The sequence below is a fragment of the Oncorhynchus gorbuscha genome, linkage group LG13, assembly GCF_021184085.1.
Source record: "Oncorhynchus gorbuscha isolate QuinsamMale2020 ecotype Even-year linkage group LG13, OgorEven_v1.0, whole genome shotgun sequence".
Taxonomy (NCBI): Eukaryota; Metazoa; Chordata; class Actinopteri; order Salmoniformes; family Salmonidae; genus Oncorhynchus; species Oncorhynchus gorbuscha.
In genome coordinates, this window is record NC_060185.1 from 23,679,320 (window position 1) to 23,740,267 (window position 60,948).

At 44.4% G+C, this 60,948-nt stretch overlaps 1 protein-coding gene across 4 annotated transcripts; it reads right to left on the reverse strand.

The window, feature by feature from the left end:
- Positions 1-19,093: 19,093 nt before the first annotated feature.
- On the reverse strand, positions 19,094-57,499 carry LOC123992591 (paired box protein Pax-3-like). 4 transcript variants are annotated; one of them, XM_046293852.1, is made up of 9 exons: positions 56,997-57,499; positions 56,090-56,325; positions 55,782-55,839; positions 55,081-55,224; positions 34,579-34,778; positions 31,718-31,883; positions 31,285-31,502; positions 23,648-23,930; positions 19,094-22,151 (listed from the first exon to the last, which is right to left on the reverse strand). In XM_046293852.1, the coding sequence occupies exons 1-9, from the start codon at positions 57,079-57,081 to the stop codon at positions 22,117-22,119; spliced, it is 1,425 nt and encodes a 474-aa protein (XP_046149808.1). In that variant the 5' UTR covers positions 57,082-57,499; the 3' UTR covers positions 19,094-22,116. The 4 variants fall into 4 exon arrangements, with proteins under 4 accessions (XP_046149808.1, XP_046149809.1, XP_046149806.1 ...); XM_046293853.1 differs by having other exon boundaries at positions 23,643-23,930; XM_046293850.1 differs by having other exon boundaries at positions 55,710-55,839.
- Between the last annotated feature and the right edge of the window lie 3,449 nt (positions 57,500-60,948).

Below are 60,948 nucleotides of genomic sequence, written 5' to 3' on the forward strand. Positions count from 1 at the left end.
AACAGAGTAGACCAACATTAACTGTAACAGGAGAACAGAGTAGACCAACATTAACTGTAACAGGAGAACAGAGTAGTCAAACATTAACTGTAACAGGAGAACAGAGTAGACCAACATTAACTGTAACAGGAGAACAGAGTAGACCAACATTAACTGTAACAGGAGAACAGAGTAGACCAACATTAACTGTAGCAGGAGAACAGAGTAGACCAACATTAACTGTAACAGGAGAACAGAGTAGACCAACATTAACTGTAACAGGAGATCAGAGTAGACCAACATTAACTGTAGCAGGAGAACAGAGTAGACCAACATTAACTGTAACAGGAGAACAGAGTAGACCAACATTAACTGTAACAGGAGAACAGAGTAGACCAACATTAACTGTAACAGGAGATCAGAGTAGACCAACATTAACTGTAACAGGAGAACAGAGTAGACCAACATTAACTGTAACAGGAGAACAGAGTAGACCAACATTAACTGTAACAGGAGATCAGAGTAGACCAACATTAACTGTAGCAGGAGAACAGAGGGGCAGTAGAGAGAGGGGTGACAGTGAGACAGAGGACTATGAAAGAGAGGAGAGTGAGAAAAGGAGGGAGAAATGGGTAAAGGTGAGACAGAGGACTATGAAGGAGAGAGAGTAGGGGGAGTGAAGGAGAGAGAAAGGGGTGGAGGAGAGAGAGGACTATGAAGGAGACAGGTGAGAGGGAGAGAAGGAGGGACAGAGGGGTGAAGGAGAGACAGAGAACTATGGAGAGAGAGGAGAGGAGTGAAGGATACATGGATAGTTTTAGTAAAATATAGGGAGGTTGCATAAAGGAGAGAGAGAGAGAGACAGAAATAGGAGGAAGGCATATTAATATTTCATCCTGCAGGGGGAGGTGCTGTCCCAGGGGGAGGTGCTGTCCCAGGGGGAGGTGCTGTCCCAGGGGGAGGTGCTGTCCCAGGGGGAGGTGCTGTCCCAGGGGGAGGTGCTGTCCCAGGGGGAGGTGCTGTCCCAGGGGGAGGTGCTGTCCCAGGGGGAGGTGCTGTCCCAGGGGGAGGTGCTGTCCCAGGGGGAGGTGCTGTCCCAGCAGTCCTTGTGATCAGCAGGGCGATAACAATATTTACCTTAAACATAGCACTGTGGGACATGAGAGCAGATGAGAGAGGAGAGGAGCCCCAGCCTTAGCCCAGACACAATTTTAAACATGCAGAAAGATGCCTGCACACCACCTCAACTAAACTGGGTCACCACTGGCCACAACACACAGACAGAGGAAGATTTAACAGGAGATAAAGGGAGGGAGAAAAGAAAGGGTAGGAGAGTAAAGGAGGATCAAATGGGGGTAAGGGAGACAAAGGGGGATAAACTGGGGGTAAGGGAGACAAAGGGGGATAAACTGGGGGTAAGGGAGACAAAGGGGGATAAACTGGGGGTAAGGGAGACAAAGGGGGATCAAATGGGGGTAAGGGAGACAAAGGGGGATAAACTGGGGGTAAGGGAGATAAAGGGGGATAAACTGGGGGTAAGGGAGATAAAGGGGGATAAACTGGGGGTAAGGGAGATAAATGGAGTGGAAGAGAGATGGAGGCAAAAGAGGTGAACAAAGAGGAGGACTACAGGATAAAAATGAAGAGAGAGATAGAATGGGTAGGGGAGTAAAAAGGGGAGATTGAGGGAGGAGAAGAGTGAGAGTGAAGAGGGAGAAAGTAAATCATTTATTCAGTTCTATGTTTCTGTGGGGCACCAGCAGTGTGGCTTAAAGCTTTAGGCCTTAAGAGGCTATTCATGATGGAGTTTCAACCATTACAGTGTTTAAAGTGCTGCCCCCCACTCCCTGTATTACAGTATGCTTAGCTCTCACATGACCCATACCTCCATGGTTTACATCACATTCCACGGAGGGCCAAGTGTCTGCGGATTTTTGCTCCACCCTTGTAATGATGAATTAAGGTCACTAATTAGTAAGGAACTCCCCTCACCTGGTTGTCTAGGTCTTAATAGAAAGGAAAAACCTAAAAACCCGCAGACACTCGGCCCTCCATGGAATGAGTTTACACCCCTGGTTTGTGTTAATGTCTTTGTTCACCTCTCAACACAGGTGTGTATGTATCACATCTCACAAGGTAAGCAAGACGTCTGAATCACAGACACGTCTCCAACTTACCCGACAGCACAAAACGACGGGACAGGGTTGGGACTTGGTACACCATGTAAGCTTCACAGACTAACAGAACACATCTTTCCCCCCCAAAACTACAAAGCAAAAAGCCCTTTTATGTCTGTCGGGCGGTGGGTGAAGATCAACCAACCAGTGGCCAGCCGTCTGTCTGAGAGCTCATCAACATCAAACGGCTGGCAGGGAGAGCACCGGTTGGCACAGATGGCCCAAGTCAAACGGGACATTTTAATGAGGAACAACCAGGTATTAGTAGTCTAGGCAGGGAACGATGGAAGAGAAGAGGAGAAAGAGAGAAGAGAGAACAACACACAGGTTCAGGCTGAGATGATTGGGGGGGAGGTGGGGGAGGAGAGGAGAGAAAGAGAGAAGAGAGAACAACACACAGGTTCAGGCTGAGATGATTGGGGGGTGGGAGAGGAGAGGAGAGAAAGAGAGAAGAGAGAACAACACACAGGTTCAGGCTGAGATGATTGGGGGAGGTGGGGAGGAGAGGAGAGAAAGAGAGAAGAGAGAACAACACACAGGTTCAGGCTGAGATGATTGGGGGAGGTGGGGGAGGAGAGGAGAGAAAGAGAGAAGAGAGAACAACACACAGGTTCAGGCTGAGATGATTGGGGGAGGTGGGGGAGGAGAGGAGAGAAAGAGAGAAGAGAGAACAACACACAGGTTCAGGCTGAGATGATTGGGGGAGGTGGGGGAGGAGAGGAGAGAAAGAGAGAAGAGAGAACAACACACAGGTTCAGGCTGAGATGATTGGGGGGAGGTGGGAGAGGAGAGGAGAGAAAGAGAGAAGAGAGAACAACACACAGGTTCAGGCTGAGATGATTGGGGGAGGTGGGAGAGGAGAGGAGAGAAAGAGAGAAGAGAGAACAACACACAGGTTCAGGCTGAGATGATTGGGGGAGGTGGGGGAGGAGAGGAGAGAAAGAGAGAAGAGAGAACAACACACAGGTTCAGGCTGAGATGATTGGGGGGAGGTGGGGGAGGAGAGGAGAGAAAGAGAGAAGAGAGAACAACACACAGGTTCAGGCTGAGATGATTGGGGGGGAGGTGGGGGAGGAGAGGAGAGAAAGAGAGAAGAGAGAACAACACACAGGTTCAGGCTGAGATGATTGGGGGGGAGGTGGGAGAGGAGAAGAGAGAAAGAGAGAAGAGAGAACAACACACAGGTTCAGGCTGAGATGATTGGGGGGGAGGTGGGAGAGGAGAGGAGAGAAAGAGAGAATGGCAGCTGGGAGGGACTGGCTTTTTAAAATTTATTTGACAACTCCATATCATACAACACAGACCATAACACTATATACCATTCAATGCAGTATTCATACCTTATGGGAGATTTTAAAAAGCATCAACTAAACTCATAACTGCCATCTATCTGCCTTTGAGGAGAGTCAGGTTATTCTCACATTGGGAGGTTGAGTGTGAAGTAGAGGGCCTCTGGATGATATGCTGTCTCTTACTCCCACCTAGTGGTTATACATTAGATATGCAAAGAAATTGGCAGTGCCTGAATACGCGTCGGCTACTTGTTTGTTAATAGTATGCCAAAAAATAATGCTTTATAGTAGGCCTATGTGAAATTCCCTACATGTAATATGGTTTAAATGCCAGGATGTCATTCTCATTTCAGCTTTTCATCTAGTAGAATTCGCTGAACACTACTGAGGAAAATAATCGTATTTCGAAACCTACATGTCTGACAACAGCTGATAATCAACTGACCGGACAAAATGAACGAATGGCAGGAATCATCTAACGCAATTACGCGTTAGATGAAGCAGTCTCAGTAAGATGCTGTTATTTGTTGCTTTCTACATTTGTTTTTACCAAACAGTACATGCTAAATAGTATGTAGTACAAGTGTTGAGCCCTACATATTTTGCAAAATAAAAATACAATTTTGGGCTTGCCTGTTTTGCATGTTATTTTGGCATTTATACGTGTCACATATCAGTTTGCAAACAATGTAAAAAATATATATATATAATTGAGAAAGCCACATACAAACATGGTCTCTTTTTTGTTTTCTTGAGTAAGGCAGCTCCAAAATGCAGGTGTTTCAGCCCAGCTCAGTACTTTCTGTTGTGGTGGGGCAAGCCAACAGAAAATATGTTGTGCTGTGATTGACTCAGTGTTCTGTCACTCATTGGGGCACTAAGTCACTGCCAAGTCTAAGGGTCCAGTTCGAAAATTCAAGCGTGTTGGGTGCTGCCATAGAGTTACATTAGAAGTGTCCATCCAAGAAGGGCTCAAGGTCATTGGTCACAGATAAAATTACGTCAAATCACGTTTTATCTACAGTAGCTTTGATTGGACTGATCATGTCAACATCATACTTTCAAAAATCTTAGCCAGTTGTTAAAATACTTTGTGAATTTCCCCAGGTTCATGTGTTAATATAGCACGTGATGAGTAGGGGAGTGTGTACGTGTGTTTTAGCCTGTGTGCTTGTGCTCTTTGAGAGGTAGGCACGCGTTTCCTGTTGTCTTCAGAAAAGTTACATTCCTTTAAGCACAAAGTCATGACACACAGTGTTTTGTTCATGAATAATGTTGTATACTTAGAGGTTACTCATAAGTGGATGGTCTTGTCCAGATGCAATTGTAATTGTACTTTTTAGGATGATATTACCATTCTGAATTCAACATGCTTAGCTAGCTGCGGTATTGTATGTGAGATGTCTAGCTCCTCGACTGATCCCAGTCCTTTGTATTGTGTGTCTATGTTGTGGAAAGAGGTGACAATTGGCAGAACATATTTGTGCTTTACAAATGTTTTGTATTTTCTTTGGGATGCAGGTATGTGGTTTTATCATTGTAAGGTTTGTGTTATTTGTTGATACATTATAAGGAGAGGCTGTACTCATTTTTGTATTATAAAATAATTTTGATGCACTATGAGAGAAAGCGGCTACAATTAGCAGAACATATTTGTGCTCAACAAATGTTTTGTATATTCTTTTGGATGCAGATGCAGAGAGAGAATTCTGATTCATTAAATCAACCTGATCTCTGAAGTCCACGTCAATAGTCTCAATCAATCACACACAACACAGAGATAAGTCGACAATCTACTGGCTAATCATTTATAATCATTATAATATAAAGAGAAATTATAGATAAAACGTATTGGTGCTCATCTGCCATTGGACATAAACATTACACAACAAGATGGAAATCACGAATTCAACAATGAGTGGTTTGGAAGGAATCAGTGGCTAACTGCAAGCATTGCAAAGCCATCATTAGCCTGCTATTCAGTGGAGTGGATGTGGGGTCCCAAGTCTAAGATTAAGGGCCTCTTTTCCTAGTATAAAATTATAAACATTCAACATTGGCTATGCTGTCAATGAAGCATGATTTGTGCCATGCTCAAAACAACTGTTAACTCAGATCTGCTAAATCAGATTTTAGTGAGTTCAAAACAACTGTTAACTCAGATCTACTAAATCAGATTTTAGTGAGTTCAAAACAACTGTTAACTCAGATCTATTAAATCAGATTTTAGTGAGTTCAAAACAACTGTTAACTCAGATCTGCAAAATCAGATTTTAGTGAGCTCAAAACAACTGTTAACTCAGATCTGCAAAATCAGATTTTAGTGAGCTCAAAACAACTGTTAACTCAGATCTGCAAAATCAGATTTTAGTGAGTTCAAAACAACTGTTAACTCAGATCTGCAAAATCAACTCTAGCCTCTTTCCAGAGCTACGAACTGAAGATCTCAGCTCCCGAGTGGTGCAGCAGTCTAAGGCGCTGCATCTCAGTGTTTGAGGCATCACTACAGACACCTTGGTTCAATTCCAGGCTGTATAAAAACCGCCCGTGATTGGGAGTCTCATAGGGCGGCGCACAATTGGCCCAGAGTCATCCGGGTTTGACCGGTGTAGGCCGTATTTGTAAATAAGAATTTGTTCTTAACAGACTTGCTTAGTTAAATAAAGGTTACATTTAATGATTCAACCTTTTTTTCCAGAGTTCCCAGTTGTCTCGAAAGCAACATAAATCCATAGAATGCCAAACTTTGATGACAAAGTTTGATGAGAAAATGTACCCACGAAGGACCGCCGCGCCAACCTATCTGCTGCTGCATGAAGTATGTAATATGGCAGGGAGATATGTATACTGTAGTTAAGAAAGTAATACTAAGAGTATGTTGTGTAGTAAGCTGTTAGTAGCCCATGTGCCTCACCCTAATAAATTGGTCTATTTTCAAATCTTAATCTCACATACTGTTCTGATTTGGTGGTGCACATGTAGCCTATAACCTGTTTTTGAGAAATATAATCATTGAATATTGTAAGAGTTTTCATTGTCTGCCCAAGGTCCTAAATAATATCATAACCACCATCGATAAGAGACATTAATGTGCAGCCGTATTCATCGACCTGGCCAAGGCTTTCGACTCTGTCAATCATCACATTCTTATCTGCAGACTCAACAGCCTTGGTTTCTCAAATGATTGTCTCGCCTGGTTCACCAACTACTTCTCTGATAGAGTTCAGTGTGTCAAATCGGAGGGACTGTTGTCCGGACCTCTGGCTAATCTCTATGGGGGTGCCACAGGGTTTAATTCTCGGGCCGACTCTCTTCTCTGTAAACGTCAATGATGTCGCTCTTGCTGCTGGTGATTCTCTGATCCACCTCTACACAGACGACACCATTCTGTATACTTCTGGCCCCTCTTTCGACACTGTGTTAACTAACCTCCAGACGAGCTTCAATGCCATACAACTCGCCTTCCGTGGCCTCCAACTGCTTTTAAATGCAAGTTAAGCTAAATGCATGCTCTTCAACCGATCACTGCCCGCACCTGCCCGCATCACTCCTCTGGACGGTTCTGACTTGGAATATGTGGACGACTACAAATACCTAGGTGTCTGATTAGACTGTAAACTCTCCTTCCAGACTCACATTAAGCATCTCCAATCCAAAATTAAATCTAGAATCGGCTTCCTGTTTCTCAACAAAGCATCCTTCACTCATGCTGCCAAACATACCCTCATAAAACTGACCATCCTACAGATCCTCGACTTTGGCGATGTCATTTACAAAATAGCCTCCAACACTCTACTCAACAAATTGGATGCAGTCTATCACAGTGCCATCCATTTTGTCACCAAAGCTCCATATACTACTCACCACTGTGACCTGTACGCTCTTGTTGGCTGGCCCTCGCTTCATACTCGTCGCCAAACCCACTGGCTCCAGGTCATCTACAAGTCTCTGCTAGGTAAAGACCCACCTTATCTCAGTTCATTGGTCACCATAGCAGCACCCACTTGTAGCATGCGCTCCAGCAGGTATATGTCACTGGTCACCCCCAAAGCCAATTCTTCCTTTGGCCGCCTTTCCTTACAGTTCTCTGCTGACAATGACTGGAACAAACTGCAAAAAACACTGAGGCTGGAGACTCATATCTCCCTCACTGGCTTTAAGCACCAGCTGTCAGAGCAGCTCACAGATCACTGCACCTGTAAATAGCCCACCAACTACCTCATCCACATACTGTATTTATTTATTTATCTTGCTGCTTTGCACCCCAGTATCTCTACTCGCACATTCATCTTCTGCACATCTACCATTCCAGTGTTTAACTGCTATATTGTATTTACTTCGCCACCATGGCCTATTTATTGCCTTTACCTCCCTTCTCCTACCTCATTTGCACGTACTGTATATAGACCTTTTCTACTGTATTATTGACTGTATGTTTTGTTTATTCCATGTGTAACTCTGTGTTGTTGAATGTGTCGGAGCTGTGAGGGGAACGGCACCTCAGTACCTCCAGGCTCTGATCAGGCCCTACACCCAAACAAGGGCACTGCGTTCATCCACCTCTGGCCTGCTCGCCTCCCTACCACTGAGGAAGTACAGTTCCCGCTCAGCCCAGTCAAAACTGTTCGCTGCTCTGGCCCCCCCAATGGTGGAACAAACTCCCTCACGACGCCAGGACAGCAGAGTCAATCACCACCTTCCGGAGACACCTGAAACCCCACCTCTTTAAGGAATACCTAGGATAGGATAAAGTAATCCTTCTCACCCCCCCCCCCCACCTTCAAAGATTTAGATGCACTATTGTAAAGTGGCTGTTCCACTGGATGTCATAAGGTGAATGCACCAATTTGTAAGTCGCTCTGGATAAGAGCGTCTGCTAAATGACTTAAATGTAATGTAAATGTAATGTAATGTGTCGAACTGCTTTGCTTTATCTTGGCCAGGTCGCAGTTGCAAATGAGAACTTGTTCTCAATTTGTCTACCTGGATAAATAAAGGTGAAATAAAATTAATTTAAAACATTTATTATATTCCCCCTTTATTTATCCTATGGTTCTGACTTGGTGTACAGGGAGAACACTGTCAGAATGGCCCATGTTCTGAATTCTGTCGCTGTACATTTCAAAAGTGTGTCCTAGCTCGCTCATGAATGTCTTAATCAAAATTGTGGATTGCCTCTTATTGCTTGTCGTCCCTTATGCAATAGTTTGTACATCTCAATTGTCAGTAGAAACCTCATTTGTTTAAGCAAGTCAGCCATATCAGCTATGTTTTTTTAAGGCAGGAAATGAGGCTGAATGAACTGTTTCGCTGCCAGACAAGGCTCCAGTGATAGCCAGAGGGAACAGTGGTAAGTTGTTGGGACAGGTTTTGGGACTTTGCTGTTGGGACAGCTTTAAGCAGGCCCTAACATTTTGTGGGCACTGTTTGTCACCGTTATAGTGCAATTCATGTGTTGTGGCTTTGCTGGTATGCATGACACTTTTTATTGTTTTGCCCCACAAACATTTACATGATAAAATCGCCATTGACTACGATAAGTTTAAGGAGTAGTAAAGCCAAATTTCGGGCATAGCCACTGACTGGAAATGAAAGGTAGTTGGTGTAGTAACTCAAGCATGTCAGTAGAGGTCAGTATTTAGTTGTGAATTGTCTCATCGCCTTTGACTAAGATGATCTATTATATTGAAAAGATAGCCGAGATGACCACTCTAACAATGGAAATACATGTCCTCAATGATTTAAGAGATGCTTAAGTCTAAACGGTTCCTTGGGACATCCCAACCCGTACGTCACCCCATTGAAATGTAAAAGTAAAACGGTTAAGGTAAAGGTTAATAAGAGTTATAGTTAAGGTAAGAGTTAAGGTGAGGGGTTAGGGTAGGGACGTTCCATGGAAACCTGATATAATTAATCGTGAAGGGATGTACACCTATGTTGGCTACATTTGGTAAGAGTTTAGGGTCAGAGACCACAGAGTTTTTGTTTCAGTGAAGGAAGAGGGTTAGCCTCTCTGGACTGTGTTAGATGCCCAATGTGGCGTGGGGGAAATAATGGACATACATGGAAATATTAGGCCATATTTTGTCAAGTTTTTTTCAATAAGGTGAAGCTGTTTTGGAAATGTATTTCAAATAGCTGTATGCATATAAGCCTGTTTCTCATGATGTGATCAAACATTCTCATCTTTTTATTTATGGACGGGAAAAATCAAATGAAGCAGTGGAATTTCGTTTTGTATCATTAATTCAATAAGCTATTTGAAAATGATTCTGAACATAACTGAAGTGAGTAGCTGCGCAGACTGACGGAAATTATTACATTGCTATTTTTTCAATGCGAGTCTGGTCAAAATAATGCCCCCCCTATGATATGTCCTCGTGAAAGCTGGATATCTAAATATCAAAAACTACCAACAAATATTGAATAAAACTCAATGTGGTTATAATTGATTCAAGGTAGCTTTATGTAATAATGTATACCACATTAAACCTATTGGCTTCCGACATTTACTGGGATACCCGTTTGTTGCCTACACCAAATAACTGTTTTTCTAAGGTTGGCCCACAAAATACTATGGAATATATGACTCGTTTTCTTTTCTATTTTCATTTAACTACGAAATTACCCAGCAAACAACACAGATCGTATAGAGTTAACGTTGCTAATGTGCAGGCTTCCTGCCAGCAGTCTTTCTTACTTTTTGCTGAGACACTGAAACTGCAGATCGCTGTCCAGGGCAAAGAAAAAAACGTGTGGTGTTTTCAGTCAACGACTTTCTGGTCGACAAGCCATCAAGTTCAATTCGATAATTATCCAACTCCATAAAGTCAAATACGTTTTTTCGCTTAATTTTTTGTGGCTCGTAAACTAGGATCATATGGGTTCAGTCACGGGTTGAAATCAGTCACAGTCTAAAATAACGTATCTCTCTCAAGTCGACAGGGATGCTGTGCTTAGGCAAACGATTTATTGCGCCACACAGCTCTCACTTTAAGGTGCAATTAAACAGTAACGAGGCCAAATTGATGTGAAGATAAAATGCGGGCAATTACCATATTGCTTGATGCTTATTTAGAGAACATTTCGTCTTTGATTGGTCTATTTACTGCCAAATTATACGATTTTACATATATACTCTTATGATCTATTCCTCTCTTCAAAACTCATGAGTATAAATTAAATTGTAATATTAGACAGCATTGCTGCTTCCTATAAGCCTAAATAATAACTAATTCTAAATCATTATGATCCATATTGTAGACTAATTCTATACATTTTGAAGTGTGTGTGTGTTCCATTACTGGGGTCTCACAGCAGGCACATCTGGCTCCTGTGATGTCTGTTACTTCATGGTGCTTCAGCCTGATTCATGGGCCTGCTCTGCCTCAGCTGGTATTCCACTTCAACCATTTTGCATTACATACCTCCCAAAACCTCTCTCCTTTTACCCACATACCTTCCCAGACTCTCCCTCTGTCTCTCCCCACAGCTCTCAAAGTCCCTATTCATCTGGCTGTCTCCCCCTACCTTCCATTGAAACCCTCTGTCTATCTCTCTAACTCATACCACTATGTCGTCCCAGACCTACTGTGTATCCAGTCCCTCTGTCTGTCTCTCTCACTCATGTCTCTCTCACTATGTCATGTCCTAGACCTACTGTGTATCCAGTCCCTCTGTCTGTCTCTCTCACTCATACCACTATGTCGTCCTCGACCTACTGTGTATCCAGCCCCTCTGTCTGTCTCTCTCACTCATACCACTATGTCGTCCCAAACCTACTGTGTATCCAGTCCCTCATACCACTATGTCGTCCCAGACCTACTGTTTATCCAGTCCCTCTGTCGGTCTCTCTCACTCATACCACTATGTCCTGTCCTAGACCTACTGTGTATCCAGTCCCTCTGTCTGTCTCTCTCACTCATACCACTATGTCCTGTCCTAGACCTACTGTGTATCCAGCCCCTATGTCTGTCTCTCTCACTCATACCACTATGTCATGTCCTAGACCTACTGTGTATCCAGTCCCTCTGTCTGTCTCTCTCACTCATACCACTATGTCCTGTCCTAGACCTACTGTGTATCCAGTCCCTCTGTCTGTCTCTCTCACTCATACCACTATGGCGTCCCAGACCTACTGTGTATCCAGTCCCTCTGTCTGTCTCTCTCACTCATACCACTATGTCATGTCCTAGACCTACTGTGTATCCAGTCCCTCTGTCTGTCTCTCTCACTCATACCACTATGTCGTCCCAGACCTACTGTGTATCCAGTCCCTCTGTCTGTCTCTCTCTTCATACCACTATGTCATGTCCTAGACCTATTGTGTATCCAGTCCCTCTGTCTGTCTCTCTCACTCATACCACTATGTCATGTCCTAGACCTACTGTGTATCCAGCCCCTCTGTCTGTCTCTCTCACTCATACCACTATGTCATGTCCTAGACCTACTGTGTATCCAGTCCCTCTGTCTGTCTCTCTCACTCATACCACTATGTCATGTCCTAGACCTACTGTGTATCCAGTCCCTCTGTCTGTCTCTCTCACTCATACCACTATGTCGTCCCAGACCTACTGTGTATCCAGTCCCTCTGTCTGTCTCTCTCACTCATACCACTATGTCATGTCCTAGACCTACTGTGTATCCAGTCCCTCTGTCTGTCTCTCTCACTCATACCACTATGGCGTCCCAGACCTACTGTGTATCCAGTCCCTCTGTCTGTCTCTCTCACTCATACGACTATGTCGTCCCAGACCTACTGTGTATCCAGTCCCTCTGTCTGACTGACATTGATATTCATCTATTTCCAGAAATGTTTCATATCTAACCTCTCTTCCTTGTTCAGTATGTTTCTCTTTATCTCTGTTTGTCTCTTGAGTCTCAATCATTCACATCCTTCACTTCCTCTCGCTCCTCTCATCTCCAATTCTTTATCATGGAAAATAGTTTGATTTTTTCAGCATAACCTCAAGGCGATAGGAATACTGCCGGATGTTGCCCCATGCCTTGAATGTGTGATGGCTACACCATAAAACACTCACACAACTTCACCTCTCAGTCATCTAGACCAGTGATTCTCAATCTTTTTTGCTTGCTGTACCACCAACTGAAATTAGCTCTACCCAGAGTACCCCTGAAGTACCCACTCATGTGTATTCTACCAGTTCGCCTATGGTCTCATGAGTCTTCTCTAGTACCCCCTGTGGATAGGCCAAATACCCCCAGGGTCCTAGTACCCCCTGTGGATAGGCCAAATACCCCCAGGGTCCTAGTACCCTTGTGGATAGGCCAAATACCACCAGGGTCCTAGTACCCCCTGTGGATAGGCCAAATACCCCCAGGGTCCTAGTACCCCCTGTGGATAGGCCATGTACCCCCAGGGTCCTAGTACCCCCTGTGGATAGGCCATGTACCCCCAGGGTCCTAGTACCACTGTGGATAGGCCAAGTACCCCCTGGGTCCTAGTACCCCTGTGGATAGGCCATGTGCCCCCAGGGTCCTAGTACCCCTGTGGATAGGCCAAGTACCCCCAGGGTCCTAGTACCCCTGTGGATAGGCCAAGTACCCCCAGGGTCCTAGTACCCCTGTGGATAGGCCAATGTAAGTACCCCCAGGGTCCTAGTACCCCTGTGGATAGGCCAAGTACCCCCAGGGTCCTAGTACCCCTGTGGATAGGCCAAGTACCCCCGGGTCCTAGTACCCCTGTGGATAGGCCATGTGCCCCCAGGGTCCTAGTACCCCTGTGGATAGGCCAAGTACCCCCAGGGTCCTAGTACCCCTGTGGATAGGCCATGTACCCCCAGGGTCCTAGTACCCCTGTGGATAGGCCAAGTACCCCCAGGGTCCTAGTACCCCTGTGGATAGGCCAATTACCCCCAGGGTCCTAGTACCCCTGTGGATAGGCCAAGTACCCCAGGGTCCTAGTACCCCTGTGGATAGGCCAAATACCCCAGTATTTGTGGGTGGAAGGGTCCTAGTACCCCTGTGGATAGGCCAACTACCCCCAGGGTCCTAGTACCCCTGTGGATAGAATGCATTGGGGACATGTGATGATACCCCAGGGTCCTAGTACCCCTGTGGATAGGCCAAGTACCCCCAGGGTCCTAGTACCCCTGTGGATAGGCCAAGTACCCCCAGGGTCCTAGTACCCCTGTGGATAGGCCAACTACCCCCAGGGTCCTAGTACCCCTGTGGATAGGCCAAGTACCCCCAGGGTCCTAGTACCCCTGTGGATAGGCCAAGTACCCCCAGGGTCCTAGTACCCCTGTTGAGCAACACACAATCTCCTATACTATTCCAATAGAACCTCACACTTATTTAAATTGAGGCCAAGTACCCCCAGGGTCCTAGTACCCCTGTGGATAGGCCAAGTACCCCCAGGGTCCTAGTACCCCTGTGGATAGGCCAACTACCCCCAGGGTCCTAGTACCCCTGTGGATAGGCCAAGTACCCCCAGGGTCCTAGTACCCCTGTGGATAGGCCAAGTACCCCCAGGGTCCTAGTACCCCTGTGGATAGGCCAAGTACCCCCAGGGTCCTAGCCAAGTACCCCCAGGGTCCTAGTACCCCTGTGGATAGGCCAAGTACCCCCAGGGTCCTAGTACCTCTGTGGATAGGCCAAGTACCCCCAGGGTCCTAGTACCCCTGGTTGGTAACCACTGATCTTGAGGAGAGGAGGAAACTCATTAGAACTTACAGCAATGAATCATATCAATTATGAATTAATATTGACTATGTCAAATTGAGTATGAATAGGATTCATATCTTCTTTTTTAAATTCCATTTTTACTTAATAAAGCATTGTTGGTTAAGGGCTTGTAAGTAATCATTTCACTGTAAGGGGACATGTCACAAATACAACTTGATTTGATTTAAGGCCATGGAGTAAGAAAAATCATGTCTATTTCTACTTTTTTTTTACAGTATTTGTGGGTGGAAGTGTAAATGATTACTTGTTGTGTTCGGTCAGCTCTCCCTAGATAACACATGTTCTCCAGCTTTGTTTTGGTCATGTGGTCTCATCATTACACTGATTTCATTGCATTAAACAAAGACTGAAGCTTTCTAGACCCCAGTCGCCACCCACTCTACGGAAAAAAATATTGATGCCCACAGAATGAGAGCATTGGGGACATGTGATGATCCTGGAGTGAGTTTTCTGAGAAAACATGGCCACCGTGCATGACGTGAAGGGGATTCTTTGTTTTCTTGTAGTCATGTTACTCTTGTTTTGGTATCTATTTGCTTCGTACCCACACCCTACCCCCACCTCATCTTCACAAGGCCCTCCCTCCCCTTCATGTGTGTCACCACATTCCAGCCTGGGATAACTATCATTTGAACTCTGCTTGTGGAAAGTAACACATTTTCCAGGTGAACAAATAGTCAATTTTAAGGTGACTAAGAATATTTAAATACATACCCCCCCCCAAAAAACATTATGCCCTGCCATTAGTTAAATACAGACCCCAGGAAGTGACTACTTTTGAGAAACTATTGGATTGGCTGCCTTCAACTAATGTCAGGGCTGTATCTAGAACTGCATGTTGAAGATAGAAATTGAATGATTAGAGCACACACAATCTCCTATACTATTCCAATAGAACCTCATTAATTTATTTAAATTGACTAATTTCCTGATATGAACTGTAACTCAGTAACTCGTGTTGCATTTATGTTTTTCCCAGTGTAGTTTCCTTTCTACATTTAATAGCCATATTTTGTTACTGTTAGCATTCTCAGTAACGCTGAACATTAAACTGTTCTTGTGCCAGTGTCCCGCCCTGACCTTAGTTATCTTTGTTTTCTTTATTATTTCGGTTAGGTCGGCGTGTGACGAGGGTGGTATGTGTGTTTTTTGTCTTGTCTAGGGTTTTTTGTACATCTATGGGGTTTTGGTTTGTCTGGGTAAATGTAGGTCTATGGTGGCCTGAATTGCTGTTTATCGTTGTCTCTGATTGGGGATCCTATTTAGGTTGCGATTTTCATTTAGGTTTTGTGGGTTATTGTCTTTGTGTAGTTGCCTTTCAGCACTCGTGTTTATAGCTTCACGTTCCTTTTGTTATTTTGTTTGTTTGGTGTTCTTCGTTGTAATAAAATAATAATGTATTCGTCTCACGCTGCGCCTTGGTCTCCTCGTTATGACCAACGTGACAGCCGGTGTAATAAAAGTGTAATAACTTTTGGAGCATAATTTTATTAGCATGTTGTTACATTATACTTTGGCAATTGCATTTCAATTGCATAGCAATTATCTACTGTACACTAGAGGAATAGTGACTTCCTTATTCAACTTATGTAACAATTATGTTATTAGGTAATTATAAAGACATTTCCAAAGTCCTATGTACCAACATTGTTATTTTAATAATCACTAAGTTACTACACATGTAGAATAACTTGATTTCAAGTGTTACTGCATTACCTTATGTCACTTATTTATTCAAATATATTTATTAGTCATTTTGAAGCTTCAAAAGTGGTTTCCATGTCCCTCATGTATTTCATTCTAGGCTATAGGCTATAATTAAGATTAATATCTAAGAGCCCTCCAAACCATGTGCTAATGATCATATACTGTATCTAGATTAATTCAACAAACTATTGTAGTTTTTTGTTCTTCATCAGATATTTTGCAGCCATCAAATACATATTTGGTGATTTTCAAATAACTCACATATATTCAAATACCTTCAAATATTATTTGGTTTTCTGAGACCTGTATTTGAATATCAAAGAAAATAGTTGCCTTTTAGTTGAAACTCTATTTAAACTATATTCAACAACCTCAAGTATTTAAAAAGTATTTTTTTCAAAATAAATCCAAAGTATAACAAGTTTCTGTCCAGGTTTGCTCCAATCCACTGTCTTTTTTCCAAACATACGTCAAGCAAGCGCACGCACATGCATACACACTGTTATGGTCGTGAGAGGAGGGTTCTGGTACAATGTATGAAGCAAGGAATGAACCAAGGCAAACCCCATTCCAGCAGATTGATATTTTGCCTGGCTCCACAACTGTCAAAACATCTCTGCCTGCCTGCCTACCCTAAGCCAACGTACTGCCTCATCAAAGCAGCCTGCCGTCCATCCCATCAGACAGCCAGCCAGCGAGCCCAGCTGTAACAGCCTGGATCAAATAACTCACATGCAGTCTCTGATGTACTGCTGGGATACCTCATCCAGAATCTCTTTCTCTTTCAGAGCTCTGTCATGGTAGTAATAGTCTATCATAAAACAGAGGATAGGGTGTCTCTCCGCCTCTTGTTTTTTTACTGGCTGGTCCTCCCCCCTTCTCACTCTGTCTCTCGTTCCTTCTTTCTTCCCTTCTCTCTCTCTCTTCTGTCTTGGTCTCTCAAGTGTCACTTATACCTGGTTCTAACATCTGTTTACAGTCAGATCACAATGTGTCTTTTAATCGTCTACACCTGTCTAAAAATTAGAACGTGGACACGTTCTAATTTTTAGACAGGTGTCTAAAATGCCATTGACTTATGGCATTACTATGTATCTTACAATATCTGTCAAATTATTTGCATAACCTGAGGATATCTGGTCACACAGTGGATGGATAAGAGACACATTTTACTACCATGTGTAGATGCAACAGCTCCAATATGGGCAGAATCAGAATGTGGATACGATCAGAACAAAAGAAGCATGTCCAGCCGGGTCACCGTGGTACAAGTCAGTATTCATCGTCCATCCATGTCTGAGGACGTGGCCAAAGGCTGCATGTTCGCATCCAGCGATAGAAAATAGTTTTTTAGAGATATATTTTTAAGCCTAACCCAACCCTTAACCTTTACTTTAACCATTCGGAGTTAATAATGCCTAACCTTAAGATTTCCAAATTTGATGTTGGGAATAACTTCGAATTTTGACGCTTAAGAAACATGGATGAACGTCTAATTCTAACGTGAGACTGTGAGAGCTTGTTGCGCATGTTATCCCCAGGTATAAACAATGCTTCAGTTTCAGCTGTCTGTTCCTCTCTTCTCTGTATCCTTCCCTCTCTCTCTCACAACCCTGTTTTTCAATGCATTAATATCCTGGGGGTTGTGGGGTTAAGTTGTCCTTAGCGTGTGAGAGGAATGAGGAAAGCCCAGGTCTGCACCAGTGGAAGGGTCAGAGGTTAAGTGCCTGGACAGGGGGGTTGCTGCTGAGGATTAAAAACAACACCAAAACACATCCGCTGCTTTACCTCATAGACAAGAACATGACAACAGAGATGTTATACAGAACTTATTTATACACATAGTTATAGTATAATATAGTATAATGCAGGAATACACTCCCGGAAATACACTAATACTGTAGTTGTACATACACACAAACTCAGAAGCAAAAGCACTAACACACACACACATCGATTCGGAGTGGCAGAGGCAGCTGCCAGTGTGATCTCTGGGTCATGTTAGCTCACATGACCCAGGGGGGGGAATGTCTATGAAGTGAGTTACCAGATCACATGCTGATGGGGGTTAGTGTAGGTTCGAAGTGTAACCCTATGGAACAGACAGAGGGATACAGAGGGCCCCTGGTAACCACTAACATGGCCAATAGCACTGCTCACAACTCATAGTGCAACGAAATGGCTAAATAAGAATGTTATATACCTCTGTTTGTCTTTATCTCTTTCATTACATGTTGTAAAATTGATTCAACTAGTTTGGGTTTTAAGTAGACTCTGGGGTGTATTCAGTTCAAGAGGAGGGTACATTAGTAAAACTCATTTCTGTGGTCACAGCTTTGCTTGGGACTTGTACAGCGACAGCGATTTGTCTTCATCTTAAATGCTACTGCCTGATTAGGAAAGCAAACAGTCTTTCTGGCAATACTGTACAGGATTGTATATTGGATTGCGTGTTTATGGGAGTGTGTGTGTGTGGAAGTTTACATTTGGTTCCTCATATTGGCCCAATTATTTTGAATTCAACAATAAAAATGTCAGCTGTATGATTGATCCAAAGCGGGTAAACATTTCTGTTGACATCTCTATTTATAAAGTGTGTAGTCCCTCCAAGGGCTGAGACGAGACTCGATTAATCAGACCAGTGTTTTAATTAGGGCTAATATCCTCAGGGTGGCGCACACACACACACACACACACACACACACACACACACACACACACACACACACACACACACACACACACACAGACCCTGTGTGTATGACCAAGGCCTAAGAGCGGTAAGGGGCAGCGAGGGTGAAGAGTGAGGGGGAGGAGGGTGTTCTGTTTGTCCAAACGCTCTGAGGGTTGTTCTCATTTAGAATTTGTGAAACAGACGTGTGTTTGTTACAGTAGAGTGCCCGTGGGCATTAATAGATGGTGCAGATGTTTGAATGTCTTGAGTACTGTTTCTAAGAAAGGCTGTTGTGTTCAAGTCCAACTCCATGTCAGGAACCTCTCTTTACGGTTCTATTTTTACACAGGGCTTAGGGGTTTAAATACGTTTATTTGAAAAATACATGCTTGTCTGTCTATTCTTTTGTATTTTATATTGCGATGAATCACTGTCAATTATTTACTGCACATTGATGACAAACATTTCATACACAAAGATTGCATTGAGACCAAAATTACCTTGAAATTACAGTGTAACTTTCAATAAAATTAAAACTATTTTTAGTCATTGTATTTTCATGTTTTATTATAAATAGTGAGCTTGTACACAAGACATTGCACCATATCATTCTGTCAAATAATACAAAAAATATATAAAAATGAAAGAAACCATTGGAAAGAAAAAACATGTTTCTTTCTGTTACAGACAAATGTACAATTGAGCGATGAGTGCTTGTGGCAACCTTTGATCTGTTGAGACATCCAGCTACCATTTAGTGAACAGACGGACACAGTGTTCCTATAAGGTATGTGATGTAGTAATTTGACGAAAACGTTTCAGAAAGTTTAAGAATAATGTTGCAGAATTGTTAAGATATTTTAGAGAGAATAAATAAGGAAATGATGTAAAACAACACAAGAGAAACAAAAAGACACAAGCAAAAAAATGTATGAAATAATTTGGCTTTGTAATTCTTCATAAGTTTCTTTTGTTGACTTATTGTTTCCCCCTTGAATCAATCTGCTCCACATGGGCTTGGAATGACTTCAATGGTTCACAATGTGAATCAATCTGCTCCACATGGGCTTGGAATGACTTCAATGGTTCACAATGTGAATCAATCTGCTCCACATGGGCTTGGAATGACTTCAATGGTTCACAATGTGAATCAATCTGCTCCACATGGGCTTGGAATGACTTCAATGGTTCACAATGTGAATCAATCTGCTCCACATGGGCTTGGAATGACTTCAATGGTTCACAATGTGAATCAATCTGCTCCACATGGGCTTGGAATGACTTCAATGGTTCACAATGTGAATCAATCTGCTCCACATGGGCTTGGAATGACTTCAATGGTTCACAATGTGAATCAATCTGCTCCACATGGGCTTGGAATGACTTCAATGGTTCACAATGTGAATCAATCTGCTCCACATGGGCTTGGAATGACTTCAATGGTTCACAATGTGAATCAATCTGCTCCACATGGGCTTGGAATGACTTCAATGGTTCACAATGTGAATCAATCTGCTCCACATGGGCTTGGAATGACTTCAATGGTTCACAATGTGAATCAATCTGCTCCACATGGGCTTGGAATGACTTCAATGGTTCACAATGTGAATCAATCTGCTCCACATGGGCTTGGAATGACTTCAATGGTTCACAATGTGAATCAATCTGCTCCACATGGGCTTGGAATGACTTCAATGGTTCACAATGTGAATCAATCTGCTCCACATGGGCTTGGAATGACTTCAATGGTTCACAATGTGAATCAATCTGCTCCACATGGGCTTGGAATGACTTCAATGGTTCACAATGTGCATCCCACCTTTCCCTGTGGCTTTGCTGTCATAGCCATACTGACAATGTTGTTGTTTCTTTGTTTTGGACCTTGAAGCCTAAGTAGACACATGTAATAACCAATGACTCAAACACGATTCAAATGTTTTACAGAAAGTTCTTAAGACACAAGATCTTTTTGTTTCAGCTGTTTGATGGCATCATTGACTCTGAGGTACATGATATTGCACCTCTGGTCAGCTGGGTTAGTCTGTGGTGAGGTGGTCCTGGTTTCTCATGTGTCTCTTGGTCGTGAGTCTTGTGCCCTAATAGGCCTCTATGAGGGGGAACTGCACCCCTTGATGGATCAGCCTTGTCACCCATCAGAACCCCCTGAATCCCCCCTCCTTCATCCTCCTCCTTCACCTGGGACTTTCCCCGAAGTCACCCCTGACCCCTAGGAATCCTTCTAAAGCTACAGGAGATCAGAGTTATCAACAGAACACAGTGAGAGTTCAATGGAATGTTTTGGAACACTGAGCATTTAACATAATGAAGGGAACGGAACAGCTGTAGTATACATTGCAGGTCTGTTTATGATGATGTCTCAAAGCTTCCTCTTTCTTTGATTGACATGTTTATTTTCTACACATTTCCTTGTTTGTTTGTTTGTTTGTTTGTTTGTTTGTTTGTTTGTTCCTCAGTCTATGGCTGGAATGTTGTGTTCTTTTCACTCTTTGTGTGGGAAGGAATCTTCTGGAACAAAACATATCAAATAAATGCAACGTCAAATAAAAGCCTGTTATTTTTTCCCTCAAGTAGCTTTCATTCAGAGATAAATAGAATGAATCTGTATTCCTTTGGCCCTACGAAAAAACATGTAAACAGGTTCACAGCTCTAAAGCCACTAGTGAGTCTGTTACTATACAGTCTGGTTGTGCTCTTCCACAGGCCTGACTTAAGGTTTTACCCCAACCGGGCCTCCACTCCACTCCTGGGCTGTGCTGTGGGACTGTGTGGATTAGTCTTCCACGGGTTTCCTGGTCATAGTTGGCACCCAATGTGGGGTAGACCACATCACAGCCAAGGGAATGTACCCAGTGGCATCTCTGTCAGTCATCAACAGACATTAATCTAAGTTCATGTGTTTCATTGTTTGGGCCTTAAATTCCTCTCTATCAATGTCCTTTAACTTTAGTCTCTCTTCCATTACTTTCATCAAGCCTGAAGGAACAGATCATTGTTGAGTGGAAGTGCCTGGGTGAGGAAATAGGTAGCCAGGGATAGTGGATGAAGCTTTTGGTCCTGATTACATGAAGAGCCCCCTCAGTCTCAACATATACAGTACAGTACACACGTCCCTCAACCGAGACTAGGCTGGAGGTGGAGACTGGGCTGGGCCGGAGTTGGAGACTGGGCTTGGCCAGAGGAGGAGACTGGGCTGGCCTGGAGGTGGAGACTGGGCTTGGCCAGAGGAGGAGACTGGGCTGGGCTGGAGGTGGAGACTGGAATGGGTCAGAGGTGGAGACTGGGCTAGGCCGGAGGTGGAGGTGGAGACTGGGTTGGGCCGGAGGTGGAGGTGGAGACTGGGTTGGGCCGGAGGTAGAGGTGGAGACTGGTTTGGGCCAGAGGTGGAGGTGGAGACTGGGCTGGGCCAGAGGTGGAGGTGGAGACTGGGTTGGGCCAGAGGTGGAGGTGGAGACTGGGTTGGGCCGGAGGTGGAGGTGGAGACTGGGATGGGCCGGAGTTGGAGACTGGGCTGGGCCGGAGGTGTAGGGGGAGGGGGGGGGGTTCTTAGATGGACAGATCCTCAGGTGATCTCAGGTCTCAGATAATGAAGGGCACCTAAAAGGAAAAACAGAAATGAATGAGACTAAGTTACAAGTTAACCTCAATTAAAAATAAAGACTGATGATCACTGACAGAGATAAAGAGGGTTTGAACCATGGGAGCAGCACTATCATGGTGATCAGTCTCACAGTGCAGCTGTGTGTGTGTGTGCGTGTGTGTGTGTGTGTGTGTGTGTGTGTGTGTGTGTGTGTGTGTGTGTGTGTGTGTGTGTGTGTGTGTGTGTGTGTGTGTGTGTGTGTGTGTGTGTGTGTGTGTGTGTGTGTGTGTGTGTGTGTGTGTGTGTGTGTGTGTGTGTGTGTATAGAAAGGTGAAGTGGGCAGACTTGATATCAGTCCCATTAAGATTGGGTAAGGGCTGGGTTAGGCTTGACACTAGAGGCCCAGTACCAGTGAATCTGAGACAGGGATCAATACTGTTTCCCCAGCTGACCTCAGCAGGCCCACACCACACACCTGTTTCTAATTGCTCACTGCCAGAGGATATTAGGATCCTTCAACCCCCCAGAAAATCCCTTTTCCCATTCTACAGACCTAACTGCACACGGGTATCCAGTCTCTGTGATTAATGACATCAAGATGCAGTCCCTCTGCTGTGTGTGTGTGTGTGTGTGTGTGTGTGTGTGTGTGTGTGTGTGTGTGTGTGTGTGTGTGTGTGTGTGTGTGTGTGTGTGTGTGTGTGTGTGTGTGTGTGTGTGTGTGTGTGTGTGTGTGTGTGTGTGTGTGTGTGTGTGTGTGTGTGTGTGTGTGTGTGTACGTGTCTTTTCTGTCCACTTAGAAATCTCTTCAAGATATTTCATTAGGCATTTCTTTCTCTCGGATATTAGGTTAAATATTCACTCGATACCTGCAGTGCTTTATAAAGCTACATGGACTGGTGCCTTTGCTTTGAAGGGTGAGGTTGCTGTGAGGTCGAGGGACTGGCCTGATTGGGTGCCCCGTGCAGGTCACCCCCCACAGAGGGAAATTGAAAACTACAGGGTGCTCTAATCACGGTTGAATGCATGTGGATGAGAGTTACATGAACGTTTGTTTGATGTCAGAGTTAACCTTAGTGTAATGTTAATGTGAACTGAAGGGCCTCCTCACAGTTAAACAAGCCTCCCATAAGAAAACGTTCCAGGAGACACTATCTTACACTATTAGTGCTGTTTGACAGGAAGTAACAATTGCTGACAGGCGAGGCGAGGTGAGGCGTGGTGACATGACGTGAGCTACAGTATACCAAAGGACAGATATGATCCAATATAGTCAGCATTACTTCAGAGATAAGATCAAACAACTCTTCCTGTCTGAAACCCTGCTGTTTTTGTTGGATGGAAACACGTCATATGAACACTGATAGAGTCCTATCAACACATTTGTCCTTTGTAAATATTTTGGCGTGGTAGACTTCAGAGCAGTGAAAACTCAAGGCGGCTACAGTTGATATGATTGGAGAGAGATCTTCCTAAGTGTTTAAGTGGTAATAAAAGTGAGAGATATTGACCTTACTTTGTCCGTGGTACTGCCCATACTGGTAAGAGGCCACTGGGTCCACGCTGTAGGCAGGAGCGCTGTAGGAGGACGGGCAGTAGGACTGGGAGTTGGGCAGCGAGGGGAGACTGGGGATGTTGGGGACACTGGACAGGCCCTCCAGACCCTTGAGGTGCTCCAGACGCTGGGAGCAGCTGGCCCCCATGCCCCCGGGGGGCTCCAGGCCTCCTGTCAGGGGGGAGAGGGCGTAGTCACTCTGGGGCTGGTGGGGCACTCCGCCTGGGTTCAACAGACCCATCACCTGGAGACAGGGAGAAAGAGTGTTATTGCCGTTACAGTGCTGTTATTGACATTCCATTCAGATAGGTGGTTAAGTGATTTTGGAACTTGTGAGAACAGGTGGTGTAGTCCTATCAGAGGCTTTGGCACAGCATTGTGTTATGTAACATTCCAAACACTACGCCCAACCCCCATCCATAACATATAGTAGCACAGCCTGAATCAGACAGGAAGTTCCTCTCCACTGACATCAAAACCCTTCCACCAGTCCTTCCCAGACAGGCAGCGATTGCACCACAGAGGAATAATCAAACAATTTGTCTCAGAACTCCACTTATTTGGACATTCCCGCCTGCCGCCGTTCCAAAAAGTAAAGGATGAGATAAAGACTTATCACCAAAGATGTCCTGACACAGATAAGCTAGTAGACCTTTAGAAGCAGAGAGAAAAACCTTTGGACTACAGCAGACAAGCTGCAGACAGAGAAACAGGCGAGGCTTTGACCTGTTGTTGATTAGCCACCCGATAATTGAATTTGGGGGAATATTTCTTGGCGAGCGAAGGACGGAAAAGAGCCGTAGGGTGTCGTTGTAAAGGAGGTTCAGACAGAACGAGCCGATAACAAACCCTCACTAACTTTAACTGGATGGATGAGAACAAGTTCAACAAAAGTGTCTAATAAACAGATAATTGCTGTGACTCAAGATCATCTCACTGAAAAGATATATCCCAACGTGACCACTTTAAACCTCCCTACCTCTAAATGCATCAAATCCCTCTAAACAAAGACCTCTAGCCTCTGTCCATGTCCTAATGAAAAGCAGGTATGCTGCACTTTGGGCTCTTCTGGCCCTATAAGTGACATATTATTCTACATCCACACACACAGATGGTCCCGCTTAAGTCATTTCCCAGGCAGGGGACAGAGGAGCCCATGTTGATTTTGAGAGGGGAGTTGTGTTTCTCGACCCAAATAACATTTTCCCAAAAAATGACCTGCGTTTTGGAACACTCTGTTTAAACAGAAGAAGTATATAGACGATTGGTGCGGTCGACCTCTACAAGAAACTACAGCTTTCTAAAAACGCTATACCTCTCTCTCTCTCTCTCTCTCTCTCTCTCTCTCTCTCTCTCTCTCTCTCTCTCCCTCTTTCGTCTCTCCTTGTCTCTTTAGCGTGACGTGACTCCTGGCTGGGCTTCATCAACGTTTTTCTGTGTTGGAACATTGCTGTGTCCAGCGGCCCCAAATCAGCGTGTCCAGGAAGAGCCGGACAGCAGAGGAGAGCCAGGGAAGAATGTCGGAATGGGGGAAGTCTGAGACATACAGGACATTCCTGCTCTCTCATACAATATACTGTATATTCAAATAAATGAGGACTTGACTTTCATACTGAGGAATGTGGAGACAAACATTGTAAGAATGCAATCATGAGAAGCCTCCCTGGAGGCTTAACGTTTTAGGTGCAGTATATATATGTGTGTGTGTGTGTGTGTGTGTGTGTGTGTGTGTGTGTGTGTGTGTGTGTGTGTGTGTGTGTGTGTGTGTGTGTGTGTGTGTGTGTGTGTGTGTGTGTGTGTGTGTGTGTGTGTGTGTGTGTGTGTGTGTGTGTGTGTCCGTGTTTCCCTGATTGCCCAAGGTAGCTGCATATGGACTGCGTCAGAGACGAAAGTGTAGATAAACAAAGTCTCAACAGAGATTCAGGGAGGGGTAGTTTCCCATGCACCTTAAAATACAGACTCTCAAACATACATTATGGTTGTCATACAGAAGCCCTGTCAGTGTAATCTTGACAAACACCCTTGCAGAAGTCGAGGTGTGTTCCTTACAAATGGAAAACATCTGGGGGTCAGGCACCCCATTTATCAGAGAGAGAGGGGGGGGGAAGAGGTGTTTGATTTGTAGAATTGTGTGTTGCGCCAACATGCAGCAAAAGTTCTCTTGCATGCAAATAATAATGATCAATCCACCTTATTTGTAGTTTCTAAATAGAGTAGGCCTAGTTGATCTTCGATATACAGTCTTCATAACCATTTATATAAAAGAAATACCCATCCAATATAAGTCAATTCATAATTTACAACATTCCACACTCGTACCAAAGAAATGTAGATAGCCTGCACCAATGATATATGTAACAAAACATAGGAAGTAATCTACATAAATTACACACATAATTCAATTAATTAAATATTCGGTAGCAATCCATTTGGACACTGGAACCTTGATTGATTACTCTTCCAAAGTGCAAGGATATTATGGATGTGTTGATGGGCTAAACTGTGGGACGAGTTAGAGGTGATGACGGTGAGACTGGAAGCAAAAGTATATTTGCCCTACTGCTACAGAAAAACACAGAATAATATCTGAAAATATTAGACTACCATACATGTCCTTTGATAGACGATATCTCCCCTCCTTATGACTTAGCCTATTCATTGTCATTTAGATCAATTGAACACAGTTCAGTATAGTAAACTCTCACAAATCTTACAAATTACCAATAACTATTTTAAACATTCATCAATAATATGAAACATTTCAAAATGTTTTCTTTCCCAACATGTGACCTGTGTAAATATAATTTTTCCATGTCAGCCTCTCCAGTCAGTCATCCTTCATGTCCATATTGTCAGTCACACTCTCTAAAGTGATCCTGAAGCACTGTGTGCGTGTGAGTGCGTGTGTGTGAGTGCGTGCGTGCGTGCGTGCGTGTGAGTGTGCGCGTGTGTGTGTGTGTGTGTGTGTGTGTGTGTGTGTGTGTGTGTGTGTGTGTGTGTGTGTGTGTGTGTGTGTGTGTGTGTGTGTGTGTGTGTGTGTGTGTGTGCGTGTCTGTGTGTGTGTGTGTGTGTAGTGTGTGTGTGTGCGTGTGCATGTGTGTGCGCGTGCATGTGTGCGTATGCGCGCGTGTGTGTGAGTGTGTGCGCGTGCAAGTGTGTGTGTGTGCGAGTGCGCGTATGTAAACCCTGTGCTCTATTGTCTGAGCAGTCTGACTTTGAGCAGCTGAAATCTCATTTTCTGCCTGTTAGGACAGCCTTTAATGTTTAGGTAAAGGGATGATAAGCCTCATCCCTGTATAATTGGCCATAATTGTCTTTTCAGTTTTCATTTGTCTCATCTTCTCCTCATTTGTCCTCCTCCGTGTCCTTCCTCTGTCCTTTTCAAGTCCTTTCACCACCACACACCCACCACCACCTCACATCTGAGCTGGGCTAAATGGTAGAGTTTTTTTATTTTTATGAACCTTTATTTAACTAAGCAAGTCAGTTAAGAACAAATTCTTATTTACAATGACGGCCTACCGGGGAACAGTGGGTTAACTGCCTTGTTCAGGGGCAGAATGACAGATTTTTACCTTGTCAGCTTGGGGATTCGATCCAGCAACCTTTCGGTTACTGGCCCAACGCTCTAACCACTAGCCTACCTGCCATCCCGGATGCCACTTTCAAGGAGCGGGACTATAATCCGGAGGTTTATAAAAAATCCTGCTATGCCCTCAGATGAACCATCAAACAGGCAAAGTGTCAATACAGGACTAAGATTGAATCCTACTACACCAGCTCCGACACTCGTCGGATGTGGCAGGGCTTGCAAACTATTACTGACCATAAAGGGAAGCCCAGCCGCAAGCTGCCCAGTGACACAAGCCTGAAAATAAAGGAGAGCCGCACACTCAGAGACTACTCAGTGACACAAGCCTACCAGACGAGCTAAACAACTTCTATGTCTGATTTGAGGCAAGCAACACTGAAGCAGCTGTTCCGGACGACTGTGTGATCACGCTCACCATAGCCGATGTGAATAAGACCTTTAAACAGGTCGACATTCACAAGGCCGCAGGGCCAGATGGATTACCAGGATGTGTACTCCGAGCATGCGCTGACCAACTGGCAAGTGTCTTCACTGACATTTTCAGCCTGTCCCTGGCCGAGTCTGTAATACCTACATGTTTCATGTAGACCACCATAGTCCCTGTGGCCAAGAACATAGAGGCAACCTGCCTAAATGACTACCGACCCGTTGCACTCACGTCTGTAGCCATGAAGTGCTTTGAAAGGCTGGTCATGGCTCACATCAACACCATCATCCCAGAAACCCAAGACCCATTCCAAATTGCATACCGCCCCAACAGAAGGACACAATCTCTATTGCACTCAACACTGCCCTTTCCCACCTGGACAAAAGGAACACCTACGTGAGAATGCTGTTCATTGGCTACAGCTCAGCTTTCAACACCATATTGCCCTCAAAGCTCATCATTGAGCTAAGGACCCTCAGCAACTGGATCCTGGACTTCCTTATGGGCCGCCCCCAGGTGGTAAGGGTAGGCAATAACACATCTGCCACGCTGATCCTCTACACGGGGGCCCCTCAGGGGTGCATGCCTAGTCCAATCCTACACTCCCTGTTCACTCATGACTGCGTGGCCAAGCATGACTCCAACACCATCATCAAGTTTGCCGACGACACAACGGTGGTAGGCCTGATCACCGACAACAATGAGACAGCCTATAGGGAGGAGGTCAGAGATCTGGCAGTGTGGTGCCAGGACAACAACCTCTCCCTCAATGTGTTCAAGAACATGGAGATTATTGTGGACTACAGGAAAAGTAGAGCCAAGCAAGCCCCCATTCTCATCGACGGGGCTGTAGTGGAGCCTTGGTGTCACCAACAAACTATCATGGTTCAAACACACCAAGACAGTCGTGAAGAGGGTACAACAATGCCTATTCCTCCTCAGGAGACTGAAAAGATTTGGCATGGGTCCTCAGATCCTCAAAAAGTTCTACAGCTGCACCATTGAGAACTGGTTGCATCACCTCCTGGTATGACAACTGCTCGGCCTCTGACTGCAAGCTTCCTGACATCAAGGAGTTCTATATCAGGCAGTGTCAGAGGAAGGCCCTAAAAGCCCTCTTCTCTCTACTACGGCATTGCAAGCGGTACCAGAGCGCCAAGTCTAGGTCCAAAATGATTCTTAACAGCTTCTACCCCAAAGCTATAACACTGCTGAACTAATGGCTACCCAGACTACCTGCATTGACCCCACCTCCCTTTTTTTTACTATGCTGCTACTCGTTGTTTATTATTTATGCATAGTCACTTTACCACTATCTACATGTACATATTACCTCAATTACCTGGACTAACTTGTACGCCTGCACATTGACTCAGGAACCGGTACCCCTGTACATATTACCTCAATTACCTGGACTAACTTGTACGCCTTCACATTGACTCAGGAACCGGTACCCCCTGTACATATTACCTCAGTTACCTGGACTAACTTGTACGCCTGCACATTGACTCAGGAACCGGTACCCCCTGTACATATTACCTCAGTTACCTGGACTAACTTGTACGCCTGCACATTGACTCAGGAACCGGTACCCCTGTACATATTACCTCAATTACCTGGACTAACTTGTACGCCTGCACATTGACTCAGGAACCGGTACCCCTGTACATATTACCTCAATTACCTGGACTAACTTGTACGCCTGCACATTGACTCAGGAACAGGTACCCCCTGTACATATTACCTCAGTTACCTGGACTAACTTGTACGCAACCAACGCAACCAACATCAAGGCGGTGACCCGTTCCTGTAGGTTCATGCTCTACAACATCCGCAGAGTACGACCCTGCCTCACACAGGAAGCGGCGCAGGTCCTAATCCAGGCACTTGTCATCTCCCGTCTGGATTACTGCAACTCGCTGTTGGCTGGGCTCCCTGCCTGTGCCATTAAACCCCTTCAACTCATCCAGAACGCCGCAGCCCGTCTGGTGTTCAACCTTCCCAAGTTCTCTCACGTCACCCCGCTCCTCCGTTCTCTCCACTGGCTTCCAGTTGAAGCTCGCATCCGCTACAAGACCATGGTGCTTGCCTACGGAGCTGTGAGGGGAACGGCACCTCAGTACCTCCAGGCTCTGATCAGGCCCTACACCCAAACAAGGGCACTGCGTTCATCCACCTCTGGCCTGCTCGCCTCCCTACCACTGAGGAAGTACAGCTCCCGCTCAGCCCAGTCAAAACTGTTCGCTGCTCTGGCCCCCCAATGGTGGAACAAACTCCCTCACGACGCCAGGACAGCGGAGTCAATCACCACCTTCCGGAGACACCTGAAACTCCACCTCTTTAAGGAATACCTAGGATAGGATAAGTAATCCCTCTCACCCCCCCTTTAAGATTTAGATGCACTATTGTAAAGTGACTGTTCCACTGGATGTCATAAGGTGAATGCACCAATTTGTAAGTCGCTCTGGATAAGAGCGTCTGCTAAATGACTTAAATGTAAATGTAATGTAATGTAAATGACTCAGGAACCGGTACCCCCTGTACATATTACCTCAATTACCTGGACTAACTTGTACGCCTGCACATTGACTCAGGAACCGGTACCCCCTGTACATATTACCTCAGTTACCTAGACTAACTTGTACGCCTGCACATTGACTCAGGAACCGGTACCCCCTGTACATATTACCTCAGTTATCTGGACTAACTTGTACGCCTGCACATTGACTCAGGAACCGGTACCCCCTGTACATATTACCTCAGTTACCTGGACTAACTTGTACGCCTGCACATTGACTCAGGAACCGGTACCCCCTGTACATATTACCTCAGTTACCTGGACTAACTTGTACGCCTGCACATTGACTCAGGAACCGGTACCCCTGTACATATTACCTCAATTACCTGGACTAACTTGTACGCCTGCACATTGACTCAGGAACCGGTACTCCCTGTACATATTACCTCAGTTACCTGAACTAACTTGTACGCCTGCACATTGACTCAGGAACCGGTACCCCCTGTACATATTACCTCAGTTACCTGGACTAACTTGTACGCCTGCACATTGACTCAGGAACCGGTACCCCCTGTACATATTACCTCAGTTACCTGGACTAACTTGTACGCCTGCACATTGACTCAGGAACCGGTACCCCCTGTACATATTACCTCAGTTATCTGGACTAACTTGTACGCCTGCACATTGACTCAGGAACCGGTACCCCCTGTACATATTACCTCAGTTACCTGGACTAACTTGTACGCCTGCACATTGACTCAGGAACCGGTACCCCCTGTACATAGCCACATTACTGTATTGTTACTCTTATATTTTTTACTTTATTTTATTTTGTTCATATTTTTCTTCACTCTTATTTTTCTTAAAACTGCATTGTTGGTTAAGGGCTTGAAAGTAAGCATTTCATGGTAAGGTCTACCTGTTGTATTCGGCGCATATAACAAATTAAATTTGATTTGACCTCCACCTCACACCCACCTCCCAACATAGATAAGAGTGTGAACTCTGTTTCTGTGTGTGTCTGTGTGTGTGTAGATAGGTAACTCCGCTGGACTCACCTGGGAAGAGAGGCCATTGCCGTTGGAAGGGTTCTGGGAGTTGGGAGGGCCTCCTGACGTGACAAAGTTGTCCGAGTAGCCTGAGAAGCCGTGGCGTCCAGTGGCCAGGCAGTAGGCCGACCCCACATCCTGTCCTCCCCCACCTGAGCTCTGGTGGTGGCCTGAGGAGGGTGGCAGGGGCTGGGGCCGATGCAGGGTGCTGGGCTGCTCCGACACCGCTAAGGGAAGGACAAATAGAAAGGAAGAAAGTTCAATTTAGATATATTGTCAATCAATTGACAGATTATTACATTGTAGCCAACTTGAAGCAGGCAATATTTAATAATACATGACTTTGTTAATCAAACTCTAGGGTCTGAACCCTGAGAGCAATAGTTGTATATCTGAAACAAACAGGATGTTCAGCCTGTGGCCTTGTTTATAGTGTCCAAACCTTGTGATATGGATGTAGGGGGATACGGGCTGTCAGACAGCTGATAAGGTGAGAGACTGGACATGGCAGAGGGCGGGAAACCCCCAGGGATCAGGTGATTGAAGGCCATGAGCTGACTAGCTCCAGCCTGCTTCCTCCACCGAGCTCTTCTGTTACTGAACCACACCTGGGGAAAGAGGATATAAGACATGAGATCTTACATTGTCTTAAACATTCATTCCCACATACAGAACCAGTCAAAGGATTGGATACTCATTCAAGGGTTTTTCTTTATTTTTACTATTTTCTACATTGTAGAAAAATAGTGAAGACATCGAAACTATGAAATAACACATGTTATTTGTAGTAACAAAAAAAGTGTTAAACAAATCAAAATATATTTTATATTTGTGATTCTTCAAAGTAGCCACCATTTGCCTTGATGACAGCTTTGCACACTGTTGGCATTCTCTCAACCAGCTTCTTGAGGATAGTCACCTGGAATGCATTTCAATTAACAGGTGTGCCTCGTTAAAAGTTAATTTGTGGAATTTCTTTCCTTCTTAATGCATTTGAGCCAATCAGTTGTGTTGTGACAAGGTAGGGGTGGTATACAGAAGATAATCCTATTAGGTAAAAGACCAAGTCCATATTATGGCGAGAACAGCTCAAATAAGCAAAGAGAAACAACAGTCCATCGTTACTTTAGGACATGAAGGTCAGTCAATCTGGGAACATTTCAAGAACTTTTAATGTTTCTTCAAGTGCAGTTGCAAAAACCATCAAGCGCTATGATGAAACTGGCTCTCATGAGGACCGCCACAGAAATGGAAGACCCAGAGTTACCTCTGCTACAGAGGATAAGTTTGTTAGAGTTACCAGCCTCAGAAATAGGCAATTAACTGCACCTCAGATTGCAGCCCAAATAAATGCTTCACAGAGTTCAAGTAACAGACACATCTTAACATCAACTGTTCAGAGGAGACTGCGTGAATCTGGCCTTCATGGTGGAATTACTGCAGCAAAACCACTACTAAAGGACACCAATAAGAAGAACGGACTTGCTTGGGCCAAGAAACATGAGCATTGGACATTACAATGGTGGAAATCTGTCCTTTGGTCTGATGAGTCCAAATTTGAGATGTTTGGTTCCAACCCGTGTGTCTTTGTGAGACACAGAGTAGGGGAATGAATGATCTCCAAGTGTGTGGTTCCCACCGTGAAGCATGGAGGAGGAGGTGTGATGGTGTGGGGGTGCTTAGCTGGTGACAATGTCTGTGATTTATTTAGAATTCAAGGCACACTTAACCAGCATGGCTACCACAGCATTCTGCAGTGATATGCCATCCCATCTGGGATGAATGAGTAGGTTTGTCCACACGTTTGAATGGTACTGTATATGAATGGTTAATGACTGTTATTTGTGCATATGTGTATACCTCTCTCTATGAGTCAATCTCTGTTTTTGTCTGACTGCATTTTTTAAATAATCTGCTTTCTATGTATCGTGTGTGTGTGTGTGTGTGTGTGTGTGTGTGTGTGTGTGTGTGTGTGTGTGTGTGTGTGTGTGTGTGTGTGTGTGTGTGTGTGTGTGTGTGTGTGTGTGTGTGTGTGTGTGTGTGTGTGTGTGTGTGTGTGTGTGTGTGTGTGTGTGTGTGTGTGTGTGTGTGTGTGTGTGTGTGTGTGTGTGTGCTTGTGCATTTGCATTAGTGTGTGTGTGTGTGTACTGCCCTTAGCTATAGTTAGAAGTCACATAGTGATCTCCCATTTGTGTGGACCACACTGTGACATCATCTCTTTGTGTGTGTGTGTGTGGGGGGGGGTCATGTGTTCCTCTCCAGACCAGCCCATGTGACTCCTGGCTGCAGCCAACAAGGCCTTCGCTATCTCCACATCTCATGGCACACAACCAGAACATCATTAAACATGAACTTGGCCATAGCAACACAACACTATTTTACATGGTTTCCTCCAGTATATATTCCGCTAACTATAAACTATCTCTGATGGTCTTATTTTTATTTCTGTTCCAAAGCCAAAGAGTCACCCAAAATCCCAAATACTGTACCTAATGAGAACAAAGGAATCATGTTTGAGGGCGGTGCTTTCCTCAAAACTCAAATCCATTCCAACTAGCTCTCACACTCTCACGTCAGAATTAGACGTTCATCCATGTTTCTCAAACATCAATTTTCGAAGTTGTTAAAAACGTCAAATTTCGAAGTGTTTAAGGTTCAGTTTAAGCATTAACACCTATTTTTTAAGGTAAGGCATTAACTCAGAATGGTTAAGGTTAGGGTTAAGGTTTGGGATAGGCTTGAAACACACATCTCAAAAACAACTTTCTATCGCTGGATTCAAACTTCCAACGTTTGGAATCAGAGGCAGATGCTTACACTTATCCGTCTCCCCGTCCTCAACACCCTAGCATATCCGAAACTTACAGCGCTCACTGCTGCTCCTAGTGGCCGGTTTCCACGTCATCTCCTGACCTCCTCAGACATGGATGTATGTCGAATACTGACTTGTATCACGAGTGACCTGGCTGATTCATTCACAGGGACATAGCGGATAAATGAACCCATCCAAATTTCTAAATTAACATTTAACTGAACAGGCCTCCTTCTGCTGAGAGTCAGTGTGTGTGACTGGCAGGAATCATGCTGATTCCATATGTATGCTCATGCTGGGCCCGGTACAGCCTCCATATGGGAGCTGTTGTGGGGAATTTTCTGGGCCGTAGATCAGAGCTGGCCCTGCAGATTGGACCCCTGGGAACACAGGATGAAGGGGAAGGCCAGGAATGTGTGTGTGTGTGTATACTTGTGCATCCCTGTGTGTGATGTGAGACAAATAATGTGTGTGATGTGTGTGTAGTCTACCTGTACTCTGGCCTCCGTGAGTTTGGCCCTCTGAGCAAGCTCTTCCCTCGTGTAGATGTCAGGGTAGTGTGTTCGTTCGAAGGCTCTCTCCAGCTCATCCAACTGTTCAGCCGTGAAGGTGGTTCTACTGCGGCGCTGCTTCCTCTTCAGAGGCAGGTCCGGTTCTGACTCCACGTCCGACCCCTCATCTGAGTGGCTTGCTGCTCCAACAGACAAGAGGTGCTCAGTTAGGGCTTTCGTGGTGTTAGTTAGTACTATATCATTATCACAGGTAACAGTTACTGACGTTTTTTCTTCTTAATTGACTCGACTGGTTTAATAAATGTTTTTAAAATACTTAAAAGTCTTACAAAACATATCTTCAGTTTCTCATTCTCATGACTACAGTGATCAAATAGAATGCAGGGAGACCAAAAGGGAAAGTCCTCAAGAAAAAGAGGAGTAGTAACATAGAGAGTAGAGAGTGAAGAACAGAAGTATAAATCCATCCATCCACTTGAAGTGTGAACATGTTTACTTTCCCTTTCCCCTGCTATCTGTTTACATAAATCTCTTCAGAGGAGGGGCCACCAACACCCTCCCAATACCCCCCATTCCTCCCAATGTTCCCTCTTGTCTTGTGCACCAAAAGACTTCCATTCAGAGGGGAAATCTGTGTGATTTTATAAATAATCCCACAGGACACGGTTCCCGAGGCGCAGCGACAGTGGGATTGAGAGGACTAAGCACCACACAAAGGCCTAATTTGGATCCAGGGATCATTTGTTTTTTAAGGGGGGAAAGGGGGAGGTCAGTGATGGAGAGAGAGTGTAGGGGGGAACCAGCATTGTCTACAGTTGCAGTCTTTCTGGAGCCCCAGTAGCAGTTGGGGATTGAGCGAGGGACAGGGCAGCAGCCCTCCCCCCCATATACCCCCTCTGCAGGTGCATGATGGTCTTGTTTGCTCAGAGAGAAACGCCAGCCCTTTAAGAGCCAATTCAGCAGAAGAGGCAGTGAATTGGAGAGGCTCTCTAAAGCTGCGGCCCTGTAGTAACACAGTGGTAACCTAGGGCAGGGCAAAGCCAGACAGACAGACAGACAGACCCAAGGCCAAGGAGACCCAGAGATCAGAGACTCTCCTCAGGCCAGGGTGACCACAGGCCATTGTGTGTCCAACGCCCAGCTTTACTCTGCACCTCAGTGTCCCTGTCTATGTGCACATGAGCACACACATAAGCACACATTTGTACTAGAGCTGTGTGATATGGACAAAAACACTTATTGCAATGAATTGCCTGAATTTATGCAAATATTGATCAATAGAATGATATGTTCATAACGTGAATGTGCACCACAGTTTTTTAAATTATCCTTTACATTTCCAGTGCAGCCGTTTTTCCCTCAAAATCAAATAACTTCTTGGTAACAATTAAGTACCTTACCGTGATTATTTTCAATTAAAATTATCAAAAATAAACAAAAATAGCTTCTTAGGTCTATCTGAGGGGGGAGGGTCTGAGTGGGGAGGGGGAAACTCTCTGTTATTGGCAGAGAGGTTAGGAACTTTCTTTTTTATTGGTCAATTAACTACTTTACCTCCTGGTGATGTCACCTCCTGGTGATGTCAATATGGCACCGTCATATGATGCTACCTTTCCAACTAGTCAGTTCATTAAATTTCTGCCCTGCTAGGGCTGCTCTGGTCGACTGGAAGTGCAGTTATTGTGAAGTGGAAAAGTCTAAGAGCAACAACGGCTCATCTGTGAAGTGGTAGGCCACACAAGCTCACAGAATGGGACCTCTGAGTGCTGAAGTGCGTAAAAATCACCTGTCCTCGGTTGCAAAACTCACTACCGAGTTCCAAACTGCCTCTGGAAGCAACGTCAGCACAATAACTGTTCATCGAGCAGCCGCACACAAGCCTATGATCACCATGCACATTGCCAAGCGTCGGCTGGAGTGGTGTAAAGCTCACCACCATTGGACTCTGGAGCAGTGGAAAGGCGTTCTCTGGAGTGATGAATCACACTTCACCATCTGGTAGTCCGACGGACGATTCGTGGTTTGGTGGATACCTGCCCCAATGCATTGTGTCAACTGTAAAGTTTGGGAGAGGAGGAATGATGGCCTGGGGATGTTTTTCACACTTTCTTTCAGCATGACAACGCCCCCGTGCACAAAGCGAGGTCCATACAGAAATTATTTTTCAAGATCGGTGTGGAATAACTTGATTGGCCTGCACAGAGTTCTGATCTTTTGGTCATGTAGTGTATTTAAATCACAGACAAATCTAGTTTTTGACTGCACTCTGCCTTTAAACTACTAGTTTGATGGTTGTACCATCAATTGTCCCATTTACAATCACCCATATTTTCAAACTTGTTTCATTTCAAATTTCACGTCTCCAGTATAGGCTACTTATCATGATGAACGATATCAGCAAAATGCCTGTGATAAGTGATCGATATAGTCGGTGTCGATCATTTTCGGTTTATCATCCCAGCTCTACTTTGTAAAGACACGCACATGCACACACACACACACACACAGTCAGACATTGAGGTGGCCACTGAGTGGAAGTTTCAGCTTGATTGAGTTAGTGTGATAATATGAGACTTGACAGCTTTTGTATGTCTACTATTCAAGTTAAAGTAAGATCAGTTGTAATACTACTGTGTACTCTGTTCTGAAGTGTATGGGCTGGTTTCCTACCAGGCAGTTCTAGTAGGCCTTTAGCTACTTCAGAACAGAAGTTCATTGAGGCTGGCGCACCGACTTTGTGTTACGCTTAATGAATTCCCTGGAGCTTAGGGGGAGTTTTTGTGCAACACTCTATTAGTCCCCATCAGAAGCAACAAGAAAATACAAGAAAATACAAATAGCTTGAGGTTTCTCATGTGAAACTGATCCACTCCCCCCTCAACACTTTCCCTTCTCAACACCAATGACAGTGGAAGCCAACTTAGGATGCATTAAGAGCAAATTGGTAAAGAAACATTAAACAGTGTGAGGAAGGGAGAGAAAGAGAAACGGTAGGGAGAGACATTTCCTTTGGGTATTTGGGAAGATTATTCTATTTTTCATTTTATCAGAATGTTCTATTTCTGTTTACAGCAACTCACACTCACACAGGCCTCTCAGCTGCTCCCATCCACGCTATTTTATTTATTTATTTTACCTTTATTTTACTAGGCAAGTCAGTTAAGAACAAATTGTTATTTTCAATGACGGCCTAGGAACAGTGGGTTAACTGCCTGTTCAGGGGCAGAACGACAGATTTTGTACCTTGTCAGCTGGGGAATTTGAACTTGCAACCTGTCGGTTACTAGTCCAACGCTCTAACCACTAGGCTACCCTGCCGCCCCAACAGAACCAAGATGTAAAATGGCTGCCAGTCGTGGTTAAGACCATTACAATGAATCAAGAAGGAAAACTGCAACTTTACTACCTCCATGTGCCTGTGAGCTTCCAGTAGAACAATTATTTTACTTACTGACTTCTAAACATCTTCAAGCCACATCACTAACCAAACAACAAATGCAAATACTTACTATATAGAGAGACCAAGGGGTGGTTGGAGAATTTTTAGGTGGTGGTGGTAGTGGCTGGTGGGGTAGGAATTTGAGGTGTGGAGGAGTTGGAGTGGGGGGCATTATTCAAAACAGGATTGCTGGTGAAAAACAGAGAGGAGCCTTTGTAGCTCCAGCTCCTGGAGGCCCATAGGGAATGCTTAGTTTCCCCACAGTTACCAGAATGCAACAGCGTTCCAAAGAATTTCACAGGGATTTAGATTCTGGGAATGCCGAGTCGTTGGAAAAATCCTTAATTACTTTGGAATTACCTATCGGTTATGATCAGTCTGCTTTGGGGATCCTAGGGAACATTGTCTTTCAACCAGAGTGTCATTATGGCCTCTTGGAGGTCTGCAGTCACGTCTTGATATACTCTCATGTGACAAAACTATTCAGGGACATTAATCTAGTTGAAATATAAAAAGATGAATGAAGTCACCGACCAACTTAGAACACTCCTTTCAGAGAGACTCTCTTTAACTAAACACCACCTAGACCTCGCTCCCTCTCTCCCTTTCTCACCCATCTCTTTCTCTCACATACTCTTTGTCTCCCTCTCCTCGTCCCCATCTCTCTCTCTCTGCCTACTCTGTCTCTCTCTTTCTCTTTCCCATATTTCTCTCTTTCTCTCTCTTTGTTGCTCTAAGTCTGAGGTCTTTGCTGGCGATTTGCACGCTCCATCTGTGGAATCCGTCATGGCTGCCTCGGCCCGCACAGAGGGGCCTGTCACCTGCCCCACGGGGGAACGGGGGGCACAAAGAGAGCCAGAGAGTGGCGAGGGGGGCACAGCTGGGGGGGCTCCCCAAAACCTTCCACTTCAGCCTGGGGGGACCATGGGAGCACCTGAGGGGTAGAGGAAGGAGGAGGCCTTTGTTGTTCTCTTATTCAAATGTAGGCTACCACCACCAGCTTTCTATGACTGTGCATTTGTGTTGTTGATGTTGTTGTTGTGTGTGTCAGTGTGTTTGTGAGAAAGAGGTAGTGTGGGTCTTACAGAGAGAGATAGGGAGAGAGAGTAGAGAGAGTAGAGAGAGAGAGAGAGAGAGAGAGAGAGAGAGAGAGAAAGAGAGAGAGAGAGAGAGAGAGAGAGAGAGAGAGAGAGAGAGAGAGAGAGAGAGAGAGAGAGAGAGAGAGAGAGAGAGAGAGAGAGAGAGAGAGAGAGAGAGAGAGAGAGAGAGAGAGAGAGAGAGAGAGAGATCTGTCACCAAGTGGCGTGACACACACAGTAGGGGGTTGAAGTGACAAAAGTCTACCTGGTGATAGGGCAGAAAGCACACCTTCCCTGCCACCCGCTAACTCCCATTACTCTCGGTACCCTGGCGCAGAGCAACCCACACACACAAACACACACACACACAGGCGCCTAGGCTTCTGTAGACTGTAAAAATTGGGATTGACAAAGCATTACATAGACCATCCTTCTGCTTCTAGGTTAATGAGCCTTGTCAGCCCTATGGCAAATCTGGTGGAGTGGAGATACACACACACTCCCTCACTCATATACTCAAACACTCACTCATACACTCACTCATATCTCACTCACTCATACACTCCCTCCCTCCCTCCCTCCCTCCCTCCCTCCCTCCCTCCCTCACTCACTCACTCACTCACTCACTCACTCACTCACTCACTCACTCACTCACTCACCCACTCACTCACTCACTCACTCACACACACACACACACACACACACACACACAAACTCATGTACGTTTTCAGAACATTCTAATTTTGACATAGATATTCTCTATTTCACACATTAGACGCACAAACAAACGCGTACAATGAAAAGATCCATTCAAGATATTTACAGCCTGAGCACACAGCAATGAGTTGACCATTTCCCCCTGATACTACTTTGGTCATTATTACTCCTGAGTTAAGAATAGTTCCATGTAAAACAAAACAAAATTGTATAACAGGATGAATGTGCTTATTTTTCCGAGCTAGTAAACTCGGCACACAGCAGTGAAGTGAGGGAAGGAAGAGAAAATCCGATCCTTTACAGCTGTTCTGTAAACCTGTGGTCTCTGAGTGCCCCGTTGGTCCCAGGCGCCACCCACTGCCTCCTAGCCATGGATCTCATTGCTTTTATTTGGCACTGCTGAATAGCCTTTGCAATCCAATTATCCACCCAATCCCACATATCTCTCTTTATGTATACATAAACTGTATTTTAAAATGTTTTATTCATACTTTAGCTAAACATTCAAACTTACTTTTCCATGTATTTTCACTTCACCTCAGCTGTGGGTGGAGTGGGTTTACAGTATGTGTGGGATTGGACCCGTAAGCTTGCCAGTTTGTAAAACCCAAAAAGACACAGTGCAATCCTTAAAAGGGTAAAGCTACAGTATCTGAATGTCAGAGACCCAGTGAAGAAGCCTGAATTGGGCTGGGCCTGCCAGGGAGCCGGAGCATTGCTGCTTTAAGCCACAGAGAGAAGGGGAGTAGCAGTGAAAAGAAAACTGTTTAATTTAACCAAACTGTATTCCTGAGAGGCACACAGCAGCCTGAGCCAAAACAACCTGAGAGGCACACAGCAGCCTGAGCCAAAACAACCTGAAAGGCACACAGCAGCCTGAGCCAAAACAACCTGAGAGGCACACAGCAGCCTGAGCCAAAACAACCTGAGAGGCACAGAACACACAGCAGCCTGAGCCAAAACAACCTGAAAGGCACACAGCAGCCTGAGCCAAAACAACCTGAGAGGCACACAGCAGGCTGAGCCAAAACAACCTGAGAGGCACACAGCAGCCTGAGCCAAAACAACCTGAAAGGCACACAGCAGCCTGAGCCAAAACAACCTGAGAGGCACAGAACACACAGCAGCCTGAGCCAAAACAACCTGAGAGGCACAGAACACACAGCAGCCTGAGCCAAAACAACCTGAAAGGCACACAGCAGCCTGAGCCAAAACAACCTGAGAGGCACACAGCAGGCTGAGCCAAAACAACCTGAGAGGCACACAGCAGCCTGAGCCAAAACAACCTGAAAGGCACACAGCAGCCTGAGCCAAAACAACCTGAGAGGCACAGAACACACAGCAGCCTGAGCCAAAACAACCTGAGAGGCACAGAACACACAGCAGCCTGAGCCAAAACAACCTGAAAGGCACACAGCAGCCTGAGCCAAAACAACCTGAGAGGCACACAGCAGGCTGAGCCAAAACAACCTGAGAGGCACACAGCAGGCTGAGCCAAAACAACCTGAAAGGCACACAGCAGCCTGAGCCAAAACAACCTGAGAGGCACAGAACACACAGCAGGCTGAGCCAAAACAACCTGAGAGGCACACAGCAGCCTGAGCCAAAACAACCTGAGAGGCACAGAACACACAGCAGCCAGAGCCAAAACAACCTGAGAGGCACAGAACACAAAGCAGCCAGAGCCAAAACAACCTGAGAGGCACACAGCAGCCTGAGCCAAAACAACCTGAGAGGCACAGAACACAAAGCAGCCAGAGCCAAAACAACCTGAGAGGCACACAGCAGCCTGAGCCAAAACAACCTGAGAGGCACAGAACACATAGCAGCCTGAGCCAAAACAACCTGAGAGGCACACAGCACATAGCAGCCAGAGCCAAAACAACCTGAGAGGCACAGAACACATAGCAGCCAGAGCCAAAACAACCTGAGAGGCACACAGCACATAGCAGCCAGAGCCAAAACAACCTGAGAGGCACACAGCACATAGCAGCCAGAGCCAAAACAACCTGAGAGGCACACAGCACATAGCAGCCAGAGCCAAAACAACCTGAGAGGCACACAGCACATAGCAGCCAGAGCCAAAACAACCTGAGAGGCACACAGCACATAGCAGCCAGAGCCAAAACAACCTGAGAGGCACACAGCACATAGCAGCCAGAGCCAAAACAACCTGAGAGGCACACAGCACATAGCAGCCAGAGCCAAAACAACCTGAGAGGCACACAGCACATAGCAGCCAGAGCCAAAACAACCTGAGAGGCACACAGCACATAGCAGCCAGAGCCAAAACAACCTGAGAGGCACACAGCACATAGCAGCCAGAGCCAAAACAACCTGAGAGGCACACAGCACATAGCAGCCAGAGTCAAAACAACCTGAGAGGCACACAGCACATAGCAGCCAGAGCCAAAACAACCTGAGAGGCACACAGCACATAGCAGCCAGAGCCAAAACAACCTGAGAGGCACACAGCACATAGCAGCCAGAGTCAAAACAACCTGAGAGGCACACAGCACATAGCAGCCAGAGCCAAAACAACCTGAGAGGCACACAGCACATAGCAGCCAGAGCCAAAACAACCTGAGAGACTCCCTTCATTCCAGAGGAGGGTAAAGAAAAGAGGATTTAACTGAAATAGACTGTGCTCCTGGAAATCGTACGGCATGGTTTTGTGGGGACTGCGAGTGGGGACAAAAAGGCTTTAAAATGTCCGCAGAGAGATGGAGTGTATGGAGCTACATTTTGGGCATGGTGGGTGGGTGTGTGGTGTGGCTGACCATATGGGTTTCTGTTTACAGCCTTCTCATGGGGGTTACTGGACGGACGGCGGGTACTGCCATGGAAGTTCTCTTGGGGTGGTTGGTAAATGAAGAGGGTAACTGAGTCAGTGACATGTGCCCCCCTCTGAAACAAAACAAAAGGCAGAGGAGACAAATGAAGCATTTATTTGGGCGGGAGTGACGCTGGTCCTTTTCAGGGCCCGGGGGACTAAGTGACTGCCCAACTGCATTAAACAGTACATAGAAGACCGGGCAGATGCCTGAAGGACTGAAGGATAATAGTTAACTGACAGCTTATGGGCCCATCTGCGCATCTACCATGTTGTTAAAGGAGATGGGGGGTGCTCACTTGACTTGCTAAGGAGGAGCCCCGACCTCTACAGCTGCCCTGTAATTGAGAGTGTGTGAAGAGCGCTGTGTGTTTGTCTACACTGTCAACGAGGGTGTGTGTGTGTGTGTGTGTGTGTGTGTGTGTGTGTGTGTGTGTGTGTGTGTGTGTGTGTGTGTGTGTGTGTGTGTGTGTGTGTGTGTGTGTGTGTGTGTGTGTGTGTGTGTGTGTGTGTGTGTGTGTGTGTGTGTGTGTGTGTGTGTGTGTGTGTGTGTGTGTGTGTGTGTTTGCTTGCTTGAGAAAGAGATGATGTGGTGAGAGAAAGAATAACTAATAAATCATAACCTCATCAAGCTTCAGGAAAAGAAAGACTGAATAAGACAAAGCGACCGAGCTCTCCTCAAACGATAAAAACCTCTAAAGGAAACCTCTAGACAGAAAACCTCTAGAGAGAAAACCTCTAGAGAGAAAAACCTCTAGACAGAAAACCTCTAGAGAGAAAACCTCTAGACAGAAAACCTCTAGAGAGAAAACCTCTAGACAGAAAACCTCTAGAGAGAAAACCTCTAGAGAGAAAAACCTCTAGACAGAAAACCTCTAGAGAGAAAACCTCTAGACAGAAAACCTCTAGAGAGAAAACCTCTAGTCAGAAAACCTCTAGAGAGAAAACCTCTAGACAGAAAACCTCTAGAGAGAAAACCTCTAGACAGAAAACCTCTAGAGAGAAAACCTCTAGAGAGAAAACCTCTAGAGAGAAAACCTCTAGAGACAACCTCTAGACAGAAAACCTCTAGAGAGAAAACCTCTAGAGAGAAAACCTCTAGAGAGAAAACCTCTAGAGAAAACCTCTAGAGAAAACCTCTAGACAGAAAACCTCTAGAGAGAAAACCTCTAGACATAAAACCTTTAGACAGCAATGAGAGTTATGAGAGTCTGTGCTGTGGCGGGACAACAGGAAGCTATTACCTGTCATGTTGACCCAAGCATGATTGTAACCCTGTGTCCTGTAGGGATGATGGAGAATGACCTTACGTTGACATCTGACCCCACTTAGCCTGGTCTGACAGGAAAAGAGAGCTCCGCACTGACTGACCACTGGGGAGTTAACTCAATATGACTCTCTTTTACGAAGTCCCTTAAAATTTAAAAGGTCAAAAACAGCTAAGCTCTTGTCATCTTTGACTGTTGGTAGCATTTTACACTATGGCATGTAATTAAATGTTAATAACATGGTACTCGTATAGTAACAACAAGTTATAGTTCCTTACAATAAAAACAACCTTATATTGCCATTTCTAGGTTATACTATTGAGAGCAAGATTAACTCCCTCCCTCCCAGCTTGCCCTGCCATGTCCAGAGCCGTATACCCCTAACCCTGCCCTGTCCAGAGCCTTATATCCCTTCCCCTGCCCTGTCCAGAACGTTATATCCCTTCCCCTGCCCTGTCCAGAGCCTTATATCCCTACCCCTGCCCTGTCCAGAGCCTTATATCCCTACCCCTGCCCTGTCCAGAGCCTTATATCCCTTCCCCTGCCCTGTCCAGAGACTTATATCCCTACCCCTACCCCTGCCCTGTCCAGAGCCTTATATCCCTACCCCTGCCCTGTCCAGAGCCTTATATCCCTACCCCTACCCATGCCCTGTCCAGAGCCTTATATCCCTACCCCTGCCCTGTCCAGAGCATTATATCCCTTCCCCTGCCCTGTCCAGAGCCTTATATCCATTCCCCTGCCCTGTCCAGAGCCTTATATCCCTACCCCTACCCCTGCCCTGTCCAGAGCCTTATATCCCTACCCCTGCCCTGTCCAGAGACTTATATCCCTACCCCTGCCCTGTCCAGAGCCTTATATCCCTACCCCTACTCCTGCTGAGAGCCTTATATCCATTCCCCTGCCCTGTCCAGAGACTTATATCCCTACCCCTGCCCTGTCCAGAGACTTATATCCCTACCCCTGCCCTGTCCAGAGCCTTATATCCCTACCCCTACTCCTGCTGAGAGCCTTATATCCATTCCCCTGCCCTGTCCCGAGCCTTATATCCCTACCTCTACCCCTGCCCAGTCCAGATACCCCTGCCCTGTCCAGAGCCTTATATCCCTACCCCTACCCCTGCCCTGTCCAGAACCGTATATCCCTACCCCTGCCCTGTCCAGAGCCTTATACCCTTACCTCAGTCAAGTGATTAACAACTCCCTGTCTGCCTTTCCTTATTCAACCACTGCATTCAGTTGCCTTTGCCCTGCATTCCATAGCTTTGACACCCCCAATCGCTCCTCTGCACATGCACACACACTCACACACACTTGTAAAAACAACCTCTCACCCCCTTCCTTCTCTCTCTCTTTTTCTCTAGCCGTTGTGTTTGGTGGATACTTCCATTAGATAAAGAGAGGCCATATTCTATGGCAGCCATTCTCCTTGACCTTCGCAGGCCTTTCACTCTTTCACTCACTTCAAACCGTCTTTTGGAGCACTCGGCTGAATGTGGCAAGTCCATCACGGGTGAAGGGGGTGTGCGAGAGGTTGAAGGGGCTGAAGGAGGAAGCCCCGAGCCCCGAACCCCTTCTCCAATCACCCCCACTTCAAAGTTGGCCTGCATTCATTAATTGCCCTTTGAATTGATATCAGAGGGTCACAATAGGGGTGTGAAAGGAGAACGAGGCTTTAATGAAGCATAGAGCCCCCATTCATCTGCAGATAACTATGTTTTTATGCTTGGATTGTCATCATGCACTGCATTATAAAAAAAATGATGCGAGGCGGAGGAGCAGGGGAGGAGAGGAGAGGAGAGGAAGAGAAGAACAGAGAGAGCCCGAGGCGAGGGTTAGTGAGAGTGATTTGGTGCTCCCCCTTGCCCCCTGTGCCCTCGTGGCCAGGGACACACTGAGTGACACATTCCTCAGACTGACAGGGAATATCAGTCTTCGGATGGTCATGTTATTTAGGGCAGTCGCCATTTTGCTCTATATAGCCTCAGTCTAACTTTGTATAGTCTGAGTGTGACTCTACATAACCTCAGTCTAGCTTTGTATAGTCTGAGTCTAACTCTATACAACCTCAGTCTAACTCTATATCACCTCAGTCTAGCTCTATATAGACCCAGTCTAGCTAGCTCTATATAGACGAAGTCTAGCTCTATATAAACCCAGTCTAACTCTGTTTCTCTGAAGCTCTAAGATTTATAACAACAAACAATCAACAAGCACTCAACACTCCAAATAAAATGATGTTCCAGACACACTCACATATTGTACCTTTCCATATAGTTTCTTCACCCTACTTTCATCGTTGCGAGAGAGCATAGCAACAACCGTTAACGTGCCAGAAATGACTGTTATTTACAGCTTCTCGTATAGAACACAAGATGTAAGAACTGAAGATGTCCAGGTTGTCATGTTTTCTATAACGCTCTTTAATGAGCCACCTTCATGAATGTATGAATCAGGTGGCGCAACTTTCACTGGGGATGGGGGGCCATACCCCCCCACCCCACACACATTCTGAAATTGCATTTTTCTGCCCCCAGTTTAATCATTGGAATGTGATACTAAATGAGGCAATGGTGTGCTTTAGGACCATGTGTACGCCTCCAAGCGGTCGGGTAGACTGTTTGGAGTGTTTATCTGACTGGATAAAAAATATATATATATACAGTACCAGTCAAAAGATTGGACACACCTACTCATTCAAGGTTTTTTCTTTATTTTTACTATTTTCTACATTGTAGAATAATAGTGAAGACATCAAAACTATGAAATAACACATATGGAATCATGTAGTAACCAAAAAAGTGTTATACAAATCAAATATATTTTAGATTCCTCAAAGTAGCCACCCTTTGCCTTGACAACAGCTTTGCACACTCTAGGCATTCTCTCAACCAGCTTTGTAAGGAATGCTTTTCCAGCAGTCTTGAAGGAGTTCCCACATATGCTGAGCACTTGCTGAGCACTTGTTGTCCAACTCATCTCATACCATCTCAATTGGGTTGAGGTCGGTGATTGTCACTCTCCTTCTTGGTCAAATAGCCCTTACACAGGCTGGAGGTGTGTTTTATATCATTGTCCTCTTGAAAAACAAATGATAGACCCACTAAGCACAAACCAGATGGGATGGCATATCACTGTGGTAACCATGCTGGTTAAGTGTACCTTGAATTCTAAATAAATCACAGACAGTGTCACAAGCAAACCATCCCCACACCATCACACCTCCTCCTCCATGCTTCACAGTGTGAACCAGAGATGCGGCAATCATCCGTTCACATATTTGGAGTCTCACAAAGACACTGCAGTTGGAACCAAACATCTCAAATTTGGACTCATCAGAGCAAAGGACAGATTTCCACCAGTCTAATGTCCATTGCTCATGTTTCTTGGCCCACGCAAGTCTCTTCTTCTTATTGGTGTCCTTAGTAGTGGTTTTGCTGCAGCAATTTGACCATGAAGGCCTGATTCACGCAGTCTCCTCTGAACAGTGGATGTTGAGATGTGTCTGTTACTTGAACTCTGTGAAGCATTTATTTGGGCTGCAATCTGAGGTGCAGTTAACTCTATAATGAACTTATCCTCTGCAGCAGAGGTAACTCTGGGTCTTCCTTTCCTATGGCAGTCGTCATGAGAGCCAGTTTCATCATAGCGCTCAATGGATTTTGCGACTGCACTTGAAGAAACTTTAAACGTTCTTGAAATTTTCCAGATTGACTGACCTTCATGTATTAAAGTAATGATGGACTGTCGTTTCTCTTTGTTTATTTGAGCTGTTCTTGACATAATATGGACTTGGTCTTTTAACAAATAGTGTTATCTTCTGTATACCATCTCTACCTTGTCACAACACAATTTATTGGCTCAAACGCATTAAGAAGGAAAGAAGTTCCACAATTTAACTTTTAACAAGGCACACCTGTTAATTGAAATACATTTGTTTAACACTTTTTCGGCTACTAAATGATTCCATATGTGTTATTTCATAGTGTTGATGTCTTCACTATTATTCTACAATGTAGAACAAAAAGAATTTAAGAAATAAAACCACCGGAAAGAGTAGTTGTGTCCAAACTTTTGACTGGTCCTGTATATTATGCCCCCCCCCCCTTCTAAAACCAAAGTTGCACACTTGGTATGCATCATCTGCTGCTGGATATTTTAATTGTGAGATCTTGTTTACAAGGTGAAAATCACAGAGAATAACTCAAGTGTGAAGTCTATTTAAGAGTATACATGGAATGTGCCATGAGTGGAATGCATCAAGTCATCATACTGAGTTTCCCTATAGTCTAATTGTTCTGTTCCCTAACTGCACATACAACTCAAACTTTCACTCAAAAATATCAATGCATGACTTGTGTGAAAGATTCAGTAACATTGAACCTTTATTTAACAATGCAAGTCAGTTAAGAATAAATTCTTATTTAAAATGACGGCCTACCCCGGCCAAACCCAGATGACGCTGGGCCAATTGTGCGCCACCCTATGGGACTCACAATCACCTCTGGATGTGATCTGGATTCGAACCAGGGACTGTAGTGATGCCTCTTGCACTGAGATGCAGTCCCTTAGACCGCTGCACCACTCGGGAGCAAACACATGCATCAGCCTTTATTTGGAATGTGCCTTCGGAGTGTAACTGAATCCATGAAGATAACTGATTTTCAGTATTAACACCTTAAAACATAAGACCTGGAACATTATGATGTATATGAGAATGTGATATGGGAACTTGACCATGGATCTATGCTACAGTATAGTGTGTATTGTGTTTCCAACTTCAATCTTTAAGTCTTTACTGAAGACTCATCTCTTCAGTAGGTCATATGATTGAGTGTAGTCTGGCCCAGGAGTGGGAAGGTGAACGGAAAGGCTCTGGAGCAACGAACCGCCCTTACTGTCTCTGTGTGGCCGGTTCCCTTCTTTCCACTGGGATTCTCTGCCTCTAACCCTATTACAGGGGCTGAGTGACTGGCTTTACTGGGGCTCTCTCATGCCGTCCCTGGAAGGGGTGCGTCACCTGAGTGGGTTGATTCACTGATGTGGTCATCCTGTCTGGGTTGGCGCCCCCACTTGGGTTGTGCCATGGCGGAGATCTTTGTGGGCTATACTCAGCCTTGTCTCAGGATGGTAAGTTGGTGGTTGAAGTTATCCCTCTAGTGGTGTGGGGGCTGTGCTTTGGCAAAGTGGGTGGGGTTATTTCCTTCCTGTTTGGCCCTGTCCGGGGGTGTCCTCGGATGGGGCCACAGTGTCTCCTGACCCCTCCTGTCTCAGCCTCCAGTATTAATTGCTGCAGTAGTTTATGTGTCGGGGAGCTAGGGTCAGTTTGTTATATCTGGAGTACTTCTCCTGTCCTATTCGGTGTCCTGTGTGAATCTAAGTGTGCGTTCTCTAATTCTCTCCTTCTCTCTTTCTTTCTCTCTCTCGGAGGACCTGAGCCCTAGGACCATGCCCCAGGACTACCTGACATGATGACTCCTTGCTGTCCCCAGTCCACCTGGCCGTGCTGCTGCTCCAGTTTCAACTGTTCTGCCTTATTATTATTCGACCATGCTGGTCATTTATGAACATTTGAACATCTTGGCCATGTTCTGTTATAATCTCCATCCGGCACAGCCAGAAGAGGACTGGCCACCCCACATATGCTCTCTCTAATTCTCTTTCTTTCTCTCTCTCGGAGGACCTGAGCCCTAGGACCATGCCCCAGGACTACCTGACATGACTCCTTGCTGTCCCCAGTCCACCTGACCGTGCTGCTGCTCCAGTTTCAACTGTTCTGCCTTATTATTATACGACCCTGCTGGTCATTTATGAACATTTGAACATCTTGGCCATGTTCTGTTATAATCTCCATCCGGCACAGCCAGAAGAGGACTGGCCACCCCACATAGCCTGGTTCCTCTCTAGGTTTCTTCCTAGGGAGTTTTTCCTAGCCACCGTGCTTCTACACCTGCATTGCTTGCTGTTTGGGGTTTTAGGCTGGGTTTCTGTACAGCACTTTGAGATATCAGCTGATGTACGAAGGGCTATATAAATACATTTGATTTGAATGCCTCTTAGCAAATCCTCTTCCAGTGCCACTGTAAGACAATGATGAACATCACATATCCAACATCAGAAGCCATGCAGAACATAAATCTGCAAACACTCACACACTAAATACACAAACCTAGCCCCTAATACTCTCTCAAACAATTTTATTTTACCCCCCTCTCCCTTCTCTCTTCTCCATTCACTCTCTTTCCAGCACCCCCCCCCCGATCCCTCTCCTCCTCTCTCCCTCTCCTCCTCTCCTCCTCTCTTCCTCTCTCCCTCTCCTCCTCTCTCCCTCTCTCATCTTCTCTTCCTCTCTCCCTCTCCTCCTCTCTCCCTCTCATCGTCTCTCCCTCTCCTCCTCTCTCCCTCTCTTCCTTTCCTCCTCTCCTCCTCTCTCCTCCTCTCTCCTCCTCTTCTCCTCTCTTCCTCTCTCCCTCTCCTGTCTCTCTCCTCCTCTCTCCTCCTCTCTCCTCCTCTCTCCTCCTCTCTCCTCCTGGCACTAATCCAGTATGTGCCCACATATCAAATTGTATAGATGCTCCAGCCTGAGTAGCGGCAGTTCGTCAACTTTATTTACACAAACAAAAGTCCTGCTCAGTTTCTGTTACAAAAGCAGCTAAATCTTTTGGCCCTTTCATGTATTGTCAGCCCTTGATTCCCTTTTGTCCTGCAGCTATTGGCCTGGCTCTGGGCACAATGGCAGCAGATTGGCGGAATGTGCCTCAATAAACCTAATTATGACACGATGACTGCGCTCACCATGGCAGGTTTTTAAAGATCCCAGACTTATTCAATTAGCCCTTTCCAGGAGTCCCTTTCACAAAATAAAGTTCTCCCCCTTTGACTGTTTGTCTTTCAGATGGGGATTTTTGTGTGTGTCTGAGATGAAATGGAAATGTGCTGGGCCAACAAGGCTCCTCTGTATGTATCATCAGTGTTATTCAGGGTCATTTTAATTAGCCAAGTAAGGTTAAGAAGATACACTGGAAATATGAGAGAGGAGGAGAGAGGGGAGGGCCTCTTGTACATTATCAATCATTAGCTCCATTTCTAGGGTTAATTAACTCAATGTTAGCCTTTTAGATTCTGAAAGGCAGAGTAACTACTATTTTGAACCCCCTGCTAATGGTTATGTAGGAACTGTGCCAAAATAGCAAATATGCACAGGAGGCATTTAGTGAGACTGGAGCACAGACTGGACATTTGGAAAGCTATTTTCTAAAGAGTGGCATAATGTATTCAACTATTGTAATTCTAAGTTGAAAGTATTTTCTCTGATACATGAATTGAGAAAGATAGCCTGCCCTATTGTCCACTTAACCAACTGCACCAGCCTTTATTCCAAACACAGTTGGCACGTGATGATATACTTGCGCATCATTTTAGGTACTGTGGTGCACGAGGCTGCAATTGAGCGAGCTTGAAATTTCCGAAATAATTTCAATTGTCTTTTTCCACAGACAAATACATCCAAAACAAGCCGCCGTTGATGTGGACGCTTAAGAGAAACGACAATGAATTCTGAACGGTCCTCGCACAACAATGGTCTCCACAAACATCGACTTCATCAATGTTTGACCCGTTTAGCAGTAAAAAAGTAATTTTCAGATTGTAATTGCGGCTGTAAAAACAGCATTCCAAATGAGACCAGACAGAAAAAAACGCACGAAAATAGTGGACGCCACAGGTCTCGAAAAAACTACACATGGTTTTTAAAAAGTCGAGATTTGACGTTAATGGCGTCACTCTACCCATACAAGGCAATCTCTAGAGCGCCACAATAGCTTAGTCCTCAGGACCAAACACCAACCAATTTGAAGCGTGCACTCATTTCAACTCTCATTACCTACGCATAATAGCATACACCATGCATTAGTTTGAGTTATCTGATATTAGTGCAAAAATCAACTGTGCCCGTTTCAAGTCAAAGCATTGTCGTGGCAAAGGTCATTAACATTTTTAGTTAGCCCTTCGGGTAAAATGTACACTTGACCGATACGAATGGAAATAGGATAGTAAACCGACTGAGGTAAAGCGAGCCCGAATGAGCATTTGGACACAGCACAACCTTTCTAAGGAAACGGATACTATTTTAGGCTTATTAATATGAATTTATACTCTTAATTTTGGAATTAATAAAACAATGTGACATGTATTGGCAACCATATCAAGACAAATATCAGATGCGTCAATGATTTAACGGATAATTTAATTTTAGGGACCTTTCTACAACAAACTGACTTCCTTTTGTTAGCGGTTGCACTCCTGAAGATGAACCATAGATATTAAACGAATGTGCGCCGCAGGCATGGAGAGAAAGAGAAGGAAACCGAGTGAGAGGGGCGGGTTCGCTCTCTGGATGAAAGTAAAATGAAATAAAAGGCTCAATTTAATCCGCTTGAAGAGATTTTGAGAACGCAAGGGGGTGAGAGCATGATGGGTGAGTATTGCAGCAGTGCGCATGACGAGTGGCGAGTTCCATTGTGACCGCCGCTCGAGGCCAAGCGCCTCTCGGGGGAGAACATTGGTCCCCATTCACCAAAGGAGTCCTTAATACACTCCCTCGATCATTAAATGTGACATAGCACAATATCAACTCATTTAGAAGACATTATTAATGTTTAAAAGGGAAAGAATAGGGCATCAAAGACTTAATAATAGACCATGCAGAGGGACATGTAACTAGCCAATTGTACATGTATATCATCAGGCCTATATTGGTAAGAAAATATATTGCCACAATTTGTACTTGTAAAATAAAAAATATATATTTATATATTAGGCCTATGAATTAAATTATTAATAACCATAAAGTAGCCTATGCATATATTTAGGAAAGTATTTGTCATTTTATGAGATATAATATTTGGTCAAAGCCGTTGATATGAGCATGCTACACAGAAACTATAATTTCTTATCTTGTGGCATTGGAATTTGTAACATGCCCAAATAATTATTAAGTGACGTTACCTAAAAGGCTAATATAAAAGTGTTGAAAGCATGAACCCGAAGCATCAACAAAACAACTATAACTTTTAAACATTGTGTAAAATATGTGTGTGCACAAAATATATAATCTGAGTGCACATAATACACAAAAAGTTAGTATTTTCGTAAGCCATTAAGACCGCAATGTTCTGTATGTCCAAAATTAAAAGTAACACATTATCAAGAAGTTTAATTCACCTCGCCATTAAATAAGCGTATTAAGCTGGTTTCAATGTATTAGGTTTAAATACCAGTTAGGCCTATACACTATAGGTGTGTGTGTGTGTGTGTGTGTGTGTGTGTGTGTGTGTGTGTGTGTGTGTGTGTGTGTGTGTGTGTGTGTGTGTGTGTGTGTGTGTGTGTGTGTGTGTGTGTGTGTGTGTGTGTGTGTGTGTGTGTGTGTGTGTGTGTGTGTGTGTGTGTGTGTGTGTGAAAGAGGGCTTGAGAGGTTCTGAATGGCAGTCGGCTTCTTTAGACGACCTAAAAAGACTCCAAAAGAAACATTTTGTAGGTGAAAACGGCCATTTCTCCATGGTGAACAGTCTCTAGACCCTGCCCGAGCAGCGGCTATTGGCGGACCTGAATAATTCATCCTTCATTGCGGTCTCATAATGTATTTTCTCTGCCTTTTGTTGCAAAGCTCCTTCTCCCTTTCTGACTGAATTATAAACAGGTTGCCTTCTTTTATGGCGACCAAGCTGCTGCGAAGCCAGGCTTTGTCCACGCGTAACCGAAGCGTAAATCTCAATGGACTCTCGCGCCTTTGTCTCCCAAGTTCATCCTCAAATGTCCGATTGTGTGCTCGAGGCCTGGCTTTGTGAGGAATGGAACTGTTATACAAATGTTTGATCAACTCATTTGGAACGTTTTGTCTCCTCCAACTCCCTGTCTTTTTCTATCATTTATTTTACTGTGCCTGCATTTACAGTAGAGAAAGAGCAGCTGCGTTGAGGTGGAATAGGCCTGCGAATTCGTTCATAATAAATAGTAGGAAACGTAAAATGGGATGTTATGAGATTTCTTTGTTTAAAATACATTAGGGGTTGAAAAAGTTTTGGGTTCTTTTTGATAAGGGATATTTCCTCAAACATTACAACGGGGCTATGTGCATCTCGATTAAAATGCATGTATAGGCCTAATAACAATGTTATTAGCCTGATAAAGACATTATAAAACAGTACGCATATACCTACAATAAACCTACAAGGTAAAGGCTAGCCTATATATAAGCAAAGTGTCCTACCATGAACAATTAAATACAAATATGTAGCAGAAGTAGAATATGCACAGACAAATATCATGTGGCTGGGTTGCCCACTTCGTGCAAGCACCCGTGGTTACACATTCGTTCACTTAATTAAAATGTAAATTATCTTTCCTTCTCACTCACTCACTCACTCACTCACTCACTCACTCACTCACTCACTCACTCACTCACTCACTCACTCACTCACACACACACACACACACACACACACACACACACACACACACACACACACACACACACACACACACACACACACACACACACACACACACACACACACACACACACACACACACACACACACACACACACACACAAACAAAGGGGCAATCCTCCCTTTACCACAAAAGTTATCACCTGCTGTTTGAATTATCGTAACGCCTCATGGGACAAGCATTAGCAGGAGAATATGGTCTGTAAGAATTCTAAACAATCCAGTGCACTTTATGACTGTTGTCAACGGAAGACACTCTCCTTGTGCTTTCACTTCATCGGAAACAACAACAGTTTTAGAGTTAAAGACAGACTAGGCCTATCTACCCCACAGTCTAAAAATGAATGGCAACCCGTAAGGAGTGGTGACTCCCATTGTGAAAATGTAGGCCTAGCCTATAACACCGAGTCAGAAAACCAAGAAGTATACACAAAACAAGATGAAAACCTTTTCATGTCCATCTTTGTTTAGTTTTGAATAAACGAGAAGTTTCCTCACCGTTTCAAAGGACATGAAAGTGCACAGAAGCATTTCGTTCTGTGTATGAAGGGCCTCCCCCTTACGCAACAAGTAACTGCCTCAACGCAAGTTGCCTATAGAAGAGAGAAAATGTATAATGTATTTATGATTGCACTCACATCGGTCTCCTAAGATGCCCTCGATGCTGTGTTTGGCCCGCCGTTCGTGTTCTTCTAATTCCTTTTTCTCGATTTCATCTTCATCATCATCGTCATCTCCCTTCCCTCCGAATTTACTCCTCATGATGCGACTGATAGAGCTCACTGTGGTATAAGAAATTACAGAGCACTGATTAATAAATAATAAACTAGAAATGTCTAAATAAAAGTTCAACAATCTGCATTCACTTGCTTTCATTTGTTCTTCTAATCTACCGTGATAAAGCATCAAATAAATCGAACTTGATATCAACATATGCACCATTTAAAAAATCGATTGACTTTGCAATATTCTTTTATGATTTTATCTTAACTTAAAATTAATTTGGCAGTTACATTATAGCAGTTATTATTTTCCCCAGCCATAATTTTCAGCAGGTGTTAACGTTTTTGTTTTCAGAGAGTAAACTGTTTATTATTGTGGTAAAATGTGGTTATTGAGAAAGAAAATACATTAGTCCCATTATCATAAATAAGACGGTGATGATGATGATGACCATGATGATGATGAACAATCTATGGCTGCAGGTGAAGATTGCGCCCATTTAAATGGGCAGCAATTATGACAGAATGCAGATGTTTCCTTTTACCTGATGGAACGGTGTTCCGGTCACATATCCCATCCATCAGTAATTTATCCCGAATCTCCCAGCTAAACATACCCGGGTTGTCACGCTTGTACTCCTCTATTCTCTTCTCAACATCAGGTGTCGTCCCCTGCTAAGGAAACGAGAAATCATATCATCGTTAATTAATTAAAGCATAATAAACAGCTCATATCTACTTACACTGTCTACTTACACTCAGCAATACAATATAGGCCTCTTACATGCTTTCCCAACCTGTAGCTTGTTAAATTTTAACCCAACATGTCATACCTCGAGAAAACAGTTTTAAGAGCATAATAAAATGCATGACAATACAAAACCCAACAATTTCACCAGCGATAGAACTGCTCGTGCTCCCTCACCTTGGGTTTGCTTCCCCCGATGGCCCCGGGTCGGATGGAGCCGGTCTCCTGGTACCGGCAGAGGATTTTGGAAACGCAACCGTGAGAGACGCGTAGCTGACGGGAGATTACGCATGGCCTGATGCCATGGTGGGCCATTTCGACGATCTTATGGCGGATATGGTTGGGCAAAGGTCTGCCATTTATGAAAACTCCCCCGAGCTGGTTCATTCTACCTTGGCCTAACGGGGTTGAGACTGAGTAAAAGAAAACACAAAATGGTCACCAGAAGGCTTCATGATTATAAACTATAGACCTACAACAACTAACATTGTTTTCCATCATAGGCTACTAATAACACCACAAGGCTACTACAAATAATGTTTTTTTTTTAAACATAATAGCCTAATAAAAAATAAAAGTAGTTTCAAATGAAAGGTTTGGTAACAATGAAAGTCCTTAAAAGTTGCTTTAAGTAATGATACTGTATCTTATTATTTAAAATAGCGAGGTGTATAGACTATTTCCTTGACCCTGTAAATCTTCTTTAAATAAACGAATTACTTGTTTTCAGCGATTAAGAGATTATTAAATTAATACTTTAATAAATAGTCCACTGCAAACAAATAGATGACGATAACCGTTCAATCCACTTTGCATCCAATAACCGAAATGAAAATAACTTTGAAAAATGAACCATGAAAAGAACATTACATTGTAATTGCGTTACTTCTCAATTTTGCGTGTCAATCCCAAAGTTTTATAAAAAATGTTTTTACAATTGGATATGACCAAGTTTATGTTTAGGGGGAGGGGGTTAAGGCTACAGAATATCCTATATTAATAATCACTCCTTAATTATAACCCATCGAAGCCCAAATCTTCCCAGAAGCAGTGCTCAAAAAGTTGTTTCGACTTTTGATTTTACCTTCCAGTGGGAAGCCACTGTGTGGGTAGTTCTGAGCCAGCATGGGGCGCATCATCCTTGGTATTGCCCCTGCCAACGCAGTCATACCTCCACAACCCTACGCCTTCAACTAACCTCCCGCCAGAGAGGAGAACAGGGAGCTTCCGACGATGGAGCTTGACCACTGGGAGAAATTATGAGTAAAAATGCCCTGTATTCCAATTCGTGGAAGGTTAGTCTTGATAGGGTAGCCACTGGACTAGACAGGAACCAGCATCCAGGGAGATCAACAACAAAAAAACACTCCCGCCTCCCGAAGAAAAGAGCCCAAGTTACCAAATCAGGAAAACTTGAGGTAGACTTCTGAAGAGTGCGCCTATGCGTTGATCTTTCACCAGTCGAGAGGCACTTGGATACGTGAGGGAATCTGCGATGTCATCAATAATCATGCAAGTGATGTTGTTGTCGCTGTTGTTGACAGACGTTCAGTGTGAGGGAAGGTGGTCAAAACCCAGAGGAACAGTTATTAGTTGTGCTGCCCTTCTTTCCCATCAGTGATCCAAGCTCTGTGATTGGTTTAGAGGAGAGACCGGCTCTTGGGCGTGCGTAATGATTGGCTTACGGTGCAGGAAACTTTCTTCCTCAGAGTTGTTGTCAGAGGCGTTGCTTGGGACAGGACTGAGGAAGCGTCTTTAATCATCTTCTTGACAGATGTGACATCAACTCTGGTCATAAGTTCGATTACATTTACAGATGCGTGTAGTTTTTAAATGTTGCCGTTTTGATTAGTCACTAAACATACAACAGTGTTTGTTTTAAGCTATTTTTTCGTAGGGCCCATGCATCCATTTGTTCTCACTCTATGGCCTGAAGATAACACAAATGCTGCAAAAGTTAGTGCACCTCGAGGAATTTATTGTCGCTTTTAGATTGCGCACTACCAATAGGAGAGCCATCTGACCGGTACTCGCGCCTCAGCAGGGTACGACGCCAGGAGAGCGGTAAAGAACGTCTGCTCTGCTGACAAGACGTAACTATTGTGTTGTTGGGCATTTATTTTTAGTTGCCTTGCAAGTTTTAAAGACACGTAGTATCCCTATAGGCAGTCTCACAAGGAAGGGGCATTGCAGTCCCTCTCTTTCTCTCCCTCTCTTTCTTCCTCAATTCAATTCAAAGGGCTTTATTGGCATAGAAAACATATGTTTACATTGCCAAAGCAAGTGAAATATAACAAACAAAAGTTAAATAAACAGTAAAAAATGACAGTAAACATTACAATCACAAGAGCTTCAAAGGAATAGATATTTAATAAAATGTCATTATGTCTATGTCTAGCATTATAATGATGTACAAATAGTACAAAGGGTAAAATAAATAAACATAAATATGGGACGTATTTACAATGGTGTATACAGAGAGTTCTTCACTGGTTGCCCTTTTCTTGTGTTAACAAGTCACAACTCTTGCTGCTGTGATGGCCCACTGTGGTATTTCATCCAATAGATTTGTAAGTTTATTAATTGGATATGTTTTCAAATTCTCTGTGGGTCTGTGTAATCTGAGGGAAATATGTGTCTCTAATAAGGTCATACATTTGGCAGGAGGTTAGGAAGTGTAGCTGAGTTTTCACCTCATTTTGTGGGCAGTGTGCATATAGCCTGTTTTTTTAATGTTTGGCTGCAGTGCAGTGCATCATAGAAGAAGTGAAAGTTATTTTGAATGTTTGGCTGCAGTGCAGTGCATCGTAGAAGTGAAAGCAGCCATGCTCTTTAGAGCTTCCTTATCAATCAAAGGAGCAGAGGTTCATTCCCCACCTTTGAATTCAGACAAAACCCCACTTCCCTCCACTGTCCATTTAAAGGAGCTAATTTTTACCTGGTTAGCTGCATGTTTGCTTTTAGATTTAATTTATTTAGTCCCAACAGTATATAGAGTAATGATCCAATCACTTTTGAATGGTAAAGGTATTTGGATGATTTTGTAGTAAACTGTAATTTTTTTGTCATATATTAATCACATGGCCTTGTTTTATTTTTGGCTGATATTTTCAAATTCAATATATAACATACACATACCATTTTAAACCCTACATACACTACATGACCATAAGTATGTGGACACCTGCTCGTCGAACATCTCATTCCAAAATCATGGGCATTAATATGGAGTAGGTCCCCCCTTTGCTGCTATAACAGCTTCCACTCTTCTGGGAAGGCTTTCCACTAGATGTTGGAACATTGTTCCTTTTAGCCACAAGAGCATTAGTGAGGTCGGATACGGATGTTGGGCGATTAGGCCTAGCTCACAGTCGGCGTTCCAATTCATCCCAAAGGTGTTTGATGGGGTTGAGGTCAGGGTTCTGTGCAGGCCAGTCAAGTTATTCCACACCAATCTCATGTTGAAACAGGAGCCTTCCTCAAACTGATGCCACAAAGTTGAAAACACAGAATTGTCTAGATTGTCATTGTATGCTGTAGCGTTAAGATTTCCCTTCACTGGAACTAAGGGGCCTAGCCTGAACCATGAAAAACAGCCCCAGACTATTATTCCTCCTCCACCAAACTATACAGTTGACACTATGCATTCAGGCAGGTAGCATTGTCCTGGCATCCACCAAACCCAGATTCCTCCGTCGGATGACAGATGGTGAAGCGTGAATCATCGCTCTGGAGCAATTGAACGCATTTCTACTACTCCAGAGTCCAATGGCGGCGAGCTTAACACCCCTCCAGCCGACACTTGGCATTGCGCATAGTGAACTTAGGCTTGTGTGCGGCTGCTCGGCCATGGAAACCTATTTCACTAATCTTCCAACAAAAAGTGTTTGTGCTGACGTTGCTTCCAGAGGCAGTTTTGAACTTGGTAGTGAGTGTTGCAGCTAAGGACAGGCAATTTTTACACGTTAAGCGCTTCAGCACTCGTCGGTTCCATTCTGTGAGCTTTTGTGGTCTACCACTTTTGGGCTGAGCCGTTGTTGCTCCTAGACGTTTCCACTTAACAATAACAAAACTTACACTTACAGGAGGTTCTAGCAGGGTAGAAATTTGACGAACTGATATGTCGGAAAGGTGGCATCCTATGACGGTGCCATGTTGCAAGTCACTGAGCTCTTCAGCAAGACCATTCTACTGCCAATGTCCTACTGTGGAGATTGCATGGCTGTGTGCTACATTTTATACACCTGCCAGCTATGGGTGTGGCTGAAATAGCTGAGTCCACTTATTTGAAGGGATGTCCACATACTTTTGTATATATACCGAACAAAAATAGAAATGCAACATGGAACACTTTAAAATATTTTACTGAGTTACAGTTCATATCAGGAAATCAGTCAATTGAAATAAATACATTTGGCCCTAATCTATGGATTTTACATGACTTGGCAGGGGCGCAGCCACGAGTGGGCCTGGGGAGCCAGGTCCAGCTACTCAGAAGGAGTTTTTCCCCACAAAAGGGCTTTATTACAGTACTGCCAAATTCTCTAAAACAATGTTGGAGGAAGCTTATGGTAGAGAAATGAACATTAAATTCTCTAGCAACAGCTCTGGTGGACATTCCTACAGTCAGCATGGCAACTGCACACTCCCTCAAAACTTATGTGGCATTGTGTTGTGACAAACTTCACATTTTAAAGTGGCCTTTATTGTCCCAGCACAAGGTGCACCTGTGTAATGACCAAGCTTCTTCATATGCCACACCTGTCAGGTGGATGGATTATCTTGGTAATGGAGGAATGCTCACTAACAGGGATATTAACAAATTTGTGAACTAAATTTGAGAGAAATAAGCTTTTTGTGCATATGGAAAATTTCTGGGCTTTTTTAAATTTCAGACTAACACTCTACATGTTGTGTTTATATTTTTGTTCAGTGTATATACTGTAAATACTCTCTTCGTCGATTTGGTTAATAATGTAGGCCTATAATTGATTGTTTTGTAAGCATTTGATTTTCTTTGTGTGTCGTCCCAAATA

Coding starts and splice junctions, on each gene's coding strand:
- LOC123992591 (XM_046293850.1), bottom strand. CDS start 57,081: ATGACTGCGTTGGCAGGGGCAATACCAAGGATGATGCGCCCCATGCTG. Junction 34,779..55,080: donor GGGCATCTTAGGAGACCGAT/GTGAGTGCAATC, acceptor CTGTTGGAGCAG/CAAGCCACTCAGATGAGGGG. Junction 22,152..23,647: donor TGGGCAGTACCACGGACAAA/GTAAGGTCAATA, acceptor TTTTCCTTTTAG/GTGCCCTTCATTATCTGAGA.